Genomic DNA, 54,569 nt, shown 5'->3' with positions numbered 1-54,569 from the left:
AGGCAAGGTAGGAAGACACTACTAAAGTCTTGTGGATCTATGTACAGCATGCCCACCCAGGTGGGGGCACACAAGCTCAAGCAAGATACCATTAATATCAAAGTACAAAGCAGATCTTTTCAGTAAAGTCTCCCCATTCCCTCCCTTGCAACACAAGCAATCTTTTTAATGATTTCTTATACAATCCTGATGTAGAAAGATACTGACAGGCAGGACAGGACAAACACCCTCTGTGTGGTCATGACAAACCTTAATTTTGAGTTGAATGTAGCTCCCACAGTACACAGAGGTGGGACTCCTCTTGCCTGACTGATGATGCACTCAGCACAGCAGTCTACACCTGTACTAAGTGGGTAGGCACCCTTTAAACTCCATAATCAGCACAGTTGGTGGCGTCTAGGGGACTATCCATTTCATTCTAAATAAGACACCCATAAAGTGTGAGTCATACCCTAAATCTTGATGAAAATGGTGGGAGTGTAGACACTTTGCTGACATGTAGGCATCCTCACTGTAAATGTCTGAAGGGTGGTGAAGTGAATCCAACCACTACCTGTTTTATGTAGTCCTCAGATCACTACCACACAGAGTATTGCTGAAGATCTACAGAGTGACTGTGGGACTTGTTTTTCATATACGCTTAGGACCAAAATGTCTTTATTGATCTTTGACTTGAAATGTCATTGTCATTTTTTTTGAGCTCTTTTGCTTCTCTCATTTCTCCCCACCCAACATGCACACACACACAAACCACATGCACACAGAGAGAAAATTAAAGCTATAGTAGACATCAGCCTGAGGGCTAAGCTAAAATGTTCCTTGCATACAAGGCTGTTATGGAAATAGAAGTGGAAAATTTCAGCGAGTCATCATCAATAACAACCAGCTCACCCTCAGATGTTTCTAAGTTGTTGAAAGCAAGTCTAATAAAAAATAACCCGGAACACTTTTGGACTTGTTGGGAATACTTGTGGGTGTGGCTGTAATATGTTTAATCTATGTGCTAGGGAAACTTCCATAATTTTTTTATGCTGCAACTTTACCAGGACAGATTGATCTTAATTTAGCACAAATTCCATTAAAATTCCAATAAATGTCCACATTTATTATGAACAACAAAAATGCATGATTCTACTATAAGAAAATGCATCTCTGAATTTAACAATGCATCAGCAAATGCACCACTAATGCTAAATGTTTCATCTATAAATTCTCAGATCCAAAGATTCTACAGGGTCTCAAATGGCTGCATCACACATCATTTGCTTTGTAGGTCTGGAAGGGAGCTTTTCTCAGAAAAATGAAGTGTGTTGATAAGAAGACTCAGCAGTCCTCATTTTAAATTCTCCATACGACTTTGTTAGGAATTACACATAGTCAAAGAGATGGAAAAAAAAAATAATACAGTTTAGTGTTTGTGTACATCTTGCTTTCTAAACTCCTTAAATAATAAATAAATAAATAGTGGAGTAAAAGGCAACTGATGTAGAGCCTGCTGATCCCTGCCTCTCTGCATGATCTGTCCCCACCCCTTCCAGTCAGGATAATTCCTGTGCTAAGCCTCTCCTCCTCACCTCCCAATCTCAAAGACTGCAGAAGAGCTGAAGAGCACCTGGAAACTGGATGGACAGCAGGAGGAGCAAAGCTGTCAGCAGAATTGGTTTTCTTCTGTTTAGAGAAATCTAGCTGGTATCTCTGAGCAGAAGCAGCAAGCTGGGCTAAATCAGGATCCTGTACTCCAGGTATGTGATGGCAAACTGGTCCACAAAGACTGACTTGGCAGTAGAAACAGGTTAACTACTTTTAACTGAGTTGAAAGGGAGAAATTTGAAATTGCTAAGCAATTAGATATAGCTCTTTGAAAAGGCTTGAAACATTCAAAAACAAAAAAAAAGGTCCTTTAAAGAGGGACTTTTATTTTGGTTTCAGTAAAAAAAAAGCACAGAGGCAAGTATTAGGAGTGGATAAGGTGAAGATAAAGGTTGTTGACTTTGGGAAATACTGGACTTCATTTTGAATTCTTGCTGCCAGCTGTGGCACAACAGTAGTTCTGAGGACATTGATAACTATTTTATGTCCATCAGTAGCAAGATCACATTAAAGGACCATAATCATTTCTTTTGCCCTTATAGTAATGAATTCCCATTCTTTTCCTTGTTTGGTCCATTGAAGCATTGACATAAATTACTGCTGGAGTTTAAAATGTTATCACTGGAGCCAGGAAAACAGCACAGATGTCACATCTTGGCATCACTAATTCAAGGTCCTGCCAAACACCACAGCACTTTGGGATCACGTGCTTATACTCACTTTCTGAGAAGTCTGGTTTATCCTTAGGATTAACTTTGCCCCTGTTTTACCTGATTGGTTTTTTTAAATACTTTTAGCCCACCTCCCAAATAGGGGTTTGTTTTTTCTCCTTGAAAACTAAGACTCAACAGGATTTAACCTCATGATTTAATGCTCCCTAAAAATGTATAGCTTCTGTCTGCCCTACCATCCAAGGGAGTCCACCTTTGCCTTATTATAATAGTAAATAACTCTCCTCTGTTTTCGCATTAGTTGCACAAAAGGTGAATAGTATCAAGACGCTCAATGAAGAGCAGAACCAATAATGAGAAGAAGAAACTATAAGAAACCCTTCTGTTAATAAGCAGAAGGGCGAGGGCAGACTCGCAAGTATCACCATTTTTTTTTCCCTGTTAACCTAATCAGTTTTTCTCCCACTCCTACTTTTGTGCGAAGCCCTGCATCTCCTCTGTGCTTGAGCTCAGCAATGAGGAGTGGGGTGTAAAGGTGAGATACTGCCTGCTTGGAACTATGCCACAGGGAAAGCAGAAAAAGGAAAAGCATAATGGCTGAAATGAGTGGGAAGAGAGAATGAGGTGAGACAGGACAGGTAGGAAATATCCTGTCTTATTGCTTCGCCACAGTGTGTGTGGAACAAAGCAGGCAGGAACAAACAAAGCTTCTGACTGAACAGGATCCTGTCAAAGACTTCCAAGCAGTGCAGGTGTGGCTGACTATTTACTAACGTTCTCCGCAGCCTGATGCCTGGAGGACAGCCAGCTGGCTAGGCATCAATCATGACAGGCCAAAGAAATGATTTCTGGGATGCAACCAAGAGATAGGCAGTAGGCTGTTTCACAACTATTGCAAAGCTTAATGCGTCCGGAACACTACTTCCTTGAGGGGGACACCATAGGTTGTGCCCTTCTGAACAAAAGGCCTTAGTGGGGTAAGACTGTGGCTGCCATCTCAGAAGCCAGTGATGTCAGCTGTCTTTTGGGAGTGCCTGTGAATTCTCCATGCAGTCTCTCGCACTTCAATGAGCTTGTTCATCTTAGGTTAAAAAAAACCCAGTAGAGGTAGAAGCACTTCTGCATAGACAGACATCTCTCAAGCATGTGCAGGCCTATTTTAGGGGGATCAAGCTAGAAGATACTCTCCCATGCAAGTTACAATTTCCACTTTCACGCAATGCAAAATCAATGGAGGTTTCAGTCCTGAAGACCAGGCTACTTCATGCTTCCTAGAATCAACCATGGCATTTGGATGTTGAGAAAGGTGAGAGAACAATTAACAAATGTAATCGGCTCTCAGTTATCAGCACAGGGGATTACTCATGATGTGAAATCATCCACGTCATGACTTTTTCTGAAGCAGCTTGATTCTAGCAGTGAAGCCACATTCTCCCACTTCCTGTATCTCTACACCATACTATTAGCCAGAGGTTACAGTTGTAAGCAAACATATTTGCTCAAACTCAGTGCTGGCCCTGCCAAATCCGGTGACAGCAGCCCCAGGGTTGGGAGAGGATGAGGAAGAACAATGTCCCTGGACTATACATTGGGAAAGCTGATTATCTTGGGTATAAGGCAGTCTAAATGCATATAAAATTTGGATGCTGTTACTGCACCTCTGTTAATCATATATGCCGGGAAGTGTTGTGTAAGGCACACGGAAGTGGTGATTCTCTGCAGCATTGACTCTTTTCTTCAATCTGTGTGCACCATGATTCCAAATGTATCCGTATTGCCTAGGCAAGATTTCACATTACTCAAGCTAGCTCTCTGTTGCTGTGGTTAATGGAGACCTGAGGAAGGTATACATTTTTAGCAGAATTTACTTCACTTCCATGAAGACTAGAGAGTTTTCTGAAGTACATGTTACAACACAAAAAGAAATACTAGGCTGGTGTAAAATTGATGAAGCAGAGACAGCCATAATGGGGTTTTGTGCTGTGTCACCAAGGGCAGCTTCAAAGCCACCACATGGCTAGGAAATGCTACTATTAACACTGCACCTGGAGATGTGATTGGATTCATTGTATGGCTGCATTATAACACTAGTTTTAGTTACAGGATCACATTCTACTTTTCACACAGAATGTATTCCAAGCTCCTGACACAGAGAGTCAGAACAACTTTTGACTTTAATCTCTCTAGCACAGCTATTGGCTCATTGTCTGTAACTGCTCTTTTTGGAAAAGGGACAAAGGCAAATACTCTTACATATTTTGAATGAGATTTGCATATCTCCTTCTTTGCTTGCTCTGAATTATGTGATGCTTCCAAGGGCATATGAATTCCCATTCTTTTCCTTGTTTGGTCCATTGAAGCATTGACATAAATTACTGCTGGGGTTTAAAATGTTATCACAGAAAAACAGCAGAGATATCACATCATATGCTTTCAAGTGCATATGGGTCCAAGGCATGGGAATCTAATTTACAAATCCTTCCTGCAGTCCCACACCAACTGTGCCTGATACATCGTCTCCCAGAACAGCAGTGATGCTGCTACCAAGACCACAGATTAGTTAGGAAGTGCTGAATGAAGCACTGAACACTGTCCTTTTCTGTAGCAGTTGAGTGTTGTGGTCCTTACCCATCACATAATTCAGAGAAACCACCATGGGACTGCCCATTAGGGCATGCGTGATAGCCCCGTGCATGGACAGAGCGGTATCTGAAGCTGTACTGCTTCACACTAGTGCTGACAGAGTGGCATAGGAGCAAAACAAATACAACATGAGAGTCAGGACCTACATGTGCAGGTTGTTTGCAATTTTATAATTTTGCTTTTGTTATTTCTCTTCATTCTCAGCTTAATAACATGTAATAGAAAGAGCCTATTTAAAGCCTTTGACACGGTCCCGCACAACACCCTTCCCTTTAAACTGGAGAGATATGGATTTAATGGGTGGACGGTAAGGTAGATAAGAAACTGGTTGGATGGTCATATTCAAAGGGTAGTAGTCAATGGCTCAAAGTCCAGATGGAGATCTGTGATGAGTGGTGTCCCTCAGGGGTCCGTACTGGGACCGGTGCTGTTCAATATCTTTATCAATGATATAGACAGCAAGATTGGGTGCACCCTCAGCAAGTTTGCAGATGACACCAAGCTGAGTGGTGCAGTTGCTACACCGAAAGGACGGGATGTTATCCAGAGGGACCTGGACAGACTGGAGAAGTGAGCCTGTGAGAGCCTCATGAGGTTCAACAAGGCCAAGTGTAAGGTCCTGCACCTGAGTTGGGGCAATCCCCGTTTTCAGTACATGATGCGGGATGATGTGATTGAGAGCAGCCCTGCAGAGAAGGACTTGGGGTGCTGGGCGATGAGAAGCTCGACATGAGCCAGCAATGTGTGCTCACAGCCCAGAAGGCCAAACGTGTCCTGGGCTGCATCAAAAGCAACGTGGCCAGCAGGTCGAGGGGTGTGATTCTGCCCCTCTATTCCTCTCTTGTAAGACCTCATCTGGAATACTGTGTCCAGTTCTGGAATCCTCAACATAAGAAGGATATGGAGCTGTCGGAATGGGTCCAGAGGAGGGCTACAAAGATGACTGGAGAGCTGGAGCACCTTCCATATGAGGACACGCTGAGAGAGTTGGGCTTGTTCAGCCTGGAGGAGGGAAGGCTCAGAGGAGACCTTATAGTGACCTTCCAGTACCTGAAGGAGGCCTACAGGAAAGCTATTCATAAAGCCTGTGGGAATAGGACCAGGGAGAACAGGTATAAACTGGAGAGGGGCAGACTTAGACTGGACATTAGGAAGAATTTCTTCACTGTGAGAGCGGTGAGACACTGGAACAGGTTGCCCAGGGAGGTTGTGGCTGCCCCATTCCTGGAGGTGTTCAAGGCCAGGTTGGATGGGGCCTTGGGCAGCCTGATCTAGTGGGAGGTGTCCCTGCCCATGGCAGGGGGGTTGGAACTAGATGATCTTTAAGGTCTCTTCCAACCCAAACTATTCTATGATTCTATGATTCTAAGAGTATTCTGGACTGGAACATTGCTTTTTGGTTTTTTTCCTACTTTATTTCAGGATGTCAAAGTTATTTACAGAATTTATTGAACTACTTTCTGCAGATAATTTTTGCCTTTATCTGCCCTTAATAATTTGTTTTAATAAATTATTTTGACTTTCTTGCTCCTTTTTTTTTTTTTTCCTCCTTTTAGGTTTCCAGATGGCTGAACCCTTCCTATATGATACTGGAGACAGATCTCAATATGGGTGCCTTGGACATGAAGTACAAATTGAGCACATCAAGGCATATGTTTGTAGACCCTCTTTTTACACAGAGAAAGCTGTGATTGTGGTCCATGATGTATTTGGATGGCAATTCTCAGACATGCGATACATAGTCGATTTGATTGCAGGTCATGGATACATGTAAGTCACCGTCTTTCCTATCTGCCTTTCAAACGCGCTGATAGATGACTGGGCCCAAAGCTAAGCATGGCATATGATGTTTGCCATACACATAAGGCAATCAGACTACTTCAGTCTGTGTGAATAAAAATACAGACAGACAAAATCTTCCCACAAGGCCACAAATCTTCCCATGAGACCAGTGTTTCTGCTTATGTGGCAACATGGATGATTGAAATATAAACATTGGTATCTACCTTTAAGTTGTTTAAGCCATTCAGAACTAAACGTTTTGAACAGTTGCTTAACTTTTACTAGCAAAGAGACACGTATGTGTTTATATAGAATCAGAATGGTTGTTTAATCCGTTTACTTTAGTATTAGGTATGTCTAAGGAAATAATGAGAGTTTATTTGTGGTTTTTTTTTTTCATGGAAAGACATACACTTGTAGTTCTGCTGACTGTCAGTATGAATAACCATGAATAACCATGTAGGTGTGTACTCTGGAGTAGCAAAGACTCTAGGAGACTTTTAGGCATCCACAGAATCTCCCAACTTGGATGTGAAAGGTGACTTGTTTCCATGGCTTGCACAGATCCATCTGCCCAGACTTCTTCAAGGGGACAGACCCCTGGAAATCTACTGATCATTGGGCTGACTTTGCTGACTGGATGAAAAATCATGATCCTGTGAAAGTCGACAAGTAAGATGCGTATTTGTATTTGAACTTTAAAAGAAATCCAGCAAATGAAAGGAATTTGCATGAAATGTTAAAAATGGCACATCACAGCAGGGGAAGCTAGCTGCATGCATACACCTGCTTATTCTGGGCAGTTTTCCTGTGTTTCTGTGTTTTCCTGTGTTGGCTGAGATTTGGAAAGGATTACCTGCTCGGTCTATCACTCTGCTTCTTGTCCCAGTCTTGTTTTCCTGGGTCCTTGTCTAACAGTGACCACACAGGTTCCTAGGCAGTGTTTCACAGACAATGAAACACCCAGCACTCTCACCCGTAAGTGCTGATTCTGTCTCCGGTTCCTCAAGATACAGAGGAAAACTCTTCCACAGCTGCTCATGTTATCTTCCAGTTATGACTTGCCCATCCTGCTTTCTGCCTTGTAGATAATGGTAGATGCAGAAGACATTCTCCTGAGCAGCACTAGAGTAAAATTTGCAAGACTGCACAAAACCTAAGATACACGTGATCAACTATACTATTTTTATCAATACGAAATAGAGGCGCTCTCTCTGTAGAGCCTAGCAGGACCTTTAACAATGCTTCACTGATTTATGGGATGAATTACTGTTTGTTCAGCATCTATCACCACAGACTAAATGTTCAGAAGATGATACTGAGGCAGTGACATCCTATTACCCATCTATCATCTTGTAAGCTACACATATTCTTCTGACCCTTTCAAGAGGTACCAGCAGTCATGCAGCCTAACTTCAACATCTCTCAGCAAAACTTTTTGTTGCAGAACTTATATGTTGCAAAACATATAGTTGCAGCAGATGTCTTTTGCCAAAAGACAAATGACTAACACCTCTAAAAAATCGTACTTCAAAGAGTAGAATTAATTAAGACCTCAAGGACATGCCTGTGCATGTTTGAGTGTCCATCTGTAGCTGCCCTAAAGGTCAATGCACCCATGACTTAGTATCCTTCTGAACATACCAAATTTGAGAGAGCTCATCTATTCACAGTGCACGCGCTACAAACCTAGGACAAAATCTCATGCTCATACTGCTTTTTTATGAGCCTAACCAAACCTATGATCACTATACTAATGTGCATAATATTTGAAAATATAATTATTAGTGTAGGCAGTCTGCATTTAAGAATCATTTAGATATTTAAATATTGACACCTAAGGAGTTAGCACTTGAAATAAACCTCAAAACCAATTTGCCTATTTTTTGCATTATACCTCACAAAATACTTGTTTTTTTTAAACATTATAGTTACTGACAGTTTAATTTTGAGTGATCGCTACTTTTAGTATAGTAATATTGCATGAGGGCTTGGTAGGATACTTTAATATTAGTTCATGCTACAGGAATGATATACTCAAGATAAATCTAAATAGGTGGACTCTGTAGAGAGAGTACAGTGAATCTTATCTATTCCTACAATCCATAATGCAAGATATTGTTCTACTTGCAGATATGTCTTGTCTTTAGTTGTCCTGTCCTAGACAAAGTGATTCAATTAAAAATTTGCTTCTTTTGAAAACAAAGGAGCAGGTCATAATTCAGGTAAGTATTTAAGTACCTACACCTGTACTTCTCTAAACTAAGATCCAAGATATTAACTCCCATTCAAGAATAGAAGCCACTGCTCTGGGCTGAAATGTGGGGGCTTTAAGCATTCTCTGTTTTAAATGATTGGGGGTACAGATGCAGAAAAAGTCATGTATCACTTTTAATTTACTGCTTAAATTGTCAAGTATTGATTCTACAAAAGATTTCTTAGTTTACTTTTGTTTATATATCTTAGGGAAGCTGATGTTGTCTTGAAGTATCTAAAGGAACAATGCGGTGCAAAGAAGATTGGTATCGTTGGGTTTTCCTGGGGTGGAATGGCAGTACATCACTTGATGCTGAAAAATCCTCAATTAACCGCTGGGGTGTCCCTCTATGGTAGTGTAGAACATATGTAAACTTACATGGGCTCACATGACTATGCATACTTTTTAAGTCTAGTTATTGCTTTGTAACAATTTCTGCAAATACTCAACTCAAAGATGAGTTGCTGATTTTCATTATCGTTATTTCAGCAATATGCTATATTGTATAAAAATTTAGGAATGCTATAAAACAGAAAAGAATTTTTTCCTTTTACACAGTAATTTTTCTAATCTTTTTTTAGTGCTTGGAGAGTTTGGAAATCTATCTTCCAAATGCTTTTTTCTCCATCTGAATAGAAACTGTCCTGATCTAAAAATTGTACATGACGAGTAAACCTAAATAACAATTTTGTCTTTTAATTTGCCTCTTACCTTGCAAGAACATTAACCTCACTAACTGACTGTTTCTCAAAAACATTATAGGAATAATTAGGGATTCGGAAGAAAGATACAATTTACTAAATCCCACATTTTTCATTTTTGGTGAGAAAGACCATACTATTGCTTATGATCAGGTAAGCTGTTGTACTGGAAATGCTCTTTCTTTTCCCACAGTTCTTTTATCACACACAGAAATTCTAGCTTGTTAGAAACAATTTTCAGATATGAAAAATCAGACAGGCTGGATTGTTTTGCTTCTATTCCACCTTCCCCCATATCTTGCTTAGGTTATCCAAATCTGCTTCTTTTTTTGAGGTGAGAAATGCAGAAAAGACCAGTCATTGGTCTCTGAGTGGCTGGACAAGCAAAGTGTGAAACTGGGAGGGAGATCCAACTAGTATGAGCAAAACGTCTCAAAGGCTTGGATACTACTGATATGGATGAGAGAACAGGTAGTTCAACAACTGATTTGGACACCAAATGGAAAAAAGTAATTTCAGCTTAGTAACTAAACGCCTGATGATGTGTGCCAATGACTAATCGAATTTGGTAAAAGAAGACAAAACAGAAGAGTGGGCATGAATTTAAACCAAGATAATGACAACTTGCGGACTCTGTTTTGACTCTTGGTTGCTCTCTATATTCTGATACAACCCCTGTTGTAAGTGTATCTGAGTGGCTGTATAAATGTATGGGTAGGAAATGGTGCCCTCTTCTGTGCATAATTATTTCTCTTCAGTGACAGGGACAACATATTATTTCTAGCATAGTTTGTTGTATAGGAGTAGAGTCTGGGGAACTATCAGTGTGTTCTGGAAATGCAGAAACCAAACAGTACTTACTTCTAACGGTGTTATTCAGCATGTTGATTTATATTTCAAGTATGTCTTTTCTGCACAGGAAAGCAAGACCTTCGCTGCCTGTCCCCCTTTTTATGGTGAAACTGTCTTTTTCCCAGAAAGACTATTTTCATAAATACATTTTTGTCCATCATGCGTTATACATTGAAACCATACTTTTTTTTTCCTGAAGCTTTCTCTCGAAGCTGGTTGTGCAGAGTGTAAGAAAAATTCCTGCACTTCAAAAAAAAAAAAAAAATCCTCAAATATATTGTTTTCTGCACTGAGCAATTAAGGAATCTGTGGGAAAAAAGTGAACTTGAAATACATTGCAGTGTTGTTTTGAATCTGCGCAATGCGTCAAATTAAGCTTGCACGGGCAAAATAAGTGTTCTCCTATTTTCTGACTTGTTAATGGAAATGAGCACACAATGTGTCTACACATGTATACTGGTAGATGATCATATGATTACTACTCTGTGTGTAAGCATGTGTGTACTTATCATCAAAAGATTTTGTATGAGCAGTATCTTTTTGTTATAAAGTAAACTAAGATATAGCAAGATTAGAATCAGCAAGTTTGCCAAACTTAGAAAAAAACCCATAACATAATCAAAACATGCTTCTTTTACAGATCACCTTATTGGAGGAGAAGTTGAAACAGTACTGTAAAGTTGCATATAAAATTAAAGTTTATCCTGGACAAGTTCATGGATTTGCACAATTGAAGCCAGAAGATATGAAACCTGATGATAAACCTTATATTGAAGAAGCTAGAAAGGATATGATTGATTGGATCAGTATGTTTGTTTGACAAAAGCATGAAGCATCACTAGCCTTCAAGATCAGTGTTCGATTTAATCTGAGAGACGCAAACAGCCAATGGAAATCTATCTAGTTTTGAAAATTGTCACAAACGAAAATAGGAACATTTTAATTTATACTTCTTAATTATTTTTCATAAGATTTGCACAAGATTATGAAGTCAAAGTAGGACTAAAGAATGATTAGTCATTAAAAAGTTGCTTGAATTTATTTTGCTTTGTATTTGCTTCATTATTCTACATTATGACATAAATAGTAATGATATCGTTTATGCATTAGCCTATGCTACTGCATATGACTTTATCCTGACTTTACCTGAGTAGTTTCAGGCTTCATTTTGATATGATGAAATTCTGCTCAGTACAGCAGAATAGCTGAGAAAAGTGCTTCGTAGTTAGCAGCGGCTTGTTTTCCCAAAGACACACAGCTTCGTAAAAATAAGCATTCCGTGGAGAACCTCCTTAGATGAAGCCGATGAGCCGGGTGTTGTAGCTGTGGGACAGCACGTATGGGACACAGCTGCAGGTTGTGTAAAGAGCTTTTGTAGAAGAGCTGTAAGAGCCTACCTGTACTCTTCTCCAAACATGCTGAGCCTGTCAGGGCTGGCACGTGGTGTCTCCAGCCATGCTGGGGATCCAGACTTTCCTGCTGTTCACAGCATGTGGCCACAGGTGCCGTGGCTTCCAGCCTCCCTGATAAATTGGTCTCAGGCTTGGTTTGTCGGCCTTGGTGGTGGTGTATGCCTTAACCTCATCCCTGCTCCTCAGTGTGCAGGTAAGGAGTTCGCAAGCAGTGCATAAACTTTCCTCCAGGCAGGATTCCTCACATCTTTGGAAAGGGAAAGATGGTTTGCCTCTGGAGAAAGAAAGAAGGCTTTGGATGTGCCTAATCTCTAGCTGTTCAGCTCAGCCATGGCTCTAGTCTAGGCGAGATCTGATGCTGCTTGCTGTCACTGATAGCTTTCCAGCACTGCATCAAAAGCGCCGTGTTTAACAGCTTCACAGCCATCCCCGCTTCAGGAAATGACCACAAGATGGGGCCACTCTCCTTCATTGTCGTGAAAGAGACTTTTGGGGTGTTTGCCTCAAAGTACAGTAATCAACACTCTGAACGGTCCCTGTCAAATCCTGCGGTAAAGGTACACCACTGTCAGAGCAAACCTAGCTTCCTAGGGAGAGGGAAGCTGCAGTGACCTGGATGCTGTCTCTGTGTGCAGCAAGGCACGGGATGCTGCACGGTTAAGATAAAATATGGAATGCCACCTCCTCCTTAGGACTCTCTAGTTATTATGAGGGAGACCTGGTTGTAATACAACATTGTCACACCTTACATTTTATTTGCACTACTGAATGTTTATCTCCTGTACGCTACAAAATCAGATTGACCTCGGATATCATTAAAAATTGATAAGCTAATGAGTTGGAAGAAGCATGTTTTGAATCGCACCGTGAGAGTTTTCTGTTTGTGCTTGCTCATCATGAATAAGATCTCTTTTCTCATACGAACAAATATAAATAGATGTATGCTGAGCTGCTTAAGGGAATGTTAGCTGTGACACACAGTATTAGTTCCGAAATACTGAGTTACTCTCCTTGTAATTCTCTGTTATTTAAACTTGATAGGCCAAATACTGCAAAATCACATTAAATCAACTCAACAAACTACAACTCGATTGAGAGAGCACCCACCCTAGGCAACCCAAAGTAATATCACTAAAGAAGAAGCATTCAAAGAATAGCAACTCATAAATCTGAACTTCTGCCATTCAAGCATGAGCAGTGCTCATTGAAGGTGGGAGAAGGTTTTTCTATAGTATGGACTATTACAGAGACTGTTTTTTCTAGTTTTGTGTCTGGCACTCCTGTCACTTGAGGATCTGATCTTGCTGCATGAGAAGAAAAGGAGTTTCCACCTTAATGACATGATGTAGAGGAAGTAGGAAAAGGGTTTATGAGATGTTTCTGAGCAATGGTAAGAACAAACAGAGGGATGAAGGAGAAGACACAGAAGTGTTTCAAACTATTACTATTTTTTGAGTCTCGTTGCCTATTTCTGTGTGATGCTTTAGGTCCAGCCTCACCACTGTGGGTTGGAGAAGAGGACAGATGCTGTTGTGCCATGGCCACAAAATTAGAATTTCACAGATTGGACTCTCTCCCTAAACTGTCTTACAAAATTATTTTACTATTTGTTTTTATTTTATTGAGGGGACTTATGTAATAGCCTAAATCTTGAAACTGGGAAAACAGTGAAAACTTGAAGGGAAAAAGTAGTCAGAAAAGCAGTATGCTGACAGTGGGGTTCTCACAGAAGTAGCAACAAGAGGTTACCAGCTGCCAGCCTGTGAGGAGGAGCTGTACAATCACATGAGAGGAAAAGTTATGATGCACAGTGTGTGGGGATGTCACATGGAAATGTGGTTATCATGTGCTGGATTGCTCCAGGCACAAAGCCAGGAATGGTGGACTGACATAAACCATTCTTCTGGCCTTGCAGCGCTCCTGCGTTATGCTGACTGACCTAGAATTCATGAATATTTATGGCAACCGGAGAGGGCTGATGTGAGGGGCGTGTTTACAATAAACGCTTCTAACCTTATAGTGTCAAGTGGGTATTACTAGATATCTGCAGGAGCTATGGGGACTACCTGATTTTTTTGACCTATAATCACAGTTGTTGCTGCAAGTAAATTATATTACTGTTTGTCATTTTTGCTTTCCTGCAGATTCCTAGATGGCTAATGAATCAAGGCCCTGCCCATGTGGTACTGGAGACAAGTTTGACTATGAAGGTTGTTGGCAAGAAGTGCAAGTTGAGCACATCAAGGCATATGTTTGCAAACGACCTGCCAGCACAAAGCTCTGATTGTGATTCATGATCAATTTGGATGGCAACTCCCAAAACCCAGATAAACGGCTGATATGCTTGTGGCTAGTGGATACATGTAAGAAATCTTTTCTTCTCCGAGAAAACCCACTGTTCATGTTTTCTAGCTGTAATTTACAACTGTTATTCCTATACATGAGAAGACACTATTACCAGGGCAGTTTGAGTTATACACTTTCATAACACAAAACAACAAAGGAACACTGCTGTGAAATGTGGCAGAATGCAGCATGCTTCCTTCATACTTTGTTGTTTACAGAAGAAATGACTGTATACATAGGACATGTAGGATATTGGAAACATGACGCAGTAAAAAGTGGTTCTGATAAATTTCCCAGCAATGTGAAATGGCTTTATAAAATAGTGTATTCTGAAACAGAAATGTGTATTCTGTTTTTATAAGTCTTTTTAAAACAGCAGGTCATCAGCTGAAATATGTTTGAATGTCATACTTTGAATGTGATATTGAGTATGCACGTTGTACATGTGCATATGAATGACTCACACATGGGGTATTAAATTCAGTCCCTTTCCCCCCTACAAAAATTTCATGCTTATTTTTGGTGCCCTACAGGAGATAAATTCTAAAATGCAGCAACATATTGTAATTACTGGATATGCTGCAAGGTAATCTATTTACAGGATATATTACAAATATTCATATGGGGTTGGGACTTGCCTGCAGTTCCAAAAAGCAAACTTATGCCTAATTCTGTAGTGGTCTGGTTTTGAGAGATGATGCCTTTAATGCTCACAGCCTATGGAGCATGAGGGAAGGCAGATGTCAGCACACAGATGCCACGTGGCCGAGATCTGTTTGTGGAGCTGAAAGAAGCTCTGTGTCTCTGTGAGACAAAGATACTTCCTTTGTGAGGATTAGGGTTTTCTCAAAGACTGGAACAATGAATTGGTCTATAGTCTTTCCTGAGGACTTGACATCCTCTATTCTGCTCTATGACTGAAAGTATGTTTGTCTTGTGACCAAACACAACTATTCTCAACATGAAGCTGGTCGTACCCCTTTGATGCTGTGCAGGAGACTGGAAAACTGCTAGTGTGACAGCGTGTTTCCTTATTACAGTAGGAGTCCACTCAATCAAAAGTGCACAGTGTCTGATGAATTGGTATTTCTCCACACTACCGAACTTCCTGTAATTTCTGCTCATGACTCACGCATGTCATACTTCCTTTTGCAACACCTTCTTTCCCTCCACCTGTAATACTAACACCACAGCGGTCAAGGGAAGAAGGGTGGGGGAAGGGTTGTTCTAGGTAAGAGGAAACCTGAGAGTTTCAGGCAGCAGTGTCTGATTAAAGACAGGCAGCGTGTCTTCCCTGATTGCTTCAAGATGCCACCGAACTGCTGTGCCAGCGTTTGCTGAGAGCAAAATAGCTACATTTTCTCCTAGCACAGTGTGGGATGAGGAGCTGTGAGAGCTGTATTTGGGAGACCACATTAAGACTGATGGCTTGTGATGTCTTATCAGGCTAGTTTGAGTGGGGAAGAACCTGTTCTTCTGCATAGGCTTGGGAAGGTTCACTTTCAAAGCAACACGTAGCCTTTCTGACTGGTACTTATCCAAGGGCTGTGAAATTTTGCTTATACCTTTCCAAACACAAGTATGCCGTAGATATCACTACTTTTTTTCAAAGAAATAATAAAACACAGTAAAAAAAAAAGATGAAAATGCTTGCAGCATACTTGGGTCTGCTTGAGGCCAAAGTGGTCCTGTCAGTTCCTCATGATCATACTGTGTGTCTGAGGAGGGAGAAAGCCAAAGGCATTTACGAAGTGAAAGGCAATAGGAGTTTCCCAGGGATCCCATTGCTTCCCTGTGGAATCGGCTTTGGAGAACACATGACAGCATCTAGGGGTGACCTAGTGATGGCAGCTTCCAAGGTTCCTTTTTGTTTCCTTCTGCATAAGGATGCTGTGTTATCCACTAGTGATTGCACGATCGCAACTCTGCTACTGGTCATGCGACACATATCAGACGAGGTCATCCCTAGCCAGGGTTTGGGCATCCCTGTGATGCAGCAACTCTTTAGGACTGAGTGGACTCCTACTGTACTTCCTTTTCTCCAGACACAAATTATATCTGCAGTAAAACACTCCTCCCTTTCTTCCCACATGTTTTCCCTTCACTTGTTCTTTGCTGACCTCAGTCCATCAGGTGGGATTTTTTTTTTTCCTAGCTCACAAATAAGACACATGATGTGCTCTGCAGTAACCAATTATTTTATGTAATTGTCTTTTTTTAAATGGAACCCATTGATGATGGATTTATGTTAAATGGTATTATATTGTAGCAAAATCTAGAACTGTTGTAATTAGAACCTAGTTTGATCATCTTTTACAAGATAATCTATTGCTTTACTGCATATAGTTTTAAATTAGGTGCTCAGAAGAGGTAACATTCTAGTGATAAAACTATATTTTCTGGATTTGTAACACCAACTGTCTTTTGTGGTTTAATCATTTAAAAGCCTATATAGATACCTGTGTTTTCTAAAGCTCACAGGCATTTTTGTATAATAGTTAGCAATTGTATTTAAACACATTACTTTCTCAAGAAAAAGAAATCAAAACAAAATTATGCCCAGACAGAAACTTTTCATGTTATGAAGAGCCAAAAAAAATCTCAGTGTTTGATTAATTAATTCAATTTTGATTTTTTTGTATGTGTGTGGAGAGAGGAATGGATGTATTCAGGGCCCTGAATACAGATTCAGCATGCAGCCTCTTCTTCTCACTGTAAAGAATTTTTAAGACCAAGTTTGTTGTGATTTTAACTTGTAGTGTGTTGGCTGCCTTGTGAAAAAGTCCTGACTTTGGACAACATGAGGCAAGAGTCCTCTGCTAACATCTTAGTTATGAAGAAATTCTGATGGTTCCAGTCCTGTCCAGCTGTGGTGTAACTGCATTCCTTTTCCTGCATTTTAGGATAGCTGACTGATTGCTGAATTGTGTTTAGTGTTGGTATTTTCTTATCACTCAGATTTCCTGGATGCATATCAGCCCATTTATATTGGAATGTCCTTTAGTTTCCCTAACTCATCATTTTCTTCTAGTAATGGAGTCCATAATACCTATTTTAGATTTCCCTTGCAGATTTTGAAACAGACTTTACTGAAGTCTTCCTGAACCGCAGCAATGTTTGAAGCACCTCTTGGTTTTGCTTTTTCCTGAGAGAACCTAACAGGTGGCTTAAGGGATTCTTCCTCTGCCTCAAAGGCAGGCCATGTGGTACAAATTATCATGCCTCCTCACAGCAGAAACAAAACACCTCTGGAGAGAAATAGGATTGATTTCTTCAGTAAGCTGGTAACACCTTGGGTTTCTTTTGTCCCAGGCAAAGTGACAGAAAACTGTGACTAGAAGGGACACTAACAGTTACTCAAGTTTGACTCAAAACCAAACAAGATGAAACATTGGAAAAGAGGAGAACGTTAGTGGGAACAGCGAAAATAATAGGCAAGTGCTCTTCATTGAAATGGTTTTGCCACTGTTTATAGACCAGGTATGTTCTTGGGCTGTTGAACTCACACTGCTACAGGATGCCAAGGCCCTTTGCCAAGCAAAGGTGTTGTCTTCTCTGTATCTTGGACTAGAGTCTTCTGGCCTCTAAATCCTGATGTAGCAGTAATTCCCTGCAGAAACTTGGCTCTTTTTATGATAAATGACCACCGTGCCCTCAGTGAAGACATGTGTGTAGGGACTGTTGAGAAACAGAATCTTATGCCTCAACAGGTAAAGCAGTCATGGAGGAACACAGCTCAGGCAGTGATCTGTCGCCTGTCGTGGCTTCCAGGTATCTTTGAATTTAAGCTGTTGGTTAATTTAAACTTGTTGGTGTTAGCAAGTAAAAGCTGTTGTTTCAGTCCTGCTCTCTAAGAGGTCACGTCTTCACCTACTGTGTGCAGCACTGCCTGAGCATTTATCAACACCTGCCGCTAGCAGAGGTGCTCTGCTGCCTTCATAACACAGAAGGAAGCTGTTGGCAAGGCTATACAGTGAGAAGGGGTTAGACTAATTAGAGACCAATCTAATTAGCTTCCTGGGAGAGCAAGTATCTCTCTTAGACGGCTGGGAGTAGTTACATTGAAGGTTGCTGGACTTAGGTGTTTGGTGAGATGACTATGGGAGACATAACTGAATAATTTCCAGAGAGCTCCTGTCTCCAGTTGTTGTGGAAACTTTTTAGTTTGGAATCTATTCCCTCTCTGCTGCAGTGAGAAGGAGGGGTTGGGCTCTGGCAGTTCTTAGAGGCAATTCACATGGTTCCAATGAAGGAAGAATTTTTTTGCACTTAATTTGTTTCTGTGTGTGTTTGTGTGTTGGCAGATAACATGGTATTGCAAGGCATGTATTGACAATGTATACAGATTGCATGCCCCAAGGAGCAAGAAACTGGTGCTGAAAACATATCTCGGGATATTAAAGACTCAACTGGTACATCTTTCCCAACAATACTTTGTCTTTACTACCTCTGCCTGGTGACAAGTGCTTCTGGGATAAACGGGTGATTCCAGAATACAGCGTCTGTGCAAGGTATATTTCAAACTACATTGTAAATTCTGAAAATATCTAACATGTTTGTTGCATTGATTTTCCTGCAACAAATATCTTAGACAATAACCTACAGTTATTGTCAGCATTTTTACTGTTTATTATTCTCTAGAGAGATGTTTACTGCTTTTTCTATCTACATTTATAAAGCAAAAATTCATCCAGCTTCTCAGAGAGTTTTAAGCTTTTAAAACTCCTAGGAAGGTGTTTAATCAGTCTTCTAGTTTCTGTTCCCTTAGGTTTCCTTCAATGTACATTATTCATGTTGCGTTTTTATTTAATTTCATTCAGTTCTTTCTTTTTCCTCTTACAGATGATTTCAAATTAGCAACCCCTGATACTTGTCTGAAATAATGATTTATTCAATGTATGTGAGAGAAAATATAGTAGCAGCATGATATGGGGACACTTATATGCATCTCTACATTTTCTTTTCATATTTTCAAGTAATAATTTTACTATGGGTGCTTAATTTGCATTTGATTATGTGGTCTAGAGAAGCTGACGCTGTCCTGCAATATCTAAAGAAACAGTGTGATGCAAAGAAATTAGAGGTGGTTGGTTTTGCTGGGTGGTATTACTGTATGTCACCGGATGATGACACACCTGGAATTAAAGGCTGGTGTATCTCTTTATGGTAGCTAGATACAAGGATGTAATTCAGGCAGGAACACATGCGTATTGTGTAACGTAAGTACTTGATCTAGCTTTATTTCTTCGAATCAGGCTGTCAGCTGATGGAGAGATATATTTTCAGAGGAGTAGGAACGCTATTGTGCAACGAAGATGGTGGTGAGGATATTTGTTCCTAGTTTTAGAATAGCTTATAGCAGCCATGCCTTTATTTCAGGTCTGAGAAGACATATATGTAGTCTTTTGATCACCTTCCCAATTTAGCACCCTTTTCCTGTTTACAACTGCTCTGAACACTGTGGAGCTAGAACTTCACCTGGGAGTAAACTGTTATGTTTCATCTAGCTACTCTGTAAAGATAGATTGTAGTTGTTTTAAAACCAGCTTTCCTTTTATGTTCTGCACAAGAAGCTGGGAGAGCTAAGCTGCTCTTTGCTAACATTCTAGGAATGTAAATTTTGGACTCCTTAAAAGGCATTGACATTCCCAGTCAATTCAAAAGAACTCAAGGTTATATGCACAGAAGGCATCTTTCAGGTCTTATTAATTCAGATATTCACTCTGTATCTTAAGATGCTCTTCTAGGAGCCGTGGTTAGAGTAGCTTGAATGTAAAGCTGGTATTTATAACCATAACCACATGTTGTTTGAGACATGAAACTTCTCACTGCAGAACAGAGTCTTGATTTACCTTAAAAGTTAATTGAACAAGCTTTTTTGTTACTTTAATGATTTCTAGGAGTAATCAAGGATTCTGATGACATATCCAGTCTCCTGAACCCTACATTTTTCATTTTTTTCTGAAAAAGATTACTTCATTCTCCTTCATCAAGTATGCTAATAACCTCAATCTTCTTTCATTTCTGCATGTTTATATTTGAATTCTGAACTGGAAGTCAAAACTCAGCCTCATAACAGTGCTTGAAGGTTGAAAAAATAAACAGAAAAATGGAGCTAGACATAGAACGACTAATGTAACCCAGGCAAAGAAGGAAAACTAGACATTTTTTTCCTTAGGTCTCTTTCTTTTGTAAAATTATGCCTGGTAAGCCAGGTAAAAAAGATTTATCAAAATCTCAATGCTGTTTTGGAGGATTGTTCTTGAGAGCCATCCTTTGCTGAGTGACTTTGTTTTTTATTGGTCCTAGGAACCTACAAACCGTGTAGGATATGCCAAATTGCATCTGCAGGTGTCTGTTAGAAGCTTTTAACTCAGTTGTAGTGTATTTGACATTGCCTTATATTTCACATGTAGGAAAGACTTTCATTATATCCTTCTTTTTGCACATTGTTGGACCTGCCTTTATATTCTAATAAATTTCCTAGACCCTTAGTGCATAGGTGGTTTTTCTTTATGTAATTTTACTTTTTGTTTTGTCCAAATGGAACTTGATTATTTGTGTCTAACCTGAATAATAAGTCAGAGTTGAATTATGAATAAGAACAGGAGTGGCAGCATGGAATATGGCTATATTAATATAACTACTACTGTGTGCCGTATTACAGGTTGTCTTGCTGGAGCAGAAGCTAAAGAAAAATTGTAAAGTTGATTATGAAGTTAAAAACTCTCCTGGACAAAGTCATGTTTTTTCACATTGCAGAAGAGAAGACATCAATCCTCAAGATAAGCCTTACCTCGAGGAAGGAAGAAAGGACATGATCAACTGGTTGAATAAATACGTTTAATAGAGAGTAAACAACTTAATTTGTAATACAATTATGTAATACACTTTTCAATAACACATTTTGATTTTTGGTAACATATTTTATAAAACTGGGCTTGAGAATTTGTTGAAGTAGAAATTAAAGAAATAAGCAATCAAAATATTTCAGATGTTTTTGTCAGTGCATTCTAGTTGATACTTTCGTATTATGTCCTTTTGAAGAAGTCTCAAATTTTACCTAGCAGTGTCATGTCTTAACATGCTGTGAAATATTCTCCAGTTCCTTGAGGTTTACCTTAATGCTTGAAATAAATTAGACTAATGGTATATTAATCTATTTGTGTATTATGGCCACTGCTCATCTAAGTTCTACACGAATCACAAGCCCAAACTTTAGGGACAAAAATACATGGTTTGGTGAAGCTCATTTAGAAAGACCAGGCTTTTTTTCACTTAACACCCTGGTGGGAGATGTGTATTTAACAGGTGAAATAAGTGGACATGTCTTGTTTAAAAATTTGTGGCTAAGGTTATTCAGTCGGGGTCCTACTGTCTCAAATTCCCTTTTGTTCCGTGAAGCTCTATAAATTATTTTCTGGTCAGTTTAGGAATTCAAAAGTATAACACAATCTGCAGACGAGGCATTTTAATATGTGATTTACAGTCTATGGTTGCTGCTTAGAGAAGAAACATTACATGTTTTTGCATAATGTATCTTGTTACGTAATTTTTTTCATTGATGATACAACAAAAATCTCCGTGTTGCATCAGCTTGAGATTGCATCTACCTCAGCACCCAGCCTCCATCGGTGCCCAGCAGAGGCTGCGTAGGGCATTTCCCCTCTCATTCTGCATCCTGGCAGCCAGCCGTTCAGGGGATTGCTGAGCTGGATGTGGCTCCTGGAGCGGTGCGTCAAAGAGCTGCTGACGGATCTAGCCTCTGTGGGTTCACTTTTTGAAACTACTTGTAGTGCTGACCCCTAGTGCAGCTTGTGCAGGAACTTCACAGTTTAATATGCCTCGTGGGGAGAATGGCTGGGTTTGGAACCGGCTTCCTAGTATCTTCACTGGGTGCTGGTACTTCTAAAGCAATAAGGAATAAAAAGAAAAGAACGTATTTTCCTTTCCACCTTCTCAGTGCTATCGATGAAGACTGCTATGTGATTTAATGAGAAGAAAATATAATTTAGGAGAGCCTTAATTTTACTAATGACATTCCCAAATTGAACTGATATACTGTCAGAGAAATATTCATTCTGGTGTGTCATTTAAACATAGTATGTAATAACCTCCTCTCTCTCAATGGGATTTTAATTTTTTGTTGTTTGGTTGGTTTTTTTCCCCCATCCATGTCTTCCTCCTTCACATGCTGCTAGTGGCCCTCCATCTTTCCCATGGGCAGGTATTCTGGCCTGCACCTGCTGATTAGCTGTTTATGTTCATATGATGCCATCTATATGTAATGTATTAATCCAGCTGTTACCTGGGTGATACAGCTCTCATAACATGTTTTTCTCCAGGAGAAGAATGTAGAGATCTGGAAGTTTATCATACCTTAATTACCCCAGCATGAAACCTGGATAACCCCAAACTAATGGAGTTCCATTAGCATTAGAAGGTTCACCAGCATCCAAGAGGATGATCAGGTCACACATTTACAGAACAGCAGTCATTCATAAATTCTGAAACGATATGTGTGCTGTAACACCAACACCATGACTAAGTAAAAGGAAAAAAACCCCTGAGATGCAGAATTTGTTTGAAGTGAAAGCAGAGCTACGAGTTACAACAAGTACAACCAAATCTCTATGATAAACTGTAAGTGACTGAGGAAGAGCTGGAAACGTCAGATCCAAAATAGATGTGTGTTTACAGTACAAAGTGCAACCAACTGCATGTACAGAGGTCATGAATGTGTTGAATTAAGTTTTGACTTCTAAGTAAAAAACCTGCACAAATTGCCTAGGAAGGAACATGGGAACAATAGGAAATCAAATAAAAAGCCCTTTAATTTCAAACATTTAATATTAATTTTAAATTAAAAGGACATAATCTTACGTATAATATTTTCGGAGCCCCAAGGGAACTAAGGAAGTGGAAATGTGGTTAATCAACTCCAGTGGAGAGAAAGTCCTGCAAGCATTGCTGTCATTTCTAGGAATGATTTAAACTACCAATTTTTCTTGCATTTATTTTAATATGGTTCTTTGCAGTTGCTATGGAGTATCTAAGCTTCCTGTGTGGTATAATTTGTTGTTTGTAATACACAAGTAGGAAAAGCCAAAAAACCCAAACCAAAAGAAGAGGGTTGGATTTTGAACATTATGACTTCACTCTGAAATTCTTTGGTATTTTTCATTCTTTTGGCCTTTTTCATTCTTTTGACTGTATTTTAGGCCTATGTAAATAAATAGCATTACCAAAGTTATTTGGAATATAGGAAAACAGCTTACACAGAAGGACTAAGTTGTAAGGCTGCTCACCTTCCCAAGGAACTGCATTGTAGACTAACTGCATTTAATGCTACCTTTTAGATGTGCGTCTAAAGAAGCAGTGAATTTTGATTGCGAATATGTTTGGGTAAAGCTCTTTGAAGAATAATCCTAATAATCCAAGAAAAATAAAATCAAAAGAATAGGAGGGATACAACGATCAGGCAGTCAGTTTAATCCAAAAGGAAAAAAAAGTGTATAAAATGTCCTGTGATATGATAGAAATGTATTGATACTTTAAGCATTTCTTATGATGATATGTACAATAATCTACAAAACTTACACTTTTACACGTTCTTTATTTTCATTTTGAAAGAGAAAGTATTTTCCCTACACTATATAAACTCTATCTTGTATAGGGCTTTGAAACCATGTCTCTACTTCACTAACTCACCCCAAAGATGATTTCAGATTTCTCTATTATTAACGGACAAATAATCTGAAGAAATAATAACGCAAATACAATGTTTAAAGGTGATAAAGGAATGCCTTTCAAAAAAAATTATATAAATGAATTGTTCAGCTAAGTCAACACGTTTCTTCAGCTGACAAGACCTCCGATGCTTAATGGCAATTTGTCTAACTTAAAAAGAAGGTTTAGTACTCCACTAGTGCAGTATTCCTCATGGTAGCACAGCCTGTGCACAGTAGCAATAATATTAACAGCATTAAAAAGAGAACTTTTAACTCTGTGACTCTGTGATACGCAAAGATAAAGCCAGTAACTTTCATAACTCTTATATAAGGAAACCTGATCCTTGCACTCACCACTTTCGTTTCATGACTTAGCACTTTCTTTGGGAATCACTTTCAGCGGCAGCCACCCACGCTGAGCCCTTGTGACTTGCCCCTACTATCTTGATCACTTGCTGTGCTCCAGGTATGGGTTTTATTTGTTGTTGTTTTTTTTTTTTTAAACTTTCATGGCTTTTCCTCCTGAGGAATGTGAAAAAAGTGCGTGTTGAGGTCTGACTCAGCACATTTAGGAGACTTTCATTTTATCTATGTACTTTTTTAAAGAGTGCATGCTCATTTAATTCCCATCAGGGTGCTATATTCTACCCTAATTGTTTGAGATGATGGTTCAGAAAACTTTTAGTTTGCTTCCTGAGGTGAGGAAGACCTCTCAGGAAGAGGACTTGGGAGAATCTGTTGAAAGCAAAAGGGCAGTAAAACAATATATTTTTATAGCTGTAGGTTCGAGTTTCTGAAAGTTGAAGTTATTGTTTCATCTTCAAATGCCTGAGTCCTTGCTGGCTGGGGTAGTGGAACACCAAGGCTGTGGGTTTGCAGATCTTCCTGTAAGAATAGCTTGGTTGGCTATAAGGGAGGAGGATTAATTTTTAAACAAATTTCAGTAGCATCTCAGAAGGATATTATTTGTGTATAGTGTTTATGATGGCAAATGAAGAAACACCAAAATGTTTTGATTATGCAACAGAGCTTACAAGTCTATATGGCTTATAAACCACACAAGCCAACACACTCCCTCACAGGGTTGTGCCTAGAGCTCTTTTCCCCAGCTGCTATGCCTGCATCTTGAAATACATCATATTTAATATGCTCCTTTACATTTTGTGAGATGATGTGAAATGTTTGCAATTAAAGCTTTAAGCATATACTGACTGCTAAGGGCATTGGTTTTGTGTTTCTGAAAGATATGTTTTTTAATATTCAATTGGTGGGTTTGTTATATTTTCAGATTTTTTGCCTAATCAAAAGGAAATTGTGAATGAAAAATTAGTTATCAATATACACGATTTATCTGTAGAGAGTTTAGGTAAAGCTTCATCTAAATTCTTTTCAGTTCTTTAATAATTTGGAGGTGTTCTGTGTGTATCTAGTTAATTTATTTTGGACATTTTGCAGCAATATCAAGTCTGTTTACCCAGCTGGTTAACCTGAGGTCAATGGCATAAAGTCATTTACTTGAGACCAAGAAGCTACATAAATCTGTGCTAGAGTCTGCTGGCATTTTTTGACCTTTGTGAATTGTTTATTTTAATTTAAGCAATAATCTGTAAAATATTAACCGTGCCCTACCATTACTTTCTTGATAAAACATTTGGCTCAAGTTCTGGAACTTTTCCTCATGTTCTGTTTTCTTTTTTCCTGTCTTGGATTTGGAATGCATTCCTTATTTAATATTAAATAAACATAATTTTATACTCTGGCTTTCCCTGCTCTCTTTTTCTTGACACCTTCCTTAAGTATCTGCCTTCAAAAGTCTCCAACATCTGAGGCTAAAACTGATTTAGAAAAAGGATTTTTTGACACTGAAAAGTCAGCTATGGGATATTTTAAGTCTCTGTAGGAAAATACTACATTTAATCTAATGTAATTCTATGTTTCTACATGGTAGCCGTGTTTTTGTTGTTTTTTTTTTTTTTTTTTCCCCTTCAAAATGTTTAGACCTGTATTAAGCCTTTACAGTCTATACTAAAGAAAATTATCGATTCCTGACAAGGACACACACACGGTGAAGAGTGAAGGAACAGGCTTCATCGCTATTTAAACAACTTGTGATGGTTACCTGACTGTTTGGTCATAACTTTATTTTTATTGTGTTGCTTCCTGCAGGGTATAGAAGTTGTAGTTACATATCAGGTCCCCACTGAAGTGTTCTTAACATAATTTGCTCTAACAAGATTATAATTAATAAAAAACAACCCAATGGGCTTATTGACTAATAATACTGTTGCATTTACATCTAACAGTAATCGGAATGTTCACGATATTACTATAAGGATTAAAAACTCATCAGTCTGTGATACTGCTGTATTTCACAGAATCACAAGGTTGGAAAGGACCCACTGGATCATAGAGTCCAACCATTCCTAACACTCCCTAAACCATGCCCCTCAGCACTTCATCCACCCGTTCCTTAAACACCTCCAGGGAAGGCGACTCGACCACCTCCCTGGGCAGCCTGTTCCAGTGCCCAGTGACTCTTTCTGTGAAGAATTTTTTTCTGATATCCAACCTGAATCTCCCCTGGCGGAGCTTCAGGCCATTCCCTCTTGTCCTGTCCCCTGTCACTTGGGAGAAGAGGCCAGCTCCCTCCTCTCCACAACCTCCTTTCAGGTAGTTGTAGAGAGTAATAAGGTCTCCCCTCAGCCTCCTCTTCTCCAGGCTAAACAACCCCAGCTCTCTCAGCCGCTCCTTGTAAGACTTGTTCTCCAGCCCCCTCACCAGCTTCGTTGCTCTTCTCTGGACACGCTCCAGAGCCTCAACATCCTTCTTGTGGTGAGGGGCCCAGAACTGAACACAGTATTCAAAGTGCGGTCTCACCAGTGCTGAGTACAGAGGGAGAATAACCTCCCTGGACCTGCTGGTGACCCCATTTCTGATACAAGCCAAGATGCCGTTGGCCTTCTTGGCCACCTGGGTACACTGCTGGCTCATGTTCAGTCGGCTGTCAACCAGCACCCCCAGGTCCTTCTCTTCCGTGCAGCTCTCCAGCCATTCTTCCCCCAGTCTGTAGCGCTGCATAGGTTTGTTGTGCCCCAAGTGCAGGACCCGGCATTTGGCCTTGTTAAACCTCATCCCATTGGTCTCGGCCCAGCAGTCCAGCCTGTTCAGATCCCTTTGCAGAGCCTCCCTACCCTCCAGCAGATCGACACTTCCTCCCAGCTTAGTGTCATCTGCAAACTTGCTGAGGGTGCACTCAATGCCTTCATCCAGGTCATTGATAAAGACATTGAACAGAGCTGGACCCAGTACTGAGCCCTGAGGAACTCCACTTGTGACTGGCCTCCAGCTGGAGTTAACTCCATTGACCACCACTCTCTGGGACCGGCCATCCAACCAGTTTTCAACCCAGGAATTTTTGGATCTTTTTCAGTATTTGGATCTTTTTCAGTACGGTATGCTGTGGTATTCACAGCTGATTACTTTTTATTCTTTAGTATCACAGATGGCTAATGAATCGAGGCCCTGCCCATGTGATATTGGAGACCGGTTTGACTATGGAGGCCGTGGGCAGGAAGTGCAAGTTGAGCACATCAAGGCGTATGTTTGTAAACCACCCTCCAGTACAGACAAAGCTGTGATTGTGATTCATGATATATTTGGATGGCAATTCCCAAACACCAGATACATTACTGATATGCTAACAACTAATGGGTATATGTAAGTAATACTACAGTTTTCAAAGTGACTTTTTAATATGAAAGTTTGTTGAATTATTTTATTTTTTATATAAACCATACAGGAATAATTTAATAAACTTAATTTACAGGTTTGATTAAAGATTTGCCTGTTAAAACAGTGTCAGAGGTCTAATATAGCTGAGTAGTGCCTCTATCCCAAGGCCACCTGCTCCCTCCCTCCCAACATAGCATTTGTGCAGCTTCACCATTACAGTAAAAATTCCTGCAAGTCATTCCATGAAAGTACCGTGTACCAAAGGTACCTTGTGCCAAAGAAAGAAACGTGTTTTCAAGTATAAGAAAAGCATATTGGGTATCGTCTTTGCTGCATTACTGGGCTAGCATTTCTTCTTGCCCAAATGTATGTACTGTGAAAACTGTAGGGTTTTTTAAAAAATTAGGTAGGAAGCTGCTAATAATGTTCAATTTTCGTTGACAATTTGTCACATTAATTAATGAATTTTAACAGGGTAAAATGTATCTGAAAGTTTTACTAAGCTTTCTTATTAGCTGTAGAAAAAAAGGTGAGGGTTTCTTGTCATAGATTACAGGGTTTCTTTGACACAGATTAAATTCCGTGTATTCAACAAAATGTATTTATTGTATAGTACACACAGGCTTCCATTTAATTCTTTCTCAGTATTACTTAAAGGGCATAAAATGTTTTCATTTTTCTTGCAGAGCCATCTGCCCAGATTTTTTTGTGGGACAAGAGGCTTGGAAACTTTCTAATGACTGGACAACTTTTGATGATTGGCTGAAAACTCGAGAAGCTGGCAAAATAGACAAGTACAACTGTTCTTCCTTGTCTGGCGAGTGGGCTTCCTTATTTAGTAGGAATTTTTCCTTCAGAAAAGAAGTAGAATTAGCTGCTGAGTTATTAGTGGGTCAAATGCACCTGGATGCCCAGAAACAGAATTTTCATGCAGTTCATTAGTCAAGCTTATGGTTATGTGGGGGGTGTTCTTTTGAGAAAAGTTTCCCTTATATCTTAAAAATGAATAATAGTATAATGTTGTGGGTTGACAGCACACATACAACTCTTTGCTTACTGTCCACAAGGGGGACAGGGGAGAGAACAGGAGGAACAAAAGCAAGAAAACTTGTGGGTTGAGATAAAGACAGCTTAATAAGTTAAGGAAAGAGAAAAAGCATGGGTGAAAAAAATACACGCACTCACTACCTCCTGTAGCAGACTGATGCCCAGGCAGCCTCTGAGCAGGAGCTAGCTTGGAAGCCGGGGAAATGGGGCTAGAGCCTTAATTCACTTTCTTTTACACTTCTCAGAGAAGTTGATGTCGTCCTGAAGTATCTAAGGGAACAATGTGGTGCGAAGAAGATTGGTGCTGTTGGGTTTTGCTGGGGTGGAGCAGCAGTACAACATCTGATGCTGAAAAATCCTCATTTAAAAACGGGGGTGTCCCTCTATGGTAAGTTTCAGAAGCCTGTCATGTCGTGAGCAGACATGACTGGAGCAGGAACTTATGCTGTGGGAGTATTATTGTAACAAAACATAAAACAACTTATGGAAAATGGTGATTTTATTATATAAAATATTCAAGCAATTTGATTTCATGTACTCATTTTCTTGCACTGTGATAATCATAACCAGCCACATGTATGTATTCAAATGCCATGCCAGGATTGCTTCCATGCAACGTAGCATAAAAAGGACACCAAGTGCCAAGGCCTCACTGTGGCTCAGGTTTTTCTTGGCTGGTGATGATGAAATGGTTTCTGGGCATATCTTTTATATTTTTTAGGAGCCAGCAGTTACTATGAGGTGGATCTTTGCCTCAGTGTCTTGCTTACGTCAGTCTGCATAAGCCTTAGGACAGGTCACTGCCCACTGCCTGGTTTTCATTGTTTGGAGAACCTTTTGGACACACGTCTGTACTCCATTCTCCTGTTAGGCCAACAAGAAAAGACATGGCACTAGTGATACACTACAATCTTTCTGCTATTTTGCTGTTAGAGTGCTAAATCTTTTGCCAATCAGTCTTCTGGGCTGGGGTCTGCATAGGCTGCAGACCTTTGAGTCATTACATGAACCACTTATTCTTCAATGTTACTGCTGACAGGGATCCCTCGTTACTAATATGAACTTTTTTTTTAACTCTATGTTTTAACCCTTGCACTCCTCCTTTCCAATTCTTACAGCATTTATGTGACCTTTAATACGTTTCTTATAAACCTCTGTATTCTGTATAACACAGAGCAATTTATAATCATTTGAGGTGAAAGGAAGTTAAAATATTTTCCCAGAAATTTTATGGGGACACTTTTGCTGCATGATTTGCTTATCAGCAAAACAATTCATCAATACTACCTGTCAATTTTTTTTTCTCTTATAATAAATCCAATAATAAAAAGAGTGTTCAGGGTGGTAGCTAGTTACATTTACTGATATTTAAATTTAAATATATTTGAATAGTTAAAATTACAATATAAATCTGTTAAGCATTTGTATCAGTATAAATATATATATACTGAATCCTAGCCACGTATCTAGAATGATATCTAGAATGATAAATATTCACAGTTATCTGAAAAATGGCTATACCAGGCTAGGGGCTAGCAGCTCTGAAGTGTCCATCTTTCACAGAACCCTGTCTCTGACAGTGGCCGGAAGCACATCCCCAAAGAAAAATGAAAATGGGGCAAATATATAATGATTTTTTTTGTCCCTGACATTTTTTGTGCAGAGCTGGTCTTTCTATCTTTAATGACATCCCAAAACACGGGAAGGTTTCATAACAAAAGGGACTTCTAAGCAAAATGTGTTTAATTTTATCACAAGATGATGAGGTCTAACTGATCATAAGGTCTTTTATTTTGACTGTATAGCTTTAGCAGTAATTTAACCACTTCAAGTAGCATGGCTTATTTTATATGCCCCTCACTTCCCTAGGAGTGATCAAGTTCATGGAAGACAGATGCAGTTTGCTTCACCCCACGTTTTTCATTTTTGCTGAAAAGGATGAGTACATAACCTTGGAGCAGGTGGGTTTCCTGTCAGTGATATTTCGTGTTTTTTATGTTATTCATGCTTGTTCTGTAATTCGGTATTTGATTAAGAGAAACTAGAAAATTACTTTTCTTCCTGTTTCACTAACTCTTACAGTAACTCTGCACAAATTTATGTTGTGTTTCCCCAAACCCAAAAGTTTTACAGTGACACCATAAAATGTTTCCATTTCTGCTGCAAAATGTGGATGGTTTAAAGAAGGGAGCTCGTAGGAGGAAAGGGACAAGAATCTGTAATGGCAGTCAAAGGAAGACTTCTGGCAAGTTTAAGATAGGATGCCCTCTTTAATCATTCTGATGGTACAAAAAATCAGCAGAAAATCCCCACCTGTACCAGTGGAATCATTAGTTGCAGGATAATGAAAGAATTCTGTGGCTATCCTTTCCCTTCCCCGGGTCCTCCAGAGCTACTTTTTTCTGCCACACTTGTCAACAACTCTTGGGGAGCATGGATGGAGAGTGACTGGAGAAAGATGATTATCTACCAAGGGAGCCAATGAGGAAGACATGCTTTCATCAAGTGGTGTTGTCTTTAATTTTTTTTTCCTGCCAAAAGCATCAGTAGCTTTGAACTGCTGATTTTATATCTGTGTCTCCACTCCCTCAATTTCAAATCTTGCCCCATATATTTTTTGTAAGGTCTATCAGCAGTAATTTGTACAGCTATCTCTACATGCTAATGTTCTCATGACACTGTGCAATAGGCATTTTTACCATTACAGGTACCATCACAGCAGCCCATATAGTTTTTTTTTGCAGTTTTATACAGTCACATGCTGTTATTTTACCGGAGAAAAAAGCCTAGTTAAATAGAGCATTGTAACAGAAGTGCATTTGGGTATGAAATTAGTGGAAGAGAAAATGATGGCAAGGAGACCCTATGTCTGTCTCCCAGAGAAGTAAAAACAGGACAACTTGAGGACTGTAAATAACATATTAACTCTGTACTCAGGCAACATAGATCACTCTGTGTTACAGGTCAGCCTACTGGAGCAGAAGCTAAAACAAAACTGTAAAGTTCATTATGAAGTTAAAATTTACCCTGGACAGACGCATGGGTTTGTACATCGTAAAAGAGAAGACATCAATCCTCAAGATAAACCTTATATTGAGGGAGCAAGAAAGGATATGATCAACTGGCTGAATAAATATCTTTAGCATGAATAAATACCTTTAGCAAAAATAAATGCCCCTGAAATAATGCAATTGTTGTAGGAAATCAGAAAATAATACAGACTATACTGATTAAAATGTTCTTAAAACCATGAAAATATTTTGTAAAACTCTTCTGCAATAGCACTACTTATTTGCATTTATTTTTTTAAGTAGATGCTTAGAAATGGCTTTTCAAATGCTGAAAACTATAAATGTAAAACAGATTGTTAAATTTGATCTTGCATATCTTAAGATTACTAGAATCTCATGTGGTATATGTTCTAGAATCTGAATGATTCACTTTTTTATTCTAATGTCAATATGATAAAATAAACATTGAAATTCTGCCTGTGCTTGAGAAATGAGTGCTTGCCCTCCTCCACTCCCTGGGGACATAGCACATCTGCCTGTGCAGAGATCTCATGGTTCACAGAGGTGCTTAAAAACCACAAGGTGAATTTCAAACCCGCACACACAAAAACCTGAATTTCACCACAAGGTGAAATTCAAACCTGAATTTCAAATCCGCTCATACTCCTGTTTCTGTTATAAAATTAATTTCATTCATAGAATCATAGAATAATTAGGGTTGGAAAGGACCTTAAAGATCATCCAGTTACCCCCCCCTCCTCCGCCATGGGCAGTGACATCCCACTAGATCAGGCTGCCTAAGGCCCCATCCAACCTGGCCTTGAACACCTCCAGGGATGGGGCATTCACAGCTTCCCTGGGCAACCTGTGCCAGTGCCTCACCACTCTCATGGTGAAGAAATTCTTCCTAATGTTCAGTCTAAATCTGCCCCTCTCCAGTTTATACCCATTGCCCCTCATCCTATCATTACAAGCCTTTGTGAACAGTCCCTCCCCAGCTTTCTTGTAGGTTCCTTTCAGGTACTGGAAGGTCGCTACTTCAGAATGTGGTTAAAATTAACTTTTGTGAAGACTGAACCAAATGGCTCTGAGAACTTCAGTCTTTATCATATGTTCTCCTTCCTGCTATTGGCCAGCACTTTCCTTTTGCCATTCTCTCATTTTTGATACATTTACAAATACTTTTATTACTAGTTCTGTGTCACTTGATAGCAGTATGCTATGCTGCTGCCTTAGCCTGTCTGTGGGCTGTGTCGTTCATTTACTTCTGTCCTCAGGTGCATGCTTGGGTTTCCCTGCTCTGTAAACTGCCTTTGATTCTGAAATGCTTGCAGGCATCTGCAGGTGCAATGGCCCTTTGCTACACTGTCTGCTCTTCCTTCACATTAGGATCTGACGTTCAACAATCTTTCTTTGACTAAGCACTAGTGTCCTCCACTCCTTTCTCCCTCGCGTTATCCTAACTAGAAGCCAGCACCAGCTGGGGTTCCTTTTTTTCAGGAAAGTACATTGCATCATTTCACAATCAGTTTGGTGGAAATAGTCTGTCATCTCTCATGCTCTCAGGCAGTTACCCTACCCCATGCCCCTTATTCAGAGATGAATCTAAACCATCCTAGATGACAACATTACCTCCTCATCTTCACAAATCCTTCCATTGACATCAGATTTCTCTCTGCTTTGATTTGATTAGGTATCAGGATCGGTAAGGCACAGTTCATGCCTAGTTATTAGGGGAACATCACTATATTTCTGCTTCTTCGCTCCCTTTCAGCACAATTCACACTAATCATGTCTTGCCTGCATCTGTGATGCTGAGGGAATAGATGCAGGTAAAATACTGTACTGAATACAGCCCCCTTTTCCCTCAATGAAATACTTCCAAGCTCAGGGAGCTGCTTCAGCTTTCACAGAATATTATTCTTCAAGGTGCAGACCCTCAGTTGTTTCCATTGCCCGACAATATTTTGATTTTTGCAGTCACTTCTGCTGATGATGAACAGCAGCTCCCTCGTGCCGTCACCTTCCCTCTGGCTTCTCCCCAGCCAAGGGAACATGACAGGCCAGCCCTAAGCGGTCTGTGATGGAGCTGCAGCCACATGTGTCTTTGAACTCCGCAGTGCCTCTGCTTTAGAGTCCCTCATGGGGCTGTTCCCACCTCAGGTTCCACTTCCTTAGTAGTTCTTCAGCCATCCCTCCCTCCTGAACCCCTTTTTTTTGCATCACTCCTTCTCCTTCTTTCTGGAATGCACCATGTATCTTCTGTGAGTAAACAAATCTCCCTGCACCACACTGAGCTGGTATTAAAGAAATGTCTCTTTCTTTCAAAAAGATTCATGTGGACCTCTGAGATAAAAGTGCAAAAGCTTCCCTTGCTCCTTGGCTTACTCCCTCAGTCAGCGATCAGTTCTGTTCTCTGGTTAGGACACTGCAGGTGGTGTTCTTGTCTCCTTGCTGTTTGGTTTCAGGAGAGATGAGTCTGTTCTTAGTGGCACTGCTACACGCGTGTGACCTAGCCAGCACAGGTCAAGCTTCTTCACATCTGCAGGGTGTTGTTGCCATGAGTCATGCAGATAAAAACAATGCTAAAAACAACGCCTCCATATCAGAGATGGGAAGCTCCTTGATACCCTCCCTGCTCCTGCCCTTGAGCTGTATCTGTGTGGCTGTCCAGAGACCTACAGATGGAGAGAAGGGCTGGACAGTGGCTTCTGTGGTCCCTGCCAATCCTGATGTGGTTCTGGACTCAGCATATAGAGGAGAAACAGTTTCACTTGACAGAATTTCAGACACCTCTGTTCACTGGTGCAGGCACGGCTGATGCGTGTGCCTGTGCAGCTCTGGGGTGATGGAAGGATAACGACTCACAAACCTCCTTGGAAGAAAGCAACATGAATATGTGCCTGAGGTAGATAGATAGTCTATAAAGTGTGAATTCAGTTCCCAGCTATGCTTTCATGCCCAGTTTATCAGAGCTGCTATGAGAACAGACAGAGGTGATGAAATTGAAGTCCCTTCAACAATCGTCTCACATGGATTTTAAATAAAAGAACCTTGGTTTCTCAAAGGTAATATCTTGGCTGGCAAACCATACCGCCTTGTTTTTTTTTGTGTGAATGAACAGATGTCTCAGGGAACTGGGCTTAACTTTGCCAAGTTTCTATTGAGATGGGAAGACTGTGAAACTGAGGAGCATTTTGTCAGAATGTATTGTCCTCAGAGAATTCAGAGTGGCTTGCTGTAAGACAGGTATTGCATTTCATTATGTATTTGTTTTTGTAGAAATATGGAATCTAAGATGGAAAACTCAGAATTTTGCCAGTATTAACATTTACTTTACCAAGAAACACATGCGTACATTCTCAAAACTCATATTTGAGAATATCCTTTGTGTCTAGAGAGCACTGACATATAGGCGTATATGTTAGACATTACAAACTTCAGTTTGTAATAATCAGTTCTACTGAACCTAACAGCCTTAGTATAAGGTAAATCAGCTGCAGAAAAACCCAGATATACTAGGCTTTTGCTCCCCTGGGCATTGTGCTCTCTTGTAACTTCCTTCCAATAACTTTAGAGCCCTTTGATCAATTCCAAATAAATTTGACAAAACAGTGAAGTCCTTGGCGCTATTTAGTTCTTCCACATCTGGTGGGCACAGAGGAGACACACTCACTGAACTGAGCAAAATAGTGTTGTGTGGATTCACCAGTTCTTTGTATTATTTGGGCTGTTGCCTGGCTGGTCAGCAAGAAAGTCTGAACTGCTTGTGTAAGGGTTGTCAGAGGATACAGGAGGGAAGTGGACTATGGAAATGTTGGAGGCAGCTGAGATGCAGGGGAGCAGGAGGGCAGAGGGAATGGGTTGAAGGTAACCCCGGTGATATGGGGAACTGAGACCCTATTGGGGGCAATCACACAGTAAGTGGAATCATAGCAACATAGAATCGCCAGATTGGAAAAGACCTTTTGGATCACAGAGTCCAACCATTCCTGTCAACCACTAACCCATGTCCCTGAGAACATCATCTACCCGTCTTTTAAATACCTCTAGGGATGGTGACTCAGCCACCTCCCTGGGCAGCCTCTGCCAGTGCCCTATGACCCTTTCCGTGAAAATTTTTTTTCTGATCAAAATGGAAGGGGAAATCTAGAAGAGCTCTTATCTTCCAGGTCCTGATTTCTGCTCAGTATTTCATCTTAATATTTTTTCTCAGCTTTTTTGATTCCTAAACTCCAAACAGGAATGAGTGTTCAGTGTGCAGGCTACAGTCAGCAAGGACAAGGAAAAGCATTCCCCCACCAGACACAAACATGAGTGTAGCAGTGACAATATTCCTATAAAATAATGTGTGCTCAGTCAATATAAAAAAAAGTCTAATATCTTCTGACCTGTAGGCAGGATGGCATCTCTGCTTTATGCTAGATTATAAAAGACTGTGTACTTGCTTTACAAATATGTCCCTCTGCACAGTGTCAGCTGTACCATTATGAGGAGCAGTTCACCTTCCTCAGCTGCGCTGAGGTTAGTCAGCTGCAACCTCTGCTGCTGAGGAACTCTTCTGCTAGGTCTTGGGGGGGGTTAATTTTGCCTTCTTTGGCAGAGTGCCTAGGGAGGGAGCTGAATGATAGCTGTGATGGATTAGTGAGGCTTCAGGGCTAGAGGACTGACTAGAAGTTGAACTTGATGGAAACTGGGAAATTGATGGAAAATGTGGTAGAGGTGACTACGCCCATAGATTCAGCTCCAGCCCACCTGAGGGCCTTGTTGTATCTCATTTTGCCCACATCCACAGCCATACTAATCCTGTTATTTAGGCTGTAATCAAACAGGACTTTGTTCTGTTACCTAACTACATTTCAATGTCTTTGGCTGCAGACAGTGAGAGGTAGCTTATCCTCTAGAAAGGCATAGCGAGGGGACCATTTTTCAGGGAAGCAGGTTTGTCACAGGGACACAAAACTATCTAGTTTCCTTTCATCTAAGGTAAGAAAAAAATAAAAGTAGACAAAGATCGCTTTGTTGCAGAGCTCCCGTGGGAAGAGTGATGGGAGTTTGGTGCCTGCCTCTTCTCTATGCCTTTGGAAACTCTCCTCAGAACATTTTACTTATTTGCCTGTTTCTCACCTTTGGCCCTGAAGTATATTAAAGTCCAGCAAATAACAGAGTGCTTAATTTCGGAAAGCGAAGAGTGGAATGGGCTAATAAAGCTCCAAAACAAAGTTCCCCTTTCAGACCGTGGAGCAGATGGTGGCACCTGTGGCAATACATTTCCTTCCCTTCCCACCACTGCTGTATTAAGAACTAGTGAGGAAATTTTGCATCTGAGCTCGTAGTTTGCCGTGAACTTCAGCAAAGCTATGATAATGTTATTTGTTAAGGGGATTGGAAAATATTCCGATTGCACTATTAAACTGTTCTTTAGTTTTTCTTCCAGGTGCTGAGCTTACAGATTGTTGAGGATTTCTTTAAGGTTCTTTCTAGAATCCTTAGAAAATTAACAAAGCTGCCAAGATACTCCAGATGGGTGGGTAAGGACAAGTAAAAACCAGATGTCCTTCAGTAACAACAAGGTGAGACAAAACATTATTACATCCTCTGAGTCCTTTGTGGAAAAAACTGAGTGTAATTTTCAGGCACTTGTGTTTGCTAGGGAAAAACGTGGGGGAAAGGGGTAGCTTGCATTGTCGTATATATTTGTGAATATACACGGCAGGAGACTTGAATGATCTTTAAGGTCCCTTCCAACCCAAATCATTCTATGATTCTATGATTCTATATCACAAATTTATTTTCAGATGTGATAACAAGAGAAATATAATAAAGAGTGGAAGATAAAAAAAATAAAATAATGGAAATCTCTTTGCTAATGCAACCATAAAATCACATCATAAAAATCACTCGAAGCTGGAGAAATTAAAGTAACAGTGCCCAGCAGCAATGTTATTTCTTGCTGCTCATTTCCAGCCCACGCTCTGCTGATGTCCTTTGCTGTGTAACACCAAGGCAGAGAGCAACATCGTTGTATTTGGCTTTCTCAGGACTGTTGCAAGCAGCCATGAACTTGTTCCACCTGCAGCCTGAGCCAGGCTAAAGCTGCATAGTCTTGTCAGCAGGGCACTTTGCTTAAACAATCATAGCAGGTTATGTCAAATCAAAGTAATTACTCACAGCCAAAGGACTTCCAAGTGGGACTGGGCTTAGACTACTGTGGCTAGAGTGCGCATAACACTGTCTGGTTTTGCCTTTGCAAAATACTGCTAAGGGCCAGCCTTAATTATCTCCCTGTATAACTCCCCACTATTGCACTATTTTCTCTTTTTGCAGACTAGATGTCTGCAAGCAGCTATCTACTGCAGGTGACTACAGGCAGAGCAGCAGACACCACAGGGTAGGAAGAAATGGCACAGCTTTAAAGTCTTTCTGATAGGGTAGAGAAGAAAGAAGCGGAAGCGATGAAACTGGCAAAGAACGAAGAATTACCAGGCGGGTGGAAGAAGGAGCAAATGGTTGGCTGCAAAAGAGAAAGGGGCACTGAAGAGAGCACAGTGTGGTGCTGGTTGCTGAAAATCAGAGATTTGTGGGAAGATTAGAGGATTCAAGGATGTCAGAGAGAAGTGAAAGAAACATCGTGAACAAGAGGAAAAGTGACCTGTCATTGACCTTTGCAGGCCACCTTCACTAGCCCACGTACATCTCACCTGTGCAGGTTGTTTTTGCTTGCCAAGGACCTGTTGAATAAGTCTTGCCTGTCTATGAGGGTAGAGGGGTGAAAAAACAAAGGGGCAAGTGAAAAGTGTGGGAAGCAGATGGTAAGGCAGGACAGGCAGAAGTGAGGTGTCCGGGTGGGGAATGACACTGGTAGTGGTAGTGATTCCTGAAAGTCTTGGGTATCCCAAGCCACTCCTCCATCTCCCTGACTTAATGGGCCAAGAATCAGCTCTAGCTGAACACTAGATAACGTTAGCAGAGCTACATTGCTTGGAGAGGAGCAAAAAGCCAGCAGTACCACACGGCGGTACAACCTCTGTGTCGACAGAGGTAAAGGGAGATCTGCTTCAAAGGAGAGACAGTGGGTCAGGACTGGAAAGGCAAGGCAGGGGACACTTCTATTTCCAGCTGCCACAGAGATTTGAGGAGATAAACACTCCTTGCTGTCACTAAGCCTTTCTCCATCACACTGCAAACAATGGCACTGTAAGAGACAGCTGGCCTTGTGTTGCTTCATGGCTGTTGCTGGGTGATTTGTAGATCTTATGCCAAAGTGCAAAGTTAAACTCCCAGGAATTGCTGAACCCAGGATACTTGCCTACAGCAAGTAGGCAGTGAAGTTAGTGAGATGATGGAAGTTAATCCCCAGTAAAGCAATAGCAGCTTTGGGAAACATGGACATCTGGGATTTTTCTGGGATCTTCCCCATCCTTTTCCCTTGCTGAGCCCTAATGTCACTGCATCCCCAAATATACTTACTTTGCTGGGCTGATGCCAAGTGCTACATACGAAGGGGGTGGAAGAGGAGCATGTCAGGATATTTCAGCAGAAAGACAAGGAGCTGGAAAGCAATTCAAGTAACAAGGAAATAAAATAGGATTGAATAAAGTGTAACAAGTTTTAAATAGTAATTCTATCTTTCCCCCAGGCGAGCTGCGGAATGGTGGGTCTGAAGGAAGGAAAAGAGCTGGAAGAGAAATGAAAAGAAAGATGTCTGCAGTATTTCATGCTATACCAGTCAGAGGGAAGCAGAGAGGGCTCAGCAAAGACCCCTGCAGGCTGATAAAATGGAAAGGGGACCATCACAAGTCTTGTAGTTTTCCAGCTGGCTCAGAATGCTGATGTTTGATATTCCCAGGATATCTTTGATAGCATCTGTCTGATGTACTAATGACAAGATACTCCATTCACCACTCAAGAGAGGGATTAGGGTTTAAATTGCCATTCCAGCTTGTCACTCACCAAAGAATTAAAATCTTCTTTGAATATGGAATGTACTGAACTCGCGGGAAAGCCTAAGACTAAGGAAATGAAACTTTAAACATGAGATCATTGAAAGAAAGTTATGCATTAGCTGGAGAGTTTTCAGCTTTCCAAGCTGCGTCTGAGAGCCACTGGGCAACATTAAACAGAGGCTCCTAAGTCATGCTTCAGCCAGATTATCACAAATACTCTAACCATTTCCTCCTCTGAGAGGAATAGTGCAGTATAGGGACCCCAAGAAATGGACAGTTTTTAAATGCTTTATATTGCCAATACGGAAGAGGCTTTGATCTGTGTTTTTCCTAATGGAGGAAAATAACTACTTATTATCCTGGTTTTATCTCTCACGGCTGGCCATGTTCACCAGTCTGGGTAAGTGGCTGTGGAGAAAAGCACTTTGAATTTCATCCGAGCAAAAGTCTAGTGCTGATAATGATGACTTAACAGATGTGAAGACCAGCTTTCTGTAGTGCAAGCCTGTGATCTCTGCTATCTCAGTTGTGCTGTGAGGTTTTTCAGCAGAACAGAGCTGGTATTGAACTAAATGTGCACAATGCTGAAGAGCAGCAGTGTTACTCGGAGTACTCTGGGTTCCTCCACAAATTACTCACATTCGTGGTTTTAGAATGACTGTGAACAAAACCCAACATTTAAAAATGTCTCTAGAATTGTCTAAGAAATAAAATCTTTTAAAAAGTGAACTGTGGATTCCAGTTCTTCTAATTTTGTTTTGGTTATGGGTTGGGTTTTGTTTGATTTTAATTTTTTTTTTATTATGGGTTTTTTGGGTATGGATGTGTGTTTTTATCCTAGATCTAGTTTCTCTTCATACTACACATAATTTTTTTGGAGTAATTCTAAATGAAATTTGAGCCAGAGTGTGCTGCATATTGAATTAACTCTGTTGTAATTGGTGAAATTACTATGGATTTATTGAGGTACAAAAGAATGAGATGTGACTCAAGATGTGACATAAGGCCAAAAACTCATTTTTGCATCGGTTGAGTAATACAGTTTGGTTTTGTTTGTTGGTATGTCCACTTCTACTGGCTAAGCCTACTTAAGAGTTTTCCAAGCCTGTTCAGCCCATCCTTTCACAGCTTTCTGTTTGCATTGCCATATGTCAGAAATAACAACATGTTAGTCTTCACATGACATCTTTGGTGTTCAGACCTTAAACTATGAGCACAGTTCTGGAGTTCAGAACAACAAGAGCCTGATCTGAGAAGTGCAGAGTATGGTTTGTTGTCTTGACCTTAGGGTGCACCATGACTTGCTGGCAGCTTTGATGCTTAGGCTTAAGCTATCCATTTCAAGGAGCCAAAACTGCAGACTTATTTGAACAGATAATCTTAATAGCTGAGCTTCCTGTTAAAGAAAAAGCATTGCAGAAGAATTTTCCGTTGCATAATAATATGAACAACACAAAAACCTGGATGCTTCAGGACAAGATAGGATGTATGCGTTTACCCTGGATGTATCTTTCTTGCCTGTTCCTGTGATTAGAAACTGAGAATTAGAAGAAAAAAGCCTCTCCACAAAGGTTGGAAATGTTTTACAATGTATGCAAGGTTCTTGAGAACTGTTGGAGCCACTAGCTATGACGTTGTATAAAGGTGAGGTAGATCAGGGGGCATCTGGAGGATCAGTTCCTTTCATCTCTGGAACAATTTCTTCTAATATCTCAGCACAAGCAGCTCTCTCTGAATTTCTGATGAGGGAGAACTTTGTACCTCCCACGAGTGAAGTCTCTTTTTTTCATGTAGTCACAGAGGCTGATGACACCTCCTTTTTGGAAGATTTTAAAATGCATCTGAACTCCCATAGGGATGGAGTACAGCTGAGAATCTTATAGCTTATGTCATGCTTGCAGATCATCACGTAGAGGGCAGTTCCTTGGATGGGCTGCTCAAACTGATAAATCTTCAGGGACCACAGCAGCAGACAGCTCTTACAGCTCCTACAGGGCAAGATAACATGAAGGTAAACCTAAGCTAGCAGGGATCAGGGGTTGCCTCAAGACTACCAAGACTTCTGCCTCCTTTTACAGTGGAGGCAGAAGAATTGTGATAACAAGAAAGTTGAAGCTGAAATACCCATCCCTCCATACATGCACATCCAATAGTGTCTCATCATGTCAAGGAGTTTTTCCTGCCTGTTTTGTTTTGGCCTGTATATTTGCATCTCTCCCCTGTTCTGTTTTGGCCCAGGTCATCAGTCACCCATGTATCTAGGTATTTACTCAGTATCATCTCATACCAGAGACTGATCTTTGAACCACCATGACAAGGACCTTGGCAGATCCCCAGTTCAGGAAAATGAAGACCTGAACAGTGTATTTGGTTTGCATGGCAAGGTTTTGGTAGTGGAGAGTCTAGAGAAGTTGCTTCTGTGAGAGGCTGCCAGAAGCTTTCCCCCAATGCCAGCCCTGGTTCCTGACAGGAACATGGGTTCCTGACAGGAACTGTGGACCCATGGAGAGAGAAGCCCACACTGCCGCAGGGGAAGAGTGTGAGGAGTCCCCCCCCCATGAAGAGGAAGGAGAAGCAGAGACAATGTGTGATGAACCAACTGCAACCCCTCTTCCCCATCACCCTGCATTGCTGCAGTGGAAGAGGTAGTAAACTTAGTAGTAAACTTGGGAGGAAACTTAAGCCCGGGAATAAAGGAGAGGTAGGGGGAAGGTGTTTTAAGGTCTGGTTTTATTTCTCATTATCCTGCTCTGATTTGATTAGTAATACAGTAAACTAATTTCCCCAGGCTGAGCCTGGTTTGCCTGTGATGGTAATTAGTGAGTGATCTCTCCCCATCCTTATCTCTACCCATGAGCATTTTGTTACATATTCTCTCCTCGGTCCAGCCAATGAGAGGAGTGAGAGAGTAGCTTCAGTGAGCATCTGGCATTCAGCTAGGGACAACACACTACAAAGGGCTTAGATGTAATGGATTACTTCTGTGGAACGGAATTTCAAACGAGCTAAATGACTATGCAATCAATGCAATTTTCCCTGGTTTAATACCACCCCCTAGCGTCATTTGGGCCCAGCTTCCGTGTCTTAGAATTTTTTCAGTCTAGTCTTTATTGCTTGCCTCTGCTCCTCAATAGTGTAACCTTGCAGATACAGCAACAGCCACGCTGGTGGTCATGCTTCTGGGAAAGAGATGAGAGAATTCAACTTTGAGAAATGGATTTGCCAAGACATCATAGTTCAGATGTTCTTCCCAGGGAGTTTAGGAAGCTTTAAAGATCCTTTCTTTCATGTCTGCCTGGGAGAGAAGCCTTGGGCTATAGTTTCTTCTTCCACCTTCCAGCAGAGAAGTGCCTTGTTTGTTGGGGAAATTTCCACTCCTGATGCCATATTTGTAGTAGATTGGTCAGAGGAGACAGCTCGGTTTGAAGTAAGACCAGACAGATACTTTAAATGTTAGTAAGTCACTAGGACTGCATGACATTTGCCTGAAAGTCCTGGAGGAATTCAAATGTGGAACTTTGAGCTACCGGCCAAGCTATAGAGCCTGTCACTAATGTCTTTGCCAAAGCATGAATGGATTGCCAATGTGCCCCCCCCCCCCTCTATAAAAAAATGACTGGCAAGCCTGACTTCCATCCATGGTAGGAAAGCAGTGTCTATAATAAAGAGTGAGACTGATGAGTATGTGAACAAGTCTGTTGAGAGAAACTCAGTGTGGCTTCTGTAAAGGGAAATCCTGTGTCATTTGTCATGCTGGGTTCTGTGAGGGTCTCCATAGCACAGGGGAGGGGATCCAGGACACAGGATACATCTGGACTTCCAAAAAGCCATTTACAGGTTCCTCACCAGAAGTTATTAAAGGAACTAACTTGCTGCAGGATTGGAGGAAAGGTCCTTTTATGAAAATAATGCTGAGCAAAGGACAAGATGCAAAGACTAGGGTGCATAGGGCAATTCTCAGTATGGATAAGAATAAGCAGTAAGGAGATGAGAGGATAGGAGAGGAGAGAATAGGCTATTTCAGTTGGAAAGGACCTACAACAATCAGGTAGACCAACCACCTGAAGAATTTAGAGCTGATCAAAAGTTTAAGCATGTTGTTAAGGGCATCATCCAAATCCCTCTTAAACGCTGACAGGCTTGGGGAATCGACCACCACTCTAGGAAGCCTCTTTCAGTGTTTGACCATGCCCTCTATAAAGAAATGCTTCCTAACATCCAGTCTAAACTTCTGCTGGTGCAGCTTTGAATCATCCTCACACACGTCCTGTCACTGGGTCCCAGTGAGAAGAAATCAGCACTACACTCTTCACTTCTCCTTCTCAGCAAGGCATAGAGACAATGAGATTTCCTTCAAACGATAGCCCAGGGATTGCTCCTGGGACTAGTTTTATTCAGCATCTTCATATATGACCTGGAGAAATGACTCAACAGTGACATCTCCAAGTCTGAGGATGATGCTTTTTTTTTCTGAAAGTGAGAGATTCCCTCTGTTAGCAAAGAATTGTTTTCTAAAGGGCTGGCTCACTGCCTACTCCTCTGATACCATCTCACAGACAGAGGACTCTCAGACAGCCCTTTAAGAGAAAGGACAAATAAACAAGAGTGCGACTGCCTAGGGCTGGCATCCACTCTTTCTCTGGAAACTCTCTGTCCTTTAAGGTCTCTGTTCCAATCACAAGGCAAAATTCTTCCCTTGGTCCATCTGAAAACTGTCACCCTGGCAGGAAGAGACTGAAAAGGTGACAAGCTAGCTCAGGACAGGTGATCACTCACCAGCTATTTAAATAGCAGGTATGGGGCCGTTTTGGGTTGCAGAGTAGGGCCATGGAGCTTATTGCACTGTTAGCTTTGCCCACGGGGTGCTGCAGCAGACTTATGCCACCACAGCATTTCATTAGTGGAATGAATGAGAACAGCTGAACCAGATCAGAATAAATGACAATTTAATCCTATATCCTGGCTGTGAGACCATCCAGTGGCAAATTCTTTGTGGAAGAGATAAGAGTAAGGAAGTATGTAGTAAATCCCCCGAATATTCTCCTAGCCTCCAGCAGTCTGAGACAGATGTTGAATCTTTGTATTTAGTTGTGCTTTTCCTCTGCAGTGTCTCCATCCAGTTATTTTATGAAACCACATAAGCGTCTATTACCTACAGTTTCCTGAGGCAATGTGTCCATGGCTGAAGGTGTTTCGCGTAAGGAAGCTCTGTGCTTGTTTTGCACATGCCTCTAGTTATTGTATCTTGTCTTTGGAAGAGACAGCGAGCAGTAATTTATTTTCATCCTATTTATTTCTCTCAAGGTTTTATTATACCTATTTATCATAGCTATTACACCTCCTATCCCTTTGTCATCTTTTCTTTAAAGCAGAAGGCAGTGTTGCAGGCAACCAGCAGCCCATGTCACTGGATGTCTTTCAGAGAAAGTTGGACAAAACTTTTTTCCAGGCATGACCTTGCCTGAAACAGCCCTGTGGTGTGTGCTGGGAAGCACAGTCTGACCTTGAGAAGAGCCTCCCTGCACAGTGATGCTGCAATTCTCTGGCCAGTGCTAGAGCCCAGCTGACTTGCATGCCCTAAATGTGCACCCACGAGTGCTCCTAGCCCCATGGCTACCCAGAGCTGTCAGAAAGTGGGCACTTGCTGCTGATGCCCTAGGGGAGGACATCTCTCTTGCTCCAATTTTTGTGGACACCTCCAGGAAAGGCCCATGTAGTCCCTTGGTCTTAGATGAGATACTGACATGGAGCATAACGTCCCAACAACAATGCTCCCTGGGAGATGGTTGGTGCAGATATTTTGTAGGGTGCTGGCCTGCTGCCCTGTGTAGATGATGCTGTAGAAATAGGGTGAGGTGGCACAGGAGGGATCAGCCTTTCTCAGAGAGTGGGTGCATCTTTCACCTCATAGCCATTGCTAAAAGAAGACACAAAGCTGTTGAATACTTCAGAGGTAGGCAGGCTTGCCCTGCCCCAAAGGCACCGATAAACCTTGATGACCCCGATCAATGTCTCATCTGGGCTTCCATTTGCAGCTTTCACCCATGGGATAAGGAGCACCATTTCAGCTCAGCCCTGGGCTTTTAGTTCCTGCCTCAGCTGTATTGTGGCCTGCCTCCACCTCTTTCATGGCTGGATATCCTGGCTTGTCCTCGAACTTGCCTGGCTACCACTGAACTGTATCTGGTGCCACTTACCATGTCTGGGACTGATCCTGACCTGCAAATCAACTTCTTAGCTGGACCTTGGACCTGCTTCATCATCACAAGCTTGCCTAATGATCTGGATTCTCATCTGGAGTCCATCCCTGCCTTGCCAGCCTTGTTATCTCCCTTGTCTCGTGGCTCCCTGTTGCTTAAGAGCAGCTGGCCTCTCTCTCTGCCCTGACAAAAGGAAGCTTTCACATCAAAATATGTTGTCCCCGCCCCACCACCCAAGTCCTACTCCTTCCCTGCAAGTCCAGCCTTTTCTCTTCCTAAGTCCCACCGCAACCCTCCCCTCCCTGGGATCTGCCTCCAAGGCATCCAGAGTCCCAGCCAACTCATCCTGCTGTGATGGCACAATCTCAACAGGTTAGGGTGGGTGCCGCAAGCTGAGCTGCGACTGAAACAGTCCCTAGCTATACCTGTGTTGAAAAATAAGTCATTGAGCTTCAGGGAGAAGACAATATGTGTCTTGGATAGTATATATTGCTTTAAGCTCTGGAGGACAGGCTGGGAGAGATTACAATGGAAAAGGTTAATCATACAGCCGTTGTGAGTGCTTGTCCCTCTGCTGAGTGGAAGAGCACTGCCCCAGCACTGCTCTGAGGTACTGAGATCAGTGCTCATGGATCCCAATGAAGTAACACTGCCTCTTGCAATCACTCTGCACCCAACACACCCAACAACAATGTGAAGGGAATAGATTGACTGGGCAGGATAATTTACAGTGGATATGGTGATCAGTGGGTGACCAGAAATTTTGCATGTGAGGGCTCCTGCCAAAGCTGGCAAGCATGGTTGAGAAGCCTCTCTGGGGACCAGGGCTTGGGTTCAGCATAACTGTGTTGTGTCAGCTGGCAGGCGAGGTTGGACATTGTATGATGCTGTCAGGAAGGCGGCCAGCAGATTCCTCAGCAATGGGGTAGCTTTGAATGACCTCAGAGCACAAATGGTGTGTGCAGCTGGTAGACTCTTTTGAGTACCCTGCCTGCGCTGAGGAGAGCTCAGGGCCCTAGCTCTCTGTCCAGGAGGCAGTCCCCACCCTGTAGCACCCTGAAGACTGGCTTACGTGCCTGCCTGCTGAGGCTAGAGGGAAAGAAAGTGTTGGCAGTTCACAGAATTATTAATAGAAGAAGTAGGAAGGCAATGTGGAAAATCAAAGAGCTATTCCCACCCCAGCATCAGGTACAAAACAGGTTCTGAAGAGGGCTGAACAAAATTAAGTGCTGGGAATAAAGGCTTCACGACTTCTCTGAAAAGCTGCCATCAGTGATGTTCTGGGTAAATGTTTATGGTCAGTTTCAATATATAGAGACAATCTGACAATTGCCGTAGACTACAATAGTAAAAGGCCAGACATCTTAGATCTTGGTAAAGGAGCTTGATGATCATATTTCAGCAGCTTTGTATATATCCCTTCTAATAAGCCTCCATACCACCAAAGAGTGGTCGTTGGGTGCAAATAGCATCAAATCTTCCACCACCCTAGATGATGCTGGTACCTCTAGTAGTACAGAATGAAACCTAGAGCACCAAGTGGGGTTGGGTAACTCAGAAACAGGACTGCAGACCTCCTCATCCAACTTACATCCTGAGGAAATCACCAGAGTTATTGACCAGGGATATTGTGGAAAAGGATTCACACTAAGGCCAACACCTGAGAAACTGAATGTCCTACTAATGGTATGTTGGAGCAGCCAGTCCCCTCAGTGGATTTTTGAGTACCTGCTGGAGCCTAGTGGATTACTCTTTGAAGGGACAGTGTTCCAGTTGCAGCCATACATCTGGCATTATCTGAATTTTGAGCACTCACTAATAGGAGTTCAACTTTGATTCTCTGGTGTGGGGTAAATTGTGTACTTGAAGAACGGGTGCTGCTCTGATGGGAGTGAAATGGGCTATTGTGTGCATGCAGAGGAAGAGGGGTAAGGGAAGAGATGAAAGGACTGAAAAGGGCATGGGAAAGTCCTTCTTGATTAGGTAGCTTCACTGCAGCTGCTTTAGTCCATATATTCCTCATACGATTGTCACTGCTATGACTTTGTGACACTAGCTGCCTCATCTGGCTCTTGGAATGTTCACGTTCCACTGTTTTTCTCTGTGCTGCTTATTCTCAGCCAGCCATGCAAGGGCTAGGGTACTTATCACACTAAACCCAACAATAATTCAGAGGAGGAAAGGGATGCATTTTTATAAAGCAGTTGTTAGATATCACGGGCTATCCCCAATGCTGGTGTATGTCACAAAGCATTAACATCCATCTGAAGGAGTCTTTGCTGTGGACAGTATTAATCAATATGAACAGAAGTGCCATTAATACCCACTTGCAATTCTTAGTCTTTTCCACTTTTCCTCTCCTGTTTATTTTCAATGGATAGTTACAGATTTTGCCTGGAGAATAAGTAGACATTGACAACCGACCTTGACTTATTGCAAGATTCTTTGTGGATCTGCTTGGGGTGCTGAAGGGAATTGTTCTGTGTGGCTGGAAACAGTGTATCTTCAAGTCCACAGCCTGGGACCAACTTTCCAAAAGACAAAAGTATTTCCTGCTCTACCAATATTGACTTCGACCAACATCTTGGTTGCCAGCAGGACAAAATAAGTCCAGCATGGGTGAAATAGGTGTAGGTGTTAAATTACAAGGGTCTTGGAATGCACAAATAGTGACTTCATTAGTAGGACAGCATGTCCTAGGGCATCTAACAGCTGCTCTGTACCCAGTCCTCAGGGAATAGAGAGTAGGGAGTCACACGCACACACACATGATATATAGTACGTGACATTTTCCCTGTTTCGTGGGAACACACGACAAGCCCTGCATATGTAGTATCAATGTCAGACAAACTGCAGGTAGGGGGCAAGCCCTCAGCCAAATTGCCACTCATTGGTGCACTGCAGGTGAAAAAGTTATCTTCTCAGACCCAAACCACTTAGCAGGTCTTACTCTCAGTAGGAATGGAAAACTGGAGTCTGTCTCTCAAAAAACTATCTGGAAAATCAGAAAAACTACTTTATCTTGTTCCTAGATCTGGAGGCAGGTTTGAGTTAGTGGTTGGAGTGGAGGAGAGAGGGACTGGGACTGGGGCATCAAGGAACCTGAGTTTCTTTCCCAGCATTACCTTGTAAGTATAACTTTGAGCAAGACCCCAGGAACACATCTCAGTTTGACTTCTGACTTGTGTCTCAAATACAGACAATAGTCTCACCAATTCTGTCTCCAGAAAGACTAGATAATACAGGGGCCAAGTTACTGGGGAGCAGTGGTTACATTACACCATTTATCCCAATTCTTGGATATTGGATAGGTTTCTCCTATACACTCACACTGTCTTTTTCTGCCTGTAGGGAGTTTGTACACTGATGGTGTTCCCTAATCACTGTAGCATCCTTCGGGAATGAGTGTGAAGGGGCAGCCTTGAATGGCACAAGACCTTTTAGGTCATTAGCACCACAACTGAACATCTGATACCTTACCCAGGAGCACAAGGAACACCTGGGAGCCTGACTGTGCTACTAGTTTTGCCCTCTGACTTGTACCACCTCTGAGTGGTACAGCAGACTGGCTCTTTGCAGGTCTGTGGTGGCACTCCAGTGTACCTCACGTTATTGTCCCTGTGTGGGACCAAGCACTGAGTGATGAGAAGGCAAGAAGGCCCAATCCTGTACTGGAGGCACAGAGTACTTATGGTTTTGGGGGCTGCTGTGCTCTCTTGGGTTAGACTGTCTTTCTCCTCTGTGGTCTCTCAGCATTCCTCATCACACTGTGCCCCTAGAGGGAGCACAGAGGCTCATCAGGGCACCTTAAGCCTTACAGGTCCCCTGCGTGGCCCCAGCTCTAGAGAACCGGGAGGCCAGTGCTGTGGCACTCCTATGTCACAGCTGCATGCATCACTGCTTCAGACACACAAATTGATCCATCTTATTGAGAGAAAAATACAGTGTTTCGGAGCCAAGATGTAGAACCTACATGGTGTCCATGTCCCCAGCAGCTACTTTCCTCTCCACACTGAACTGGAAGAAAGAAGACTTTGGCATAGGAAGACAGTCTAGGTGGAAGTACTGAGAATAGGTCAAATGGCTGCAAGTCATTGTAGTTGCCATTCATAACTTCAGCTTTGCCATAGTGCTCTGTAGTACCGAGCTATGTGAGGAGACTGACCCACCAGGCCCTGTGAAGGCACCTTGAAGCTGCTACAGTTTACACCTGGTCTATGATGTTTGCTGACACAAGCAATTGGGACTGACATGTCTTCAGCCCCCTTGATGACCCAGAGCAAGAGCTGGCAGCTCATGGTCATTCTAAACTCTGCCATCAGGGATGTACCCTTACTCAGCACAGTCCCAGTACAAGAACCACACGCCAGCCCAAGGAGCTGCTTTGCTCCATTAGCTGTAGGGAGAGCCCAAGCTGGAGGGAAAGGCTGAGAAAGGTGGTTCTGTCCAAGGGTCCCTGGGGATTATGATGGTATGGCTAGAGCAGAAACAACTAACCCACCCCGATCCCTGCAACACTTTCCTCTCCATAAACAGAGCAGAAGGATAGCCCCTTTCCTTAACCATTCCTCCTCTTTTCTTCCCCCCCAGAGGTCACCTTCAGCAGGGAGGCAGCGTGCCCCCAGGACCAGAGCCATGGGGAAGAGGCGGAGCGTCACGCTTAGCCCAGTAATGCCTGGCAGCCCCTCCGGCTGCTCGGCACAGGCTCAACCCAGCCCAGAGGCTGCAGCAGGGGCAGAGAGGCAATCCACAGGCAGCCGTCAGTGCTGCGCAGCTGGAGGAGGTGAGAGGCTTGGTGCGGACTGGGAGGGAGTGTGGGAAGAGAAGTTACAGAAATGGCAGGATGAAAGAGCCTGGGCAGGATCATAAACGGGCACAATTGGGCACCAGTCCTTCATGAACCAGTTCTGGAGACTCTGGCACAGCGTGGAGTGCTCCTCTTTCCCATATCTGGTGGATGGTGAGCTCATTAGCTAGCTTTGCCCCAAAAGGTTGTTTTGTGTTCCGTTGTGTCCAGTGGCACAGTGCGGCGGTACCAGTGGGTTGGTTGGGAGGAGGGGGTGATGTGGCTTGGTCCCAGTGAGATTGCTACCAATTTATGTCCGATGAGGCTTCTGTATGGATATCATGGTATATTGCTTGCTCGGGAATGGTTTACGGGGCAACTGCTGTTAGGTGTTTCTGCCTGAGAAGAGCAATACGCAGTTCTGCTAAAGGGACAGTCATGCGGTTCTATGCAGTGAGGTTAAGCACTATCCTGCTGACCAGTTTTAGAAAGAAGCTCATAAATCTATCAGCAATAAGGCCAGAAACAACCACTGTGATAATCTGTTCTGATCTCTTGCCTCTATTAAATATGGTTTGCACTAGATTATACTTTTAGTGGGGAAAACTGTGCCGTTCTTGAGTTAAAAGTTACAGAGATGGAGAGATATTCTTCCATATTGTTTGATGAGATTTTCGGGGGCAAATATCCTTCTTCATAAAATCTGCACCACAATTGAGGTCTGAAATTGCCTCGTTTCAGATTCAGCTATTGCTTTTATTACAATGCCTTTAGTTAATTGAGAAAGCCCTCTTTAGTGGATTTCTAGTACCAACAAATGTACATACAGATGGTAGCATTGATTCTTCACTATCTGTTTGATAATCTAAAAAGGCTGCCCCCCAAGAAGTTCCCCCTGTAGCTGTCAGCCCTGTTGTCATTCTCATGATTCTTCTCTGGTCCTTTTTTGGTCAAACTGTGGATACCAGTGCTAGTTTGCTGACCTACAGTCTCACCGATGCTGTAAAAAGATAGAAAACATCCAATAGCTAATTGTGCTGATCCATCAGCTGGCCTGCAAAAAAGTTCAGGACATTTACCCTTTACTTTCACACCAGTAGGTTTTTAACGTTCAAAAAAACTATCATTAAAAAAGGTAGATAAAAGAAGAGTGAAAACCAAAGCAAATGGAAGGAACGCATTTCTAATAAAAATACAAAATCCACTGGTGTGTGTTATTCTCAATTCTAATGCAGAAGTCATTAGCAGGTGGCCAGCTCTTCAGAAATACAGCTTTCCTAACTCAGCTGATTTTCAGAGATTAAATTTCAGACTGTCTCAGGGCATCTGTGTGTAGGAACCTCCACAGAAACTAGAGTTCAGTATAAGAGGCCGCAGAAACTAGAGTTCAGTGTAAGAGGCAGGTCATCTCAGAATGGATCTTTTCTCCTGTTGTAGTTTATCTTAGTCTATGTAAAGCTGAACAACTATATCTATTGTTTTGATTACAATGAAGCTTATTTTCTTAATTTAGCATATGGAAAATGGAAAATTATAGTTTGCCTCTCGCTTCTGATGTTCCCTGCATTTGATGCTTTTTGGGCATTGTCTTTAGTAGAGTGAATGCAAAAGTGGAATCTGCAGCATCAGTAACCTTTTTACTGTTATTCTCTTAGACTTGTATCACTACCATTAAGATATATATCTGTATCACTGTAGATTATTTCTAGTGCAATGCTTTGTCGTCCTACATATTAAGGACTACAATGGTAGTGAGGCTATACTAGATCTACATTTCTGGGTTTATGCAGTGCCCATTTTATCTACAAAGCAGCATAAAGCCCTTAGATTTCTCTGATTAATATGACATTTCTTTTTTTTTTTTTTTTCCTGTGACTCAATGCAGACTAAATTCCTGACTTTTTTTGTCATTTGAAACACTTTAGTTTGTGTGTGTGTGTGTATGGGCATTAGTTTTACCAAGGAATACATTACCTACCCAAACCATTCTTGTGTCAAGTGTAGATATTTTATGGATGATTTCAGTGCTTTCTTCTAGATCATTGACAAAGGTGAAATTATTATAACAGAGTCAGGATTTAACAAAATTAATTGTGTATGGTAAGGACATCAATAAAATACAATACATTCCACTATACTGGGCTTATTTTTTAATACATTAAAAATGTTTCGCTTATTGTTTTTGACCAACACCAGGATGAATTTGTACAGCTGGCTTGCAGAGAATGATCAGTGAATAGGACATTTCTGGCAGATGTGTGAAACAATACCAGGCTGATAACTGCTCTAAACTCCCACCAGCAATTTAGAGCTGGATGAGAAACCCATACATGTAGGGTCCTAGCACAGCCTCTAGATAGAAGGTGTTGGTTTGAGACCAATGGAGTCACTAAGTGATCTGAACTACTTGATAACTAAGCCCATTTGAGCAAAGTGTATGTTATTAAGGGTGGTGCAAAAGTGTTCAGGTAGAAACAGGGTAGGCAACACCCAGAAAGGAACGTGAAGAGGAAGCAGTTTTCCCCCAACCACCCAGCAATTCAGAAGAACTCTGGACTCATAATGGATAATGCAGCTTCTCGGGGTGACTTTCCTGCAAAAACAGATTTTAGGGCCACAGCATAAGGCAGAGAATAATTCTAACTGAATGCTTTATAGGAGGAATTCCTCTAGGAGCAGTCAGTGTTTTAACATGGGGGGCATAAAAAATTGTGAGGCTTCAGCAGTACTCTTTTCATTAGTGCTCATTGACAGGACAAGGAGCAATGTACACAAACTGAAGGACAAAGACTTCCATCTAAACACAAGCAAACACAAGCAAACATTTTTGCTCTCCCTTTTTTTCCTCTGAGGGTGGTCAAACAGCGTGATAGATTGCCAAGAGAGGTTATGGAGTTTCTGTGGAGATACTAAAAACCTGACTGGACACCTTCCTAGATAATCTGTTTCAGCAGCTTCTACTTGAACAGGGGAATTGGATTAGATCATCTCAAGAGGTCCCTTTCAGCCTAAATGTCTCTGTGATTGTATCTGTCATCATAGCATAGCATAGGGAGGTGGTCGAGTCGCCTTCCCTGGAGGTGTTTAAGGAACGGGTGGATGAAGTGCTTAGGGACATGGTTTAGGGAGTGTTAGGAATGGTTGGACTCGATGATCCAATGGGTCCTTTCCAACCTTGTGATTTTGTGATTCTGTGATAGCGCCATCTCTGTTATATAGAGATTACACTGTCTGTGGCTCTTTACTTTTCTGGACCCAATATATTAATAATTTTGGTTGAAGAGCTAAAATAACATTAGGTAGACTAAGACACTGTATCTCCATAGGCTAGCTCCTTAAGAAGGTGGGAAGCATCTCCTAATGATGGAAAGGATGTGAGTTTCTTGCTATTGTAATTAGAGAGTATTTGTGGGGAATTAACGGTTTCTTTCACGTCAACAGCCTCAAACTAGGACCTCCAGCAGGAATGTAACACAGAAAGGATAGTGAAGGAAAGAATAGTTTTGAAAAGGACCCTGCCTACTCCCTTCAATGCAGCACAACCAGATGGTGAGTGCATCTTGGCCAGTGTCCTGGTGGCATCCTATCCAGTACCTGTCAGTCTGTAAAAGGCAAATGGCACTTTAGAAGGTAACAGAGGTAGGTGTGGAGCACCCATGCAAGCTCTGCTTAGTGGTGACCCAAATTTGGTCCTCACTTAGGTTCCTAGTTAATGGCGATGGTATCTCAGAGAAAGATGTGATGACTTTGGCTGTTTCCTGAAGTATGGATTATGTCCTGTAATCAGTTTCCTCAAAGGCAGTAAGCCCGAAAACTGCTCTGGAGTGACTGCAGCCGGGGCTTCCTTCATATGGAGCCCTGA

At 41.5% G+C, this 54,569-nt stretch overlaps 4 protein-coding genes and 1 long non-coding RNA gene across 8 annotated transcripts in view; all 5 read left to right on the top strand.

The window, feature by feature from the left end:
* Positions 1-1,544: 1,544 nt before the first annotated feature.
* On the top strand, positions 1,545-12,960 carry LOC104067547 (carboxymethylenebutenolidase homolog). The gene is made up of 6 exons (XM_009570301.2): positions 1,545-1,742; positions 6,461-6,674; positions 7,251-7,358; positions 9,153-9,295; positions 9,706-9,797; positions 11,137-12,960. Exons 2-6 carry the CDS (start codon positions 6,469-6,471, stop codon positions 11,314-11,316), a joined length of 729 nt encoding a protein of 242 aa, XP_009568596.1. The 5' UTR covers positions 1,545-1,742; positions 6,461-6,468; the 3' UTR covers positions 11,317-12,960.
* A 5,015-nt stretch (positions 12,961-17,975) lies between these two features.
* Positions 17,976-22,140, top strand: LOC104067557 (carboxymethylenebutenolidase homolog). The gene is given in 6 exon segments (XM_009570311.2): positions 17,976-18,025; positions 19,280-19,351; positions 19,353-19,420; positions 20,155-20,210; positions 20,212-20,247; positions 20,922-22,140. Coding segments are annotated over 6 exon segments (462 nt in total). The 3' UTR covers positions 21,102-22,140.
* Positions 22,141-24,298: 2,158 nt separating this feature from the next.
* On the top strand, positions 24,299-32,251 carry LOC104067546 (carboxymethylenebutenolidase homolog). Of its 3 annotated transcripts, none has more exons than XM_054060396.1 (6): positions 24,299-24,451; positions 27,480-27,702; positions 28,404-28,511; positions 29,010-29,152; positions 30,634-30,725; positions 31,728-32,251. In XM_054060396.1, exons 2-6 carry the CDS (start codon positions 27,488-27,490, stop codon positions 31,905-31,907), a joined length of 738 nt encoding a protein of 245 aa, XP_053916371.1. In that variant the 5' UTR covers positions 24,299-24,451; positions 27,480-27,487; the 3' UTR covers positions 31,908-32,251. The 3 variants fall into 3 exon arrangements, with proteins under 3 accessions (XP_053916371.1, XP_009568595.1, XP_053916372.1); XM_009570300.2 differs by having other exon boundaries at positions 24,302-24,451; positions 27,488-27,702; XM_054060397.1 differs by having other exon boundaries at positions 24,302-24,451; positions 27,488-27,702; positions 31,711-31,767.
* A 255-nt stretch (positions 32,252-32,506) lies between these two features.
* Positions 32,507-40,401, top strand: LOC128851519 (uncharacterized). Its single transcript, XR_008448887.1, has 3 exons — positions 32,507-37,348; positions 38,103-38,484; positions 39,415-40,401. It is a non-coding gene; the product is annotated as an uncharacterized LOC128851519 (long non-coding RNA).
* Positions 40,402-50,606: 10,205 nt separating this feature from the next.
* Positions 50,607-54,569, top strand: part of LOC104067545 (serine/threonine-protein kinase SBK2) — a 9,650-nt gene continuing 5,687 nt past the window's right edge. The window contains exon 1 of one of the 2 annotated variants that reach the window (XM_009570299.2): positions 50,607-50,704. Coding sequence is in view for 1 of the 2 variants with exons in the window: in XM_054059611.1 (XP_053915586.1) it covers positions 50,879-50,881 (3 nt within the window). In the remaining variant the exon portion in view is untranslated. Of the gene's footprint in view, positions 50,705-50,743; positions 50,882-54,569 lie in introns of those variants that run through there. The other variant, XM_054059611.1, reaches the window with a different exon arrangement.

Source organism: Cuculus canorus, chromosome 2 (assembly GCF_017976375.1).
Source record: "Cuculus canorus isolate bCucCan1 chromosome 2, bCucCan1.pri, whole genome shotgun sequence".
NCBI lineage: Eukaryota > Metazoa > Chordata > Aves > Cuculiformes > Cuculidae > Cuculus > Cuculus canorus.
The sequence above is the reverse complement of the archived record's forward strand: the minus strand, read 5'-3'. Positions and strand labels throughout refer to the sequence as shown.

Coding starts and splice junctions, on each gene's coding strand:
- LOC104067546 (XM_054060396.1), top strand. CDS start 27,488: ATGGCTAATGAATCGAGGCCCTGCCCATGTGATATTGGAGACCGGTTT. Junction 29,153..30,633: donor AACGGGGGTGTCCCTCTATG/GTAAGTTTCAGA, acceptor TCACTTCCCTAG/GAGTGATCAAGTTCATGGAA. Junction 30,726..31,727: donor AGTACATAACCTTGGAGCAG/GTGGGTTTCCTG, acceptor TCTGTGTTACAG/GTCAGCCTACTGGAGCAGAA.
- LOC104067547 (XM_009570301.2), top strand. CDS start 6,469: ATGGCTGAACCCTTCCTATATGATACTGGAGACAGATCTCAATATGGG. Junction 6,675..7,250: donor ATTGCAGGTCATGGATACAT/GTAAGTCACCGT, acceptor TGGCTTGCACAG/ATCCATCTGCCCAGACTTCT. Junction 9,296..9,705: donor CGCTGGGGTGTCCCTCTATG/GTAGTGTAGAAC, acceptor AAAACATTATAG/GAATAATTAGGGATTCGGAA.